Genomic DNA, 67,070 nt, shown 5'->3' on the forward strand with positions numbered 1-67,070 from the left:
AAATTAGATGAACTCTTTTATGAATTAGAGTTGCACGAACAGACTAATGCCAAACCTGAGAAAGGTATTACTCTTGTTGCAGGAATGTCAAAAGAAAAATCTAGATCTAAACCAAAACTTGAAGATGAGTCTGACCCAGACTTAAACGATGAAGAATACCTAGTGAACCTAGTAAGAAAGATGTTCACCAGGAGAAAGAAGAACTTCACCAAAAAGGACCTGCAGAAGATCAAGTCCACTTCCAATTCCAACAACAACAAGACAAACACCATGTGCTTTGGATGCAACAAGAAAGGACATTACAAGAACGACTGCCTAAATCTCAAGAAGAAGAAGAAGAAGAAGAAGAAAGCCCTTAAGGTAACTTAGGAAGAATCGTCCGCAGAGGAATCAGACAACAACAAACCAAAGCACACCAACTATCTCACGCTGATGGCATACAGACCAGAATCGAAAAGTGAATCGGAAGATGGGTCCAAACCCAAATCGAGCCATGAGTCCACACTCGTTTCCAAAGGTTTCGATGAGGTACAATCTATTTTAAGCAAAAAGTTTTTTAAAATAATTGCATGTTTACATAGGAAATTAACTCTATCTAAAGATCAAGTAAACAAACTAAGCAAAGAAAATAAAACACTTAATGAACAACTAAAATCAATTTTAACAACTAAGCCAATTCAAGTTGAAATCCCAACTCAAGTTACAAAACTTGAGGAGGACAATTCCAGATTAAAAAACGAAGTACTTGAACTAAAACAACTACTAGAAAAATTCACAACTAGATCTAAGTATCTTGATATGATATTTGGACCACAAAGAGTTATGTACAATAAGTCCGGACTTAGATACAAGTCCAGCTCAACTAACAAAACATTTATATCTTTAGTCACTCAACATAAAAATTAAACCAAAGCCTGGATTCCAAAAGCGTGTCTAACCACACAAGTAGGAATCAATCAATACTACGTACCTAAAAATAAAATACACTATCTAAAACCAAATAAATCAACCTTAATCTCAAAAATTAAATCTTTAAGCTAAATTTAGTAAAGTTAACCAAAGTAATAACTAAACTTAAATTAAATAAAAATAAAATTAATCTAAACTCAAACTATAACCAAATCTATTATAACTATAAAGTAAATCGACATAAACCCAAAACCTAAAACCCAAGTCCAATAATTCAGGAGGAGGCTCCAAACTAGTTGGCACCTCCAAAATTAATAACTTACCCAGATGGGTAATTATGACTAGTATAAAAAGGGACAAGACTTTAATTTGATAAATGGTACTGGTGAAGTTTTAGGTGATAGTAGGTTAGGAAAACTCTACATGTGTATGTCTAGGAAGATATGATTTCGACCTGGTGCATTTTGGCTTAGTGGAACTAACCAAAGCTACCCCTTACGATCCTGACTGGTTAAACCAGAGTTTTATATTAAGTTTAGTGGATGAGACTATTTGAAAATTTTCAAAGGCATGGTTACTCTAATGATATCCAAGTGACTCACCACAATTTAGAAGTTTATCCAAAAAATATCTGTTTGTTAAATCCAAAGTCAAACTTGAATCTAACACAAAGTTAAACCAAAGCCTAAAATACAACTTAACTCATCTCACAAAATTATAGGATTCCTTGATTGAAAATGTAGATCGGGTGAGATGATTAAGAATCCAAAATTAAATTAAGAAACCAAAATTCAAATTCAAATTCAAAAATATAAATTAAAAAATACAAATTCAAAAATGCAAATTCAAAATTCAAATTTAAAATTTAAATTCAAAAATATAAACTTAAAATTCAAATTCAAATAAAAATTAAATTAGATTAACCTCCTAAATTATTTTCTAACTTAACTAATTATTAACTTAAATTAATTTAGAACTTAAACTTGTATATTAAACTAATTTCCTGACTTAATAAATCTTTAACTCAAATTATTTTTTTAACTCAAATTAATTTTTAACTTAATTAATCTTCTTTAACTTAAACTCTTGACTTAAACTATCTTTAAGCAACTTAATTAAAATCATTGGTGTTAAAAAACATGAAAGCGCTACCAAAGGTGCCTCCGAGACAATCGGAGGCACTCTCGGAAAGGCAGGAAAAAAATCCCGCCCTAACCAACTGGAGGCGCCTTCAGTCAGTTGAAGACGTCCTCCTTAGCACATGGAAGGTGCATTCCATCAGGCTAAAGGCGTCGTCAACCCTATTTTTTCTAGCAAACAAAACCTTACTCTGTTCGCAAACTTGGTCACGACAAGGCGCCTTCCTCCATTAGATTTTCATCATTTCTCCAACTTTCTTCCTTCAAACTTCGACAATGCTAAATGAATATCAACTTCCTAAATACTTTTGGATAGAAATTGTTAGTGCAGTCTACTATGTACAAAACAGAACTATAATAAATAAAAATTATAATAAGACTTCATTTGAACTCTACTATAATAAAATACCCAATATCAATATTAATTTAAAATGTTTGGATGCCCAGTTTACATACTAAATACAAGAGAATACCTAGGAAAATTTATCTCAAAAGTAAAAAAAAATAGAATTTTTATAGGTTACTCATTAATTAGTAGAGTTTACAGAGTATATAACAAAAATACACTGAAAATTGAAGAAATCACAAATGTAAAGTTTGAAGAACTTAACATTAACTTAGAACAAACTCATATTCAACCAATTGATTTTATTAGAGATAGCACTAATCAAGGGGGGGGCAAGTGAAAACCTAAGTCAAGAACACGAAGAAGAACATCAACTACAAGAAAATGAACAAACTAGAACCATAAAGGTTAACCCAAACCATCCACTTGAATAAATAATTGGTGACCCAGATCTAAGAGCCCAAACTAGGTCAGCTTTTAAAAACTTAAGCCAAATAGCCTTAATTTCTAATATCGAACCCAAAATAATAGAAGAATCATTAAGTGACCCAGATTGGATCTTAGCCATGCAAGAGGAACTGACCCAATTTAAAAGAAATGAAGTGTGAGATCTTGTTCCATTACCAAAATATAAAAAAGTAATAGAAACGAAATGAGTCTTTAGAAACAAACTAAATGAAAAGAGGGAAGTTGTTAGAAACAAGGTCATATTAGTAGTAAAAGGATTCAACCAGATTGAGGGACTTTACTATGATGAACCTATGCCTCTGTTGCCAGACTCGAATCATTTAGAATGTTGTTGAGCTATGTAACCCATAAGTTTTAAATAATATCAAATGGATGTAAAGTTGACTTTTCTCAATGGCCTAATTAAAGAAGAGGCATATGTAAGTCAACCCCCAAGGTTTAAAAACTTAGAACGCCCTAATCATGTGTTAAAACTAAAAAAAGCCCTTTATAGTTTAAAATAGGCTCCCAGAGCTTTGTATGAAAGGTTGACCACATACTTAAACTCAAAAAGCTTCAAACAAGGTCAAGTAGACCCAACTCTCTTCGTAAAAATAATTGATCAAGATTTCTTTATAACTCAAGTCTATGTAGATGATATAATATTGGGTCAACTAACTCAAAACTTCTACAAGAATTTATAACATTGATGAAACAAGAATTTGAAATGAGTCTAGCAGGACAACTAACATTCTTCCTAGGTCTACAAATCAAATAAACAAATGAAGGAAACTATGTTTATCAATAAAAATATACACTTGAATTACTCAAGAAATTTAGAATGGAAAACTCCAAAGACATTAAAACTCCAATGGCCACCAATGTAACCCTAGACAGTGACTCAAATGGAAAACCTATAGACCTCAAATATTATAGAAGTATCATAGGAAGCCTACTATACCTAACAATCAGTCAACTTGATATTTTATTTGCAGTCGGTATGTGTGCTAGGTACCAAACTTGCGTCAAGGAATCACATTTGGCTAATGTTAAAAGAATTTTTAGATACTTAAAAGGAGCATCCAACGTACGAATGTGGTACCCTAGAACAGTCAATTTCAAACTTATAGGTTTCTCTAACTCAGATTATGCCAGTTGTAAACTAGATAGAAAGAGTACAAGTAGTGGTTGTCAACTACTTGGACCATCACTTGTCAGTTGGTTTAGTAGAAAGTAACACTGTATTACTTTATCTACTACTGAGGCAGGATATATAGCAATAGGAGAATGTGTTGCACAACTACTATGGATGATGCACACCCTAAAAGACTTCAATCTAAACTTTAAAAATACAAAAGTGTTAATTGATAATATTAGCTCAATCAACTTAACAAAAAATCAGTGTATTATTCAAGAACTAAACACATTGAAATTAAGCACCACTTTATCAGGGATCATGTCACTAAAAGAGATATTGAACTTAAATACATTGAGTTCAAGTCAAACTTAGCTGATATATTTACTAAACTACTCCCTAATAGTGAATTTAGTCATTTACATTGATAATTAGGAATGTGTTTTATAGACTAGAACTATTATTTTCAAAAAAAAAAATTGATTTGCAAATTCTAGGAAAAAGTCTTTACTCTTATTTTCTAAAATTCCCATTTCCTTAGACTTTCAAAATTGACTTTAGCCGTAGTTTAGATCAAATCTATAAAAAGCATGATCCTATAGATCTAAGACTTGAGCATCTCATAAACATACTAGGTCTCCCTTGATTGTGTATTCAAAAACCTAAAATGGTGTGAGATAAATAGGTAAATTGTCTGGACTCAAGATGCTTATATCAATACATCATCATAAGTCTGGGCAAAAAATATCAAATTACAATGATCAGGTTAAGTAATCCATCTTACTCAAATACTAACTGAATACATGTACTTAACTTGACTAATTAAGTGAACATTGCTATCTTTTGATAGATAGTAAATATCGGTTAGACATTTAAGGACAATTTCTAGAAGACTATTTTTCTTAAATAATATCAGGTTTAGGGGGAGAACACTTTCAAAAAAAATTTTAACTTTCACTATTAAAAATGAAAATTGTGTTTTGTTTTGATTTTTTTTACTCAGAATAACTTAAAAGCATTTTGAATTCTTTCGAAAAGATCTTTTGAAGACATTTTTTGTTTTGTTTAGTTAAAGGATCTTTTGCAAAAGTCTTTTGAATTCTTAAAAATTTCCTATAATATTATTGATATGGGTTAGGTTTCATGGATCCCCGATAAGAAAGGGAAAGGAGATAACCAAGTGGAGAAGATAGACCGATATTGGCCGAGATATACCTCAAAGGAAGTAGGCTAATATCGATCGAGACATACCTTCAGGAAGGAAGGCCAATATCGGCCGGGATATACCTCAAAGGAAGTAGGCTAATATCGATCGAGACATACCTTCAGGAAGGAAGGCCAATATCGACCGGGATATGCCTCCAAGAAGGCAGACCCATATCGATCAACATATACCTCAAAGGAGGTAGGCCAATATCGACCGGGATATGCCTCTAAGAAGGTAGACCCATATCGATCAGCATATACCTCAAAGGAGGTAGACTAATATCGACCGGTATATACCTCAAAGGAGGTAGGCCAAATTCGATCGAGACATACCTTCAGGAAGGAAGACCAATATCGGCCGGGATATGCCTCCAAGGAGGCAAACCCATATCAATCAGCATATACCTCAAAGGAGGTAGGCCAATATCAATCGAGACATATCTTCAGGAAGGAAGGCTAATATCGACTGGGATATACCTCAAAGGAGGTAGGTCAATATCGATCGAGACATACCTTCAGGAACGAAGGCCAATATCGGCCGGGATATGCCTCCAAGGAAACAGACCCATATCGATTAGCATATACCTCAAAGGAGGTAGGCCAATATCGATCGAGATATACCTTTAAGAAGAAAGATCAATATCGGCTGGGATATGCCTCCAAGGAAACAGACCCAATAGCATATACCTCAAAGGAGGTAGGCCAATATCGATCAAGACATACCTTTAAGAAGGAAAGCCAAATATCGACCAAGCTGAATAATACCTTGAAAAGATACTTGATAAAAATTACATACTTGATAAAACATAGCCCAGTGCCAGCTGGGATAATGAACATAGAGGAGCATGAACGGGCATTCCCCAAGGAGCCTCATGAGAGGTAATAGTAATTGATCAAACCTAATTAAGCTTAACCCTGATCAATACAAGGAACATTAGTATATTAAGCTATCTATGATGTAGCAAAAACAGGAGGGGCGAAGAGGAAAGATAGAAACACTTTAAAAGAACTTGTGAAATAGAAGAGAAGTAATATTTCAAATAAAGTAGTTCCTGAAGATATTTGCAGTATGTGATTGTATAACAGGTGTTATATATTTGTCGGGAAATGTGCTTTTAGACTATTTTGCAAGTACTAGACGACAAAGAAGGTATATCTGGGGTACAAAAAAGATTCCTTAAAATTCATTTACCACAAGTATGCAGCTAACGTCATCTTATAACAAACTCTAACAAACCGGGGTCCACTTCATGACTACAGAAGTTATATGAAGTGGTATAAAAAGGGGAATCCTCTCCGTTGGCTAGGTAAGTACACATCATTGCGCACATTCATAACCCTAATTTTCAACTACTGTTCATCTCTTTCTTCTTCTTCCTTCTTCCACACCAAGAGAGATCACTAACTTGAGCATCGGAGGGCCTAGCCAGGGATTCCCACCCCGGTCTTAGGTCACTGACGATAGTGTTGGCTGGTCTCTTGTGCGCAGGAAGTCTTGGAAGCGCCGAATCTGGGTTCTCTTCGATCGGATTTCTCTCTCATCATCAGATCTTCGCGCAAGGAGGGCATTCAGTGACTCTATTCTTCTCAATCCGCTTTGGGTTTCTCGGATCAGTGTTCTACCGGTATTATTCTCCACCAGCGGTAGGTTTTTTCTCCCAACTCTCCGCCTTGTCAAACTTCTCAGACAGGATCAATTATGAAAATTGTTTTAAAATACTTGGTAATCCACTCTTAAAAATATTTGAAAATATTTACTAAATTGGAAACTTTTTGAAGACATTTACTAAAGTTTTTATGGAAAGTTTTAACTAAAACTTTTGAAAGCACTTTTTTTAAACATTTCTTTTAAAAAAAATATTTTCTTGGACAATTCTTGAAGTATTTCCTTTATAGAAAAGTTTTTTGAAAATTATTTTGAAATTCTTACAGAAATTTTTTCTGACAAACTTACTTTGAACATTTTTAAACTTACTTTTACTCAAAAAATATTAGAAAAATATTTTTCTTAAATCTTCCTTATTTCAAAATTGCTCTCAAATTTTGTATATAATTTTTTTTTTCAAATTCTTGAAAATGTTTACTCGAAAATCCTTGACAAAATATCTCTAATGTTACTTAGAAATTCTTTTTGAGCTTACTCAAAAATTTACTTACAAATTTTTGTGACTTAGTATTTTTTATTCAAACCTCTTCCTGAGTCTAAGATATACAAAGTATTAACTACATTTCTTGACTTAGAACTTTCGGTTAGTTTCTGCATTCCTCGTCAAAATGTTATTACCTTCCATGCTTACTCTACATTTTTTTATTTTCTTTCCCATGCGTATTTTTTTGATGAATGACAAAAGGGGAGAGTAAGGGTTAAGTAAGAAAAAGACAATCTAAACTCTAAAACTAATCAAGAGAATTAATCAAATAATTGATCTTAGTCAAGCATCTTTTCTCTTGAATAATGTTATTACTATTTTTTTTTTTTGCATATCTTTTCCTAACTTTAACGCAGGTTGTCATTGTTAGATTTTGAGAGATGTCCTAAGGCAATCACTTTATGATTTTACTAAATATAAATTCACTATTTGAGTGCATATTATATATTTGATTATCTTAAACTCATTTACTGAATGTTCGCAATACAATTCATAGCATGAAAGAATTTGTTATTAGATCATAACTAGTGATTATCTCTACATGTGCAATTATGAACGTATTAGAATTTTTCTAGTCGTCTAATTGATGCATTTGGACATAATCAATTCTGTAAGACTAGCATGCGTTATACTCCTTGGTTTGCCAAGCAACTATTTTCTCACTGGCTAGAGATATTGGGATGTCGAGAGTTAAACATGGATGCTAGTTATGATAACTAGTTCATTGGAGTGACTCGCTGTAAGATTTCATATGGTTATCTATATATATGAATATGTCTGTGAAGCTCTTATTACAGCTCGAGTGTAAGTTTCCTTCGACTTGAGGTATACTAGTCATTTTGGTCATGGAGACATACTTTGATATCTTAAGCAAGCACCTCATTGAGGAGTGGATCCGGGATGATTGGATATAAGTCAAAATATCCGAAGATATTTGGATAACCCACAAAGGATTCACCGCTCCTTGTGAGGAGACATATATCCTATGGCCACTCGTTAGGATTATTATTCAAAGTCTTTGGCCAAAACATCATATGTTAAGAGTGCGAGACTTTTTGATACATGTACGAGTAATTTGAATCCATAGAACGAAGAAGTATTACTTGGGCTAGGTGTGACGTAGTCAATCTAGTGGAGACATGCACATAGACCATGTCCTAAACCAAGTGGGTATAAGACGAGTGAGAACAAGGCACGACTCACTCCAACTGCTAAAGGGTTTAGAATTAGTTCTAAGATCAACTATGATTTTCTGGCTAATTAAGGATCATGTATACTACTAGGTGTCACTCATGATCATTTTATAATTAAGTACTTAACTATGAATGACAAAGATAAATCATGAACCAATTGGGTCACTCACATTAACAAGTTTATAAAAGACGTAAAATAAGTTAAAGAATAGGATTCTTAGATCAAGAGATAAATATTTGGTTGGACCATATATAAGACAAATATGGAAATATTTGTCATAATGGAAGCGTGAATGGGCTACATCTTTTATGGTAAAGTTGAACCATATTTGGTTTAATCATGAATTAGTCATGAACCAACTTGGTTTAGTTGTGAACCAAACCCAGGGGTTAATGGGCTAATTTTTGATTAAGGGATAATGAGTTAGATTTGGGCTTTCTAATCCAACTCATTAAAGAGGATTATATATAGATGGAATTGGGAGAGAATTAGATACAAGTTTCGTTATTCGGTTAATTAACTTTTGGAAACTCAACCCTTCTCTCCCTCTTCTCTCTCTCTCCCACCGCCAACAAGAGGGTACTTCATCTTGTTGTCGTGACCACCACAAGGGAGAAAAACTCTCTCTTGTGTGCTTCTCTTCTTCTTCCTCTTGATCCCTCTTCTTCGCTCGTGGCTAGTAACTTCTAAAGGAGAGGCTTATACTCAAGAAGTTGTCTTGAGGAATTCAATGTGGATATGAATAAAGGTGAGGTTCGACAACGTCGCTACGATTGATGTCCTTCTTGTTACAGGTCATCCGTAAGGTATACCTAGTATAAATTTACTTTCTGTAAAATTTTAATTATGCGATCATGTTTGGCATGTTATATCCTTGTATGTATGTGGTATGTGTGATGTAATAATTAGGAATTATTATTATTTTATTTTTCACTGTGCATGTGAAACGTGTTCTAGCACGCACCCATATCGAGCATACCCTAACAATCATTATATCAAAAAAAAAGAAAATTGTTGGTGCAATTTGTACTAACGGTCCAATTCAGGCTTTGATGAATGACAAGTGAGTTAAGTTAGGTCTTTATGTGATCTAATTGTTTTACCAAGTGTGCAACAGTTAACGGGTTTGAAGGATCTGACACCAGGCTGAAATCCAACTAAGTCTGAGGACTTGATAGTTGGTGCAAAGCCCAGATAGGTCAAAGAGATGACCTGATATCTGGCAGAAAGTCTGGTTAGGTCCGTAGGACCTGATGATCGGTAGAAGTCTAGTTGGATCTGCGGACTTGACAACTGACATGAAAACCTGGTGGATCAAGAGGCTAGTTGACAGAATGCAAGTTGGTAAGTTAGGTAAGTCACTGGAGGAGAGTGACTCAGTGAGGACACGTTCTGGTTGAGGGGCAGTAGACATCAGTCCAGTTTAGGTTTATTTTAGATCCCTAAACTGAGACTTTGACTAATTACTGGTCTAAGGAGGGTAGTAGCTAATTATTATTACTCGTTATTATTGTGCTAACACTTGTCTTATAGATTATTATTTAGTTTATTGGACTGGCATATTTTTTACAGGGCAAGAAGAGCACAAAAAGCCTTAGGTGAACAGTACCTAAGGTACCTTCAAGCATTGGAAGGCATCTTGGCACTATTTATGGAAGGTGCCTTCGGTGCATGAAAGACACCTTCTGTAGGATAAAATTCCGACCTCTTCAGCGATAAGGATTAGCTTTTTTTGAGATCAAGTTTTATACGCCGGAGGTGCCTTCAACCCTATAGAAGGTGCCTCCCACAACCTTTATAAGAGCATCTTGACCAAGCTTCACAAAATAACTTATACACAAGCTTCTACGTGTTTGATTGAGGTGTCAACTGCTCTAGCTTCCTGCTGTGACTTTACTACAACACTGTTATGCATGTCTACCGCTGAGAAGCCATCCAAACACCGAGCTCAAGCCAACTGACTCCAAAAAAGTGTTTAGTAACTTTAAATTTTGTACTTAATTATTGCAAAAAGGATAAGTATAGCATGTTGCACTTGTTCTGAATCCCACGTTTGGAAATAATTTTACAACATTTGTTATGTGCTTATGGGAAATATCAAAGACGAAACTTGTATATTCTATATGATGCCATCGATACTCTAACAGATGTAGTGGGTTTGGAACTCAATCAACCAAAATATCTAGAAGTGTTGATGCCTTTGTTGATTACAAAATGGCAACAACTTACAAACTCTGACAAGGTACTTTATGGTGATGATTGTGAATTTTTTTCATCCTTGAGATTCCAGATGGCACATTATCTAAGGATACAGTGCATGTTCCATCAGAGCCACCCATAAATTTGACTGAGTTAATGTCGGAGGATCTTCTTCTCATTCTACCACTTATGAGGTGATTTTTGATTTACCAACACTCAAGGACTTTTGATCTTGAAGACATTACCTTGAACTCGAGGACGGGTTCTTTCCAACCTGGGGCGCCTGATGCAGGAGCATATAGCAGCATGACTAATTTATATCCTCTGATATAACTATGTTTTCCTTCGAGTTGTGATAAGAAGAAAACGAGGCGGAATCAGCTTTCCAATGGCTGACACGGCCAAGCTATGTCTAAGGGAATGACCATGTTACGGCGTCATGGTTCACGTGAACCGGGTCTCCAAAACTCTAGATTTGGTCTTTTTACTTTTCTTTTATTTGTTTAAAATTTTAAAAATTAGTTTTCTTTTCTAAAAATTAATATAGATTTTATCTCTTTTTTTAGGATTAATTTTCTTAAAGTTAGTTTAGATTTTATCTTTTTTAAGATTAGTTTTTTTAACTTTTTCTTTTTAGGATTAATTTTCTTAAAGTTAGTTTAGATTTTATCTTTTTTAAGATTAGTTTTTTTAACTTTTTCTTTTTCTTTTTCTGTTACAACTTTTTCTTATTTCTTAAGTTATTTATACAAGAGTTAGAGTTCTTGTAGGGAAGGTGATTAATGTTGAATTTGGTTTTGATTTGAATCAAAAAATATTTTTGTTTAAACCTAGAGGCGACTACTCTTTGTTTACGAATTATCTTCCCATGTCTTTTTCAGCAAACCTTTAACTCAAATGTCATACCCAGAGTTCCTTCCCCTATGTCAGTACCCTATCATATATTTATTCTGAATATACCCATATTTTTAGTACTATTATAGTAGCTACAACTAGCAGCTACAACGTATAGAATCTACTTGGTAGTATTGCAAGGTATAACACTTAATATAATATTGTTGTAGTATTGCAACAACTACTTAGTATCTTCTACACATTATAACAACTACTAGATAGCTGCTATAATTAGTTTTCAAGTGATTTTAATTAATTTAAAATAATTTTGATAAAGTTTAAATAGTTTTAACTGAGTTGGTAAAGACTATTTTGATACAATAGTGTTTAGATTTTATAATTTAGAGTTTAAAATTTTAATAAATAATTGATTTTTCACATTATAACAACTATCAAGTAGCTTTTACAAGTTGTAGTAGTTACCGAGTAACTTCTCTTGTTGCAGTTAGCACCAATGGTCAAACTTATAGATTTTGATGAATGACAAATGGATTAAAGTTAGATGTTGTGTTATATAACTTTATTACCAAGTCTGCAGGAATTGATGGGTCTAGAGGACCTGACACTAGGCTGAAGTCCAGTTAGGTCTAAGGACCTGATAACTGGCACAAAATCTAGATAGGTCAAGGAGTGACCCCGATATCTAGCGAGAAATCTGGCTAGGTTTGCGGTGTTGGAGCAATCTGGGTACCCTAGGTTTTATTATTTGGGCAAAGGTTTAAGTTAGGTTTATTATTGTATTTGATATGCATTGTGAGTGTGTAGAATACAAGTACAATATGAAAAGTCCAAGGGTGATCTTGGCAAAGGAGGAAAGTCCAAGGGTGAGTCTTGGCGGTGTAAGTCCAAGTATGTGGTCTTGGCAATGTAAGTCCAAGTATGACTTGGAAAAAGATGACGTCTTAGAGTGTGGCTGTTGGCAGTGAAGACCCAACAATGATGACAAGGCTAATGGAAGCTCTAAAAGGCAAAGTGTAAAGGATGGGAAGACATCCGAGGGATGCAAGACTGATGAAGGAGGCTAAAAGGCTAGGTCTAGGTTATGCGGGCAAGGACGAGTGCATGAGAGACTGTACTCAGGATAAAATTCTAGCGTACTGTAGCAGCACTGTAGCGTTACTAACCATTGTAGGAAGCAAACATTTTGGGTGAACCACTATTCACCCCTCCCCCCTCTAGCGGCGTCAAGGCCCTAACAATTGGGACCTGACAGTTGGCCGAAATCCAATTAGGTCTGTGGACCTGACAATTGGTGGGAAGACTTGGTAGGTCAAGAGGCAAGTTAATTGACTGCAAGTGGTAAGTGAGATAAGTCACTGGAGGAGAGTATCCAGCGAGGACGAGTCCTGTGGGGCTATAGGCGCTGGTCTAGTAGGTCTATTTTGAAAGCCTAAACTGAAACCATAACTAGATTTTAATCTTGGGAAGACAAGATCTAATTCATAATATTTTTATAAATATATAACTTTATTTTGTAGGGTATTTTTAGTATTTAGACTAACATATTTTGTATAAGCTAAAATGCACAAAAAATAGCTAGGATAAACAGTGGTCGAGGCACCTCCTGCATTGTTGGAGGCGCCTCGGATGCCTTGGCTAAAGACTCCACATGGAAAGGCGCGGAGGCTCCTCCCAAGTGGCTGGAGGCACCCTGGAGCTTGGTACGAAGGCGCTTCAGAGTGCCTAGAAGGCACACTCTAGTGGATAGAAACCATAATTTATGGGGTTTATCGAGTCCAAAACTGAGGGGATAACTCTTACAACTGAAGGTGCCCTCAACAGTGCTTAAAAGGCATATTCGACCAGCAACAAGGAGACATCCTTGATACATGCTCCTATGACTATTCTGCTACTCCAACTTCACTGTACTGCTGCATTTCAAGCCTCAATGATGTAAGAACAACACGACATCATCACGTGCTCAAATGAGCCTAGACTTTGGTAACATGTAGTTGTTGCTTACTATTACTCTTATTTTCTTTACTGCACTTCTTATTCTAAAGTTGGTAGTTTTGTTTGTTGGATGTTGAGGAGAAGAAAGGGTGTAGCTTCCCTTTTATCTCCCTCGTTGCTGCAAACATCAAGGAGATGAAGGGGCATCCCTTCCCCTTCGTCTTCCTCACTCAGCTTATATAATGATGCATCCAAGAGCAATCGAAAAAAGGAGAGGGTGATCAGTGTGTGCACAGTGGAGGTGACGGTGGGCAAAAGAGAACATCCGGACGAAAGGGATTTAGCTCTTGAAACTCGAAGGGCTTTCCTATTTCAGTCATGATCGCTCTTCGGACGTCAAGTAGTGACCAAGTTCATCTCGGGAGATCACTGTGAGTTGTTACATGTTTTAATCTTGTGTTTCATGCATATTAGAGGCAACAATGGTATCATAGTGATGCCTAAGCATGAAACATATCACTTCATCGAAATGAAAATCTCTCTATCGCCGTCGCCAGGCAAGATCGCGACTGGATCATGATTTGTCATAGTTGTCAAGCCCCGACAGGTTGCTGGCTATTGGCTTCCGTGGCCGGAGAGTGTCGACGACCACGTCAGGAGACCGACAATCGACACTCACAACAACCGTATTTGTCGCGACAGAAGAAGAGAGTGTCGCGGTCACAACAAATAAGAGAAGAAGTTTAATCGATTAAAATAGATCTTAATCGATTTAAAATCTATGTAATCAATTAAACTAACGAAGCACAGTAAATCCGTGTAGTCGATTGGTGTAATCGATTCAAGTATAACTGTAATTGATCAAATAGTTAATCGATCAAGTAATCGATTAAATGATGATAAACAGTGTTAGTTATTATTCATCGTCAAAAATACTATTTTAAAATTTAATCGATTGAATTCTTAATCGATTAAATCAATCGATTCAATTCAAGGCATTTTAATCGAATGATTCAATTGATTAAAAGTAAAAAAAAAAAGGTGAACAAACCATGTGTTAACAGTGTCTTTTGTAATTCTCGACCTTCTTCTTTACTCAAACCTAAGTCACGGACGCTACACTTTTCATACCTTTTAAAGACTTCATTATATGCACACTTCTCGGTTCAAAGATCTACTATGAACTTGTTTCGACTGATGAGTCGTGGTTTGGAGCGATGCAGAGCTGAGATGAAGTCTAGAGCTGCTAGAGAGTCTGGGTCGTGTGACCCTGACCGACCGTGTAGCCTCACCCGAGAAGGAGTTAGTCGTGGTCGTGTGACCTTACCGGGCCCGAGTCTGGGCACGACCGTATGTGCCACACGACCGTGTAAGGCCTTCACTGCTGGAGCAGGGCACGACCGTGTGAAGCCACACGACCGTGTGAAGCCACACGACCATGTCATCTTACTCGAGAAGAAGAGGTGCACGACTGTGTGACTTCACACGGCCGTGTTACCTCAGCTGAGACCAAAAGGGTGCATGGCTGTGTGAATCCACACGGTCGTGTCACTCTGGCCGACAGGAAGAGGTGCACGGCCGTGTGAAACTCACACGGCCGTGTCACCTTGGCCGAGAGCAGGAGGTGCATGATCGTGTGAATTCACACGGCCGTGTCACCTTGGCCAAAAGGGAGAGGATCGTGGTCGTGTGAATCCACACGGCTGTATCACGGGCCGTGTGAGGGTCACACCCAACCCTACAAAATAAGTTGTTCTCCCCTTTATACTCCTCCTTGGACTACCCTTCTATCCCTTTACTTAAGGAAGAGTCTTTGACACACTAATTGCTAGCAAACTATAAATTCATCATAAGCAACTCTTAACGGTATTTCATGCATAATCAAAAAGTAAGAAATTACACTACACCCAGTTTTAACACATTCCCTGCACTAGTAAGTTCCAGGATCATTTCCACGATTCCATCACACACACACACACCCACCAAGCACTGCTCCTGCTTCCCCCTCTTACTCGTGCTTTTTTTTAGCTTTATCTGCAGTATAAGGAAATGCAAATCTATAAGCAAATGCTTAGTAAGTATCATCTACTCACAAAACGATACATTAAAAGAGAGCATGCTTTTTAGAACTGCTTGGGAAAACGTAAAATATGCACTTGACTGTAATTCACGCTAAAACCATACTTCAGAAATATGTACATGACATATATTTTTAAACCAGTTTATCATGCAAACCATCAATTTAAAACATTGCTAGTAATGTAAGGAACACAGGAATCTTAGGATATTATAGAGTTCATCAAGGCTACCCAATATGACTCAAATTCTCTACTTAGGAAACTTCCACTAAGACAAACCATAAAGTTTGAAAAATTTATATTACATAATTAGTGAAAATAATAATCAACTTACTTTGGGCCCGACATTGTACCACTTTGCGCGCATCCTTAATAAGATCCGAGGTAGCTAATCCCGAACCTATCAAGGTACTACTATGTGATCTAGGAGCTTAGGGGCAATCTAGGAGCCCACCCATGGACCTTGTGTCCAGTACATGTTTTTCTAAAGTAAAATACTTTCTTTTAAATACTGTTTTCTTATACTTGAACTTACTTGTCATTTCAACAAGCACCTTATGTGCGCTTAATCCCTCACACTTCTAGGGAAGCACTTTAGGGCACTTGATTATGCTTCTTAGTCCTAAAACTTAATGAGAAGCAAATCAAGATACTCTAGCATTGCTCTTAATCCCAAACTTGGAGGGCATCTTATATATCATAGCATCTATCTTTTCTTAATATGCAATAAACATCTCATAACATGCATCTTCCTTTACATGCTTAAAACGTATCAATATATGTAACATCGAAGCAACTTATACTGCAGGTGAGAGATACTTACATCCTTTCGCTATTTCTTACAATTATACCACTAGGGTTTTGGGAGAATAAGCCTCCCGTGTATGCCTTGGCCTCCGGATTTCTCTTCACCCACGTACTAATCCCCGGAAGAAAACCCTCCTCTTAGATTCTCCTCTTGAAAAGCTTCAAAGGATGAAACCCTAAGGTTCTTGGCCGAAATTTGAAGGGAGGAGGAAGAAATTTCTGCTAAAGGAGAAGAGGAAATGAAAAGATTTTAGGTTTTGGTCTCTTCCATTCCCTTTTATACTAAGTGGAAGTTGAAGCATCTCTTCCCACATAACCTACATATAAGGAATTGTTTCCTATTACCAATGTGATGCTTTACCACCACCTAATGGCTACTTAAACAAATCTCAAGTAAGAGGTCTAGGGTTTAATCCTAGCATGGGCCATTTATGAATATAATTTTATTTCTTTTCTCTTCTTCTATTTCTTTTTGCTCTTTTGGAATAGAAACTTTATGGATGTTGCAATTCCCATACCTTATAAAAAGTTCGTCCTCAAACTTAAAACAAGTGTGGATACTTCTGTCTCATATCGTTCTTGCGTTCCCATGTTGCCTCTTCATACCGTTGAATTGCTACAACATCTTTACTAACGGTATCTCCTTGTTCCTCAGCTTCTTAACTTCTCGATCTATTATCTGAATAGGTCAACTTTCATAACTGAAATCCTTTTAAACTTGTACCGTCTGTGGCTCAATCACTTGGTTTATTTCGGGAACATGCTTCTTCAGCATTGAGACATGGAATACATTATGGATGGCTGACATTTCCTGAGGTAGTTCTAACTCATAAGCTACCTTGCCCACCCTTCTAGTGATCAGGTATGGTCCCACATAACGTTGACTCAACTTTCCTTTCTTTCCAAACCGCATTACTCCTTTCATAGGAGCTACTTTGAGGAACACTGAGTTCCCAGCTTCAAATTCCAGCGATCTTCGGCGCACATCCGCATAGCTCTTTTGCCTGCTCTAAGCAGTTTCTATTCTCTGGCGAATGTTCTGAATGACTTTGGTGGTGTCCTAGATAAGGTATGTCTGGAGTCTCATTTCTTTCTTTTCACCGCCTTCATACCAACAGATAGGAGATCTACATCTCCTCCCATATAAAGCCTCGTAGGGTGTCATTCCAATAGTAGCTTGATAGCTGTTGTTGTATGTGAATTATGCTAAGTATAGGTATCAACACCAGCTCCCTTTGAAATCTAAGGCACAAGCCCCTAACATATCCTCCAAAACTTGGTTCACTCATTCTGTTTGCCCGTCAGTTTGAGGATGAAATGCAGTGCTAAACCGCAGCTTAGTGCCAAGAGCTCTCTGAACACACTCCCAGAAGTGTGAAGTAAAACGACTATCTTTATCAGAAATTATGATTTTGGGAACTCCATGCAATCTGATGACATCTTTAATGTACAATTGCGCTAACTGTTCAATAGAGTAGGATATTCTGATAGCTAGAAAATGAGCAGACTTAATCAATCTATCCACTATTACCCAAATAGCGTCGTAACCATTCGTGGTTCTGGGTAACCCTAATATAAAATCCATAGATATATCCTCTCACTTCCGCTCTGGGATCTGGATATGCTGCAGAACTCTGCCTGGTCTCTGATGTTCTGTTTTAACCCATTGACAAGTCAGGCAGGTACTGACATATATAGCAATATCTCTTTTCATTCCAGACCACCAGAAGCGTTCCTTTATATCTTGATACATCTTGGTGGAACCTGGATGCATTGCATAGGGTGTTCCATGGGCTTCATCTAGAATTTTCTTTCACAGTTCTTCTTGATTAGGGACATAGAGGCGATTACCGTAATATAGTATCCCACAGTCTGATACTCGTAACTCCCCATTTTCTCCTTCCTGTATTCCCTGCTTAATCTTCTGAAAATTAGGATCTTCATCTTTCCCATTCTGTATATCATCAAGTAGGGTTGACACTAGTGTCAAAGTGGAGAGCTGCCCAGTAATAATTTCAAGCCTAAAATTTACTATTTCTTTCTATAGGGGATGGGACATAGCAGATATAGACAATAATGTTGCACAAGATTTCCTACTTAGTGCATCTGTCATTTTGTTCGCTTTCCCCAGATGGTAGAGGATTTCACAGTCATAGTCTTTGACCAGCTCCAGCCATCTCCGCTGTCTCATGTTCAGGTCTTTCTGAGTGAAAAAATACCTAAAACTCTGGTGATCTGTCTAAATCTTGCACTGAGCTCTGTATAAGTAATGCCTCCAAATCTTGAGAGCGAAGACTACCACTACTAACTCAAGGTCATGAGTAGGATAGTTCTTCTCATAATCCTTGAGTTGTCTCGAGGCATAGGCAATGACTTTGCCATTCTGCATTAGTACATCCCCGATCCCCAATTTAGAAGCATCGCTGTAAATATCGAAGCTCTCGTTATTCTCTAGAAGAGTCAGGATTAGAGCACTGGTCAGTCTCCTTTTTAGTTCAGTGAAACTCTTTTCACAATCCTCTGTCCACTCAAATTTTCTGTTCTTTCTGGTAAGTACTGTCAATGGGGAAGTGATCCTTGAGAAGTTCTCTACAAATTTCATGTAGTACCCTGCTAACCCAAGGAAACTTCTAATTTCACTGACATTCTTAGGTCTATTCCAGTTACTCACAGCTTCTATTTTTATCGGGTCCACCATAACTCCATCTTTGGAAATAATGTGACCTAAGAAGGACACTTGATCGAGCTAGAACTCACACTTGGAGAACTTTGCGTACAACTGGCTCTGTTGAAGAATCTGTAATACTGTCCTCAGATGTTCAGCATGTTCTTTTTAGGTTCTGGAGTATATAAGGATATCGTCTATGAAGACAATTACAAACTTGTCTAAATATGCTTTGAATACTCTGTTCATCAGATCCATAAATGTAGCAGGAGCGTTCGTCACTCCAAAAGACAAAACTACAAACTCGTAGTGCTCGTACCTCGTTCGAAGTGTCGTCTTTGGTACATCAACCTCTTTCACTTTCACTTGATGATATCCAAACCGCAAGTCTATCTTGGAAAAGACGGTGGCTCCCTTTAACTAATCAAATAGATTATCAATTCTCGGCAAGGGATACCTGTTCTTGATTGTGACTTTGTTCAGCGCTCGGTAGTCCACACACATTTGCATGGACCCGTCCTTCTTCTTTACGAACAACACCGGAGCTCCCCATGGTGAGTGACTAGGGCAAATAAAACCTTTGTCGAGTAGCTCCTGTAGCTGTCCCTGATGTTTTTTCAATTCTACCGGAGCCATGCGGTAAGGTGCTTTTGAGATTGGATGGGTACCAGGAATGAGTTCAATCTCAAATTCAATTTCTCTATCTGGAGTTAAACCTGGCAACTCATCCCGAAAACACTTCTGAGTAGTCACATACGACTCAAACTTCCTCTAGCTTTTGGGCTCTTTCTTGCTGGGTGTTAACTACATGAGCTAGAAACCCAGCACATCCATCGGCTAACATTTTCCGAGCTTTTATGGTCGATAAGAACTTCTGGGTTCTCTTCTTTGATTCTCCGATAAACTCAAACTTAGGCTCTGCCTCAGGTTGGAACAAGACTCATTGCTTACGGTACTCGATGGAAGCATCATACTTGCTCAGAAAGTCCATCCCAAAAATAACATCATAATCAGACATGTTCAGCATTATCATATCACTGTTCAGTTCTCTGTCTGAAATTTTGACTGGTACCGTACGTAGCTAGTGCGTAGATGTCATTATCTCTCCCGAGGGTAGCGTTGTTAAGAATTGTCCATGTAGGTCCTCTAAGGGTATACCTATTCTTTCAGCAAATGCTATGGAGACAAACGAATGGGTTGCCCCAGTATCAAATAACACAGTTGCATATTGACTAAAAATGCATATCTGATCTGTGACAACAGTGGAGACGTTTGCTACCTCCTCTCTGGTAAGAGAGAAAACTTGAGCATTTGTAGAACTTGGTGGAGCCTCTAGTCTATCTTGGTTAATATGAGGACCCTCCAACGCGACCTGCATCTGGTGTAGTTGTGCATGCTTGCCTCCATATTGTACAGGTTGTGCAGGGGGTAGGTTGATCCTGGTCGGGCAATTCTTGGTCATATGCCCCTCTTGAACACACGTATAATAGCCACTAGTGCCCTTGTGACAGATTTCAGGATGCATCTTTCTGCACGTGGAACACGTAGCATACTTAGGTTGCTTGCTTACGGATCCTCCCTTTTTATTACCCCACTACTTTCTTTTGGAGCTCCCCTTCCAAGTTGAGCCATGGCTCTGAGGTTTCTGAGTGCCAAAACTCCCTTGACCTTTATTCTCAATCAGTACTAGCTTCTGCTGCTTGATACTGTTCAGGTAATGCTCCGTGATCAGGGCACTACTAATCAGCTCTTCTGCAGTCTACGGTCTATTAATTCCGCCAGCTATATTTAGGGCTATCTCCGACCTCAACATTTTGAGCATTAGCCTCACCCTTTCTCGTTCCGTGCTGACTAGCTCGGGGCATAGGCGAGCTAGTCTATTGAATTTCTTCATGGCTTCGTCCACTGATAAATCTCCTTGTCGAAATTCCGTGAACTCATCATAATGTTTATTCATGACTCGCATATGGAAGAACTCTTCAAAAAACTCGGTCTCGAAGTCAGACCAGGCCATTTAATCCACTTTTCATTTTGCCTTGACCCGTTCCCACCACATTCTTGCATCACCAGTAAAGCAGAAGGAAGCGCACTTAATCTTTTCTACCTCCGGCAAGTCCAGTAGCTCCATTATGCTCTCTAGGGTTTTGAATCATGACTGAACATCCCATGGTTCATTGGTGCCAGAGAAATTCTCTGGTTTCAGTCTTACGTTGCTTTATTACATAACTTAAGTTTTCCACACACTTAATGGTTTTTCGTTTATCTAAAGTTATTTTCCTATAACGAAGTATCGGAAAACAAAAACATCTTACTCTTTCCCTCCGCAAGTTTTTGATATATGGCAAATGGGGAGAGTAGCATAAAATTCAAAAGAAAGCTCTAATTAAAGGGGAGCCTCACACTTTAAAGTTTTAGCTTAAGCTTTAGTTGAGTCTAAAATTGTTTACTTATGCTTGCTTATACTAAAACTTTAAAAATTGTTACTTATGCATCTGTTTACTTATGTTTGTTTGTACTTAACTTTGAATTTCAGTTGTCATAATCAAAAAGAGGGAGATTGTTAGTGCGGGAAGCATCCGACGATCAAACCCATGTTTTGATAATGACAAAGAGTTTAAAGTTAAGTTGTTTTGTGATCTAACAGTTTAAATGAGCTTGCAGGAAAGTCCTAAGTGTACTTAGGCAAAAGTCCTAACTGCGATTAGGCAGGTGGAAAACCCTAGGGGGTGGTAACCCTAGGTCATAGGGGGTGGTAACCCTATGCGAAAAGTCTTAGCGGGTCGAGGGCTTCAAGCAAAAGTCCTAGGGGATGGTAAACCTAGGTGGAAAGTCCTGGTGTTGTGACCAGGTGGAAGACTGGATGGGTCAGGGAGCGGACGTCCAGCAGAAAGTCCGGAAGCATCGAGCCCTGAGCAAAAACCTAGTCGATCTGGAGGATCGTACTGGCAACAGATAACTCTCCTGAGAGGAGTATGTGAGGACATGTTCCCTGCAGAGAGAACAGTAGGCGTCGGGTCGACCTAGGGTTTCCGGTCGAAAATTCGAAGTCAGACCCGGACAGTCCGGAGACTGTCAATATTTACTATGACTATTATGTGCTAACTTTGTTTTGCAGGGTATGTGTTTGGGACTAACACATTTTGCAGGAACAAAGGAGCTTGTCACACCTCGGATGAACAGTGTCTGAGGCGCCTCCATGGAGCTTGGAGCCGCCTCGGGTGCAAGGCTGAAGCTGGCTGCGAAGTGGAGCTGCCTTCATGGGGATTGGAGGCGCCTTGAACCACTGCTTGGAGGCGCCTTGGAGTGGCATTGGAGGCGCCTTGAACCGCTGTTTGGAGGCGCCTTGGAGTGGTATTGGAGGCGCCTTCAGATGGATAATGGGCGGCGAGTAGAGGCTTATCACAAAGTTGATTTCGGGATATAATTTCGGGTTGGAGGCGCCCTGGAGCTTGATGGAAGCGCCTTGAACACCCTATATAAGAGGGTCTCGACCAGCAGCTAGAGATGTCACATTCTAAGCTATTCCTCTGCTACAAGCTGCTAACGAGACGATCCCGAAGTGCTGCAACAACATCTCGACAACCCGAAGCTTTAGTTTCCAGTATTCTGTTGTCGGTATAAAGTTTCTTTACTGCTTTTACATTGTACTTAATTTGTAATAACATTTTCCGATCTTATAGTTGTTGCCCACCAGAAGCGATCAACGATTGTGGGCCTTGGAGTAGGAGTCGCCACAAGCTCCGAATCAAGTAACCAACTTGTGTTAGCGTTTGTTCTTTTCCTTTTCGCTGCGTTTATCTACTCGATACATTTTAACTCGAACGAAATAGCCACGAGCGCTATTCACCCCCCTCTAGCGCATCTCGATCCAACAGGTTTGACATTGAAAATGAGGCATTGATGATTCTCCTAGTTGACGATGAGGAACCTCGGGCAGTTGAGGAAGCTTTGAGAAGCTCAGTAAGAAAAAAAAATAGAAAATTACAATGGATGAGGAGATAAAGTCAATGAGAAATAATCAAGTTTGGGATTTAGTTGATCTTCCTCATGACCGAAGGACTTTTGGGAATAAGTGGATTCTTAAGATAAAGAGGAAAACAGATGGTTCAATTAATCGATACAAGGTTCATTTATTTGCAAAAGGATATACCCAACTGGAGGATATTGATTTTGATGAGACATCCTCCTCAGTTGTGAAGTTTGTGTCAATATGTATCATCCTAGCTATAGTAGCATAATTTGACATGAAATTACATCAGATGGATGTAAAAATGACTTCCTGTAATGGTAATCTTAATGAAGAAATTTATATGACACAGTTAGAAGGTTACATTGCTACAGCCAAGAAAATAGAGTTGTAGACTTAAGAAGCCTATATATGGGCTGGAGCAAACATCAAGATAATGGAACATAAGATTTAATGAAGTCGTTTTATCTTATGGTTTTGAAATGATCAATGAGAATCATTGTGTTTATCTAAGAAAGGAAATTTTTTTTTATCATTTTATCATTATATGTTGATGATATGCTAATAGTTGGAAGTGACATAAAGTGTGTGATATAAGTCAAATCCTAGTTTTCATCACAATTTGGCATAATAGATATGGGAGAGGCAGAGTACATCTTAGGAGTAAAGATCATTAGAGATCGATCAAAAATGCTTTTCGATTTGTCTCAAAAAGCTTATGTCACTAAGATGCTACAATATTTCAATATGTCAAATTGCAACATTGAGCAGACACCTATAGCGAGAGGTACTATTTTGAGTAAAAATATGTATCCCAAGACTTCTGAGGAAATAGCCAAAATGAAGAAAAATCATATGTAATGCTATTAGTAGTTTAATGTACACTATGTTGTGTACTCATCCTGATATAAGTTATGTTGTTGGCTTAGTTAGTCGTTTCTAGTCAAACCCAGGATCGAGACACTAAAAAGTGGTTAAAAGAATATTCAGATATCTCAAAGGAATTGCCTCAGTTTCCAAGGATCAAATATGAGCCTAAGTAACTACACAGATACAGATTGGGCAGGGGACCTTGATGACAAAAAAACCACATCTGGCTATACCTTCTTACTGAATAGTGGTGCCATCTCATGGAACAGCAAGAAGCAGGCTTGTGTAGCCTTGTCGACAATGGAAGCTAAGTATGTGGCTTATGCGACGACTGTGTAAGAGGCTATCTGTCTAATAAGATTCTTGAAGCATCTGAAGATTGCTGAGGACAGTGGGAGTCCTGTTACAGTGTACTGTGACAGTCAAGCTGCTATAACGTTTTCCAAGGATCCCAAATATCACAACAAAAGTAAGTATATAGAAATTAAGTATAATTTTGTAAGAGATATTGTTGACAAGAAAAGGATAATTCTTAAGTGCATCTCTACATGAAATATGCTTACCGATCATGTTACTAAGTCATTGACTAAAGAGTTATTTCAAGGACATGTGAAGTCTTTGGGACTTCAAAGAATGTAATTTTTTGTAAAGATATTTTGATAAATGAAAAATGTCATAATCTATTCAGTATATATGTCTTTGTTACATTCGAATAAAAGTCTCTATAAGCATGATGATAGATTGAGATTGGTCCACTCACATGGACAATCATCTCTGTTTGTTAAGTATAAATAGAGGTAAGACTATTGCTTATGAGATAACTTATGTAGTTGTGAATATAGACATATCTATAAGTTAAGGTCATTTTGATAATTGTGTCAAGATAAAATCATTTATATAATGATTAGAGTAAATGAACGCACCATTTAGTGAATCTAGTTAAGGTCATATTGGAATTCATATGTTGAATTCAGGATTAGACATTAGGTATGTCTAGATGGAAATCTATACTATGTTAAATTTTAGAAAAAAATATGCGCTTTTTTTAGTAAAGAGAATAACATCGTAGCATCTGATTCATACCATATGTGTTATGACAATAAGAATGGTAGTAGGAGAATGGATCCCTGCTTCTTTACTATGTGAGACCCTTGAAATTATAAGTTAATCTCAAATCTTACCCTAAGTGACTATTTAGCTGTCTACTTGAAGTTCTAATCAGTGATGCTACTTTAGCATGTTTTCTATTGGCTATGGGTAATTCGGTCTATGGAACATAACTAGAAAAATGACTGATTAGAATAAATATATTCTAGCTAAAAAGGAATATTAAGATTGATTTATATCTGTGATATTTATTCACTAGTACCAGTTATATTTTTAGTTCAGTACATAAAATGTAATTGCAAATAATTGTATTGATTGGAGATGTTGAATATGTTCTTGACATAATAGTCATTATGAGTAATTAGAGATGTTCATATTGATGTAAATAATTTAATTTGGGGTAAATGCAAGTTTTTAATGTCTCTGATTCGTTCTATAAAGCAGTTATGTAAGGTATAACAATTTTCTTAGCAATGAATGCTCAGTGTGCTTGCTGTCGCATGAACCATTTTTCCTAATGTATGTAATGGATGTTCTTACTTGGTCTTTGTGACTAATTAATTGATGCTCTGGTCTTTATGACCTGATCATCATAAAGTTTATTTGACTTATTTGGTATTTGTGACCAATTAATGTTTTGCTTTAGCCTTGTCACATGATCATCTTGTAATTTATGTGGCTTACATGGTCTTTGTGACCATATAACATTTATGGATTGACTTGAACGAGTGGGAGATGTTGGACGTTGAGGAGACAAAGGGGCGTTGCTTCCCTTTCGTCTCCCTCATTGTTGCAAACGTCAAGGAGACGAAGGGTTGTCCCTTCCCCTTCGTCTTCCTCACTCAGCTTATATAATGATGCATCCAAGAGCAATCGAAAAAAAAAGAGAGGGTGATCATTGTGTGCACAGTGGAGGTGACGGTGGGCAAAGGAGAACATTAGGACAAAAGGGATTTGGCTCGTGAAACTCGAAGAACTTTCCGATTTCATTCATGATCGCTCTTCCAATGTCAAACAATGACCAAGTTCGTCTTGGGAGATCACTGTGAGTTACATGTTTTAATCTTGTGGTTCACATATATTAGAGGCAATATTGTTACCAATTCATATTTTGTAAAAAATGATTGATTAGTGAATTACCCATCAGAAAGGTTTAAAGAACCTAAACTCTGAAATAATTGATTTTCACTTATAATAGTTACCAAATAATTTATACACGTTATAGCAGCTACCGAGTAGCTTCTACATGCTATAACAACTACCAAATAGCTTTTTATATACTGTGGGTAAATCTTAAATTTTAAAATATTAAATTCTATATCAACACTATTATATCAAAATATTTTTTATCAACTTGATCAAAATTATTTAAAGTTCATCAAAATTAATTTAAATTAATCAAGTTGTAGTAGATATTGGTAACTATTATAATAATATTGTATGAAAGATAATTTCAAAAAAGACAATTTGCTCATAAAAAAGACAAATAAATATATTATGCGAGAGTTAACTTTTTAAAAAAGATGTTTTGCTCGTAAAATAGGTAAATAAAAAAAATATATTGAGTAATTATTATATGTTGTAGTAGCTATTGGTAACTATTATAATAATATTGTATAAAAGATAATTTCAAAAAAGACAACTTGCTCATAAAAAAGACAAATAAATATATTATGCTTTCATTGAGAGTTAGAACTTTTTTAAAAAGATGTTTTGCTCGTAAAATAGGTAAATAAAAAGTTATATTGAGTAATTATTATACGTTGTAGTAGTTATTGGTAACTATTATAATAATATTGTATAAAAAATAATTTCAAAATAGACAACTTGCTCATAAAAAAGTTAAATAAATATATTATGCTTTCATTGAGAGTTGAACTCAAGACCTCCCGCTTACTAAACGGATGCTCTAACCAACTGAGCAATGAAAGCTATATAAAAAAAATAATTTAAAACTAAAAAATCTTAATGGAAAGTTTTTTGATTTTTTTTAAGCTGTCGATTTATATAATTTAGGATATTATTTTGACTTTTATCCCATTTTTCTCCAAATATTTTACATTATGCATAATAATATTTTGTTTTAAAAATTATTCTAAAAATAGTTTCTTTATATTTTTATTTATCAGAATTTGATATAAAATTTCTAAAGATTTTTTTTTTTTAATTATTATTTTTCGGCTTCTGCGCATGTTAGTAGCGAAGCAAAGAAAAGAATATGGTGGACCCGAGACGCCTCCTCGCTCCTTCCCTAATTAATTTCGTTCGTCAGCCGGCGTCGCCGCTCGCTCGATCTGGAGTGATCGCCGAAAAGGCGAATCGAGAGGAGGCGGCCAAGGACGGGGAGCATGGAGGTGCAGTGGGCGCTGGTGGTTCACGGAGTGGTGACGACGCTGGTGGTGGTCTCGTTCCTCTGCGGACACTGGCCCATCTTCCGCGGCACCTTCGTCGAGAAAATTAACTACTTCCTAACTTTCGGCGCTTATGACTACTTCCTGTGAGCCTCCTCCTCTTAACAACCTTCCTTTAGCTGATTGCTTCTGTAGGTTCTTCTGCTCCAATTTTTTAACAGTCGGATGTGGCTTGAAGTTGAAGAGGTGAGTACGAGTCTAATGACTTTGTCATCTGGGGTGTGGTAGCGCTGATTCTTGCTTCACCTGTTGGGGGTTTGGAATAAGTTTAATTTCTGGGAGCGCAAGAGTTGGTACTTTACGTCTATCGTGATCTGTTAATCGTGTGACATCACGCAGACGCTTGTTGATCAGCAGGTGTCAAGTCTTTTAACAATGTTCTTGTATATGATGACTTGGGAATTGGATCTTCTTGCTGTAACTTCATATAAATTTGAGCCATTTTGGAACCTACCTGGAAAGATTATTTATGGAAATTGTTCCAGGAATTGTTCGTTAGATAGAATTTACTGTGAGTTTGAAAGTCAAAGTACAGATACTATATTATGTTTTCGTTTTCACTTTCTTCGATGCAGGGAATGACCTTTAATTGAGAGCAAATATGTAGGGTTGGACAGTGGAATGCAGTAGTGGGCTTAGTTATGGTGGCCTTTGACAACCTTGCTCAGCATTGAATTTGCAGGGTACATATAATTTTAAGTATGATAACAATCTCCAGTGAAGCAACGACAATATCAAATAGCCTTCAGAGTGGCAATGGAAATTTGATGGATTATGCTAGATGAGAATAACTTATACCGGACAACCTTTAGAGTGGTGGTGGCGGTGGTGGTGGTGGTGGTGAGGGGATGCAATACAGCAAAAGAGAAAAGCTCAAAGAACCAATGAATCATAACTAATAAGTGTGAATATGAAAGGTTGATGATTTGTAGTTGATATGTTATGTGGGCTACAATCTTTCTTGGTTGGCTTTTGAACATTTTTTGCATGTAGGACCAATCAAGTTATACATGGGTAATTTACTGTACCTCAAGACTTAAATTAGCAAGTGATCTATTTCACCTCTTCAAAACTCCATCCAATCTAATTTGTTTATCATTTTCCCAAAAGTTTACCATTGAAAAGACTAATCTTCCCAATTAATAATAATAATTTTGGAAAAAAAATAAAGGTATGTCCTTTAATAACAAAAAAAATGCTTGTAATTGATTGGAAACCATTTAAGAAACCCTTATAGTTTTGCCTAACCATTTTTTTCTGCATAATTATTTGGAACTTTATTGACAAAACTATTACCATTCATTTCAAACGCTCAGCTCTGTAGTCAATTCAAAATTTGGAGACTCATGGTATGTTCAGTTATATCTTTTCTCAATCATGTTTTTTTTTCTTAAAAATTTTTTAGATCACTAACTGCTTTTTTCATTAATTTGTAGTCACCCTGTCATATTATAAGTTTCAGAAGATAGACATCTTTTTATATTTTTTCTAATTTGTAGATGTGTTTCTTTTGTGTTAAATTTGGGTCAATAGTTACTAATTAAGTAAACTGTTTATACATAGGAAATTTGCAAATGATTCTGTATGTTCATAAACTTGTGTTACTATGTTAAAGAAGATCCTTGACTTTTTTTCCTCTACTTTTCTTATATTCATCCTTTGAGTTAATTATCTCCCACTTGTTTTACCCAGGCGGTTTGTGGTAGCTGTATTTGGCTCTAAGGGCAAAAATTGTGTTCTTGCAGTTGAGCATTATTGTTGCGATCGGCCAAATCCTGTTTTACAAGTAATGATCTCTTTTCTTCTGTTTTTTACCTCATGAAATAAATTTTGAAATTTAGCTCTTACCTTCTCCTTTATGTTCTGTTAAATACATATGCATAAGTGCTCCATTCTCACATACCATCTGGTTGTGGTTCTCTAATCAGTGAACTACTACATTGTTTGCTGATTCATGCAAGAATATTCCTTTGCGACAAAGTGTTAAATATTCCTATTGATTTGGTGTGGAGAACTAGACCTTAAAGTGATTAATGCAGTGATTCTCTACTTCATCCATAGAAAATGACATATGATTCATCATATTCATTTGACTTTCTCAGTTTGCACTTTATTTTGTTTGTATTTTGTGCATATTTAACATAATTTTGATTATTTGTTTGAGCTATTGTTCCAATCTTTCTTTTTTCTAATTTTCCCAAATTAAGATAAACTATGGGACCTTGCAGTATTGATTTTGTTTTTATAGAGCTTAAGTGATTTGAACTATAAGTTCCCATCAGTTGGTCTCACCCAAAGCTAACTGAATTTGTTTTTAATTCAACAAACTCTTTATTGGCAAATTAGCTGAAATTGTTTTGTTTTCATTGCACGCAGCATGTTAGTTTTTATACAATAATGTGATCCCCAATTATCATTGTTATTAGATCCAACAAAGTAGGGGGACAAAAAAAGAAAGCAGAATTAAAAAAAGAAGCAAAGCAAAAAAAACTGGTGGAAGGTGTCAAAGGAGGGAGGGGAACTTATACATATGACATGATCTTCCCGTGACTATCTCTATTTCCATTAGTGGGTGTTGATGTCTTGTAACTAATGAAGCTTACTTTAATGCTTGATCAACTTTCATAGTAGATGGTGGGAGGAAAATTAAGGTCTAAACTGTTGGATGGTTTGATTGTCTTATGTCAGAACGTTGGATGAATAGTTTGATCTGAAAAATACAATTTCTTTCTCTTGCAAAGCCAAAGTACAAAGATTATGCTTTGTTTATCATACGGATGGATCGAGGAGGAAAAGTAATCAACGGTGGAAATATATCCTTGGCAGAAATGAAAAATATAATCAAAGGATCAGCTTTGCTGGAAAGTAACAAGGGAAAGGAAAAGGGAAGAAGCGTAAGTCTTGAATTCGTCTCTTGCCACCATGATTGTGGCAAGGCATCTCGTGGTGAGGCCGTGAGGCTTGGCCTTACGTGCCCTTTCGCGGCAAGGCCGCAAGGCTTGACCTTGTGAACCCTCTTGCGGCGAGGCCGTCAATGCCTCGCCATGAGGTCTCAATCTTGCCGCAAGGCTGTCTGCTCGCCATGAGGCCACACTCCTCGCCACGAGGCTTGATCTCACGAGGCCTCTCACAGTGAGGCCGCTGTCACCTTGTCGCCAGATCGCGGCCTCGCTGCAAGGTTGCTGGTCTCTGTGTGACTGCTGATCAACATGAGCACCGAGATGTGAGAGTGCATATGGAGTGCGAGATGGAAGGAAATAGATTTCTGCCTGATTTTGAGTGGACGAAGGATTAAAGAAAAATGAATCAGTAGACGAATTTGGAACCACCTAGCAATCCATTACGTGGATCAAGTTCGAAATTCTCACTATAAAAGAGACTCCATGAGAGAGATGGAGAAACCTTGTATAGAATATCTTCTTACAAATATGAAATGAAAGCACAGAGAAGATATTACAAATGTAGCACTAGAAACCTAAGAATGAGTAGAGAGAAGCGAATAGCTGCTGTCTGAGTTGTGCATTCAAGTTTCCTTTGCACCCCTATTTATAGTAAACAAAGGTGCATTCAAACAAAGGATGATATTTCATTTGGATAGCTTCTAGTTTGAATTAGTCGACTCAACTGTTCAATAGTTTACTGTTTGTCAAATAAGATAACCTTATCACCTAACACTAATATTCAGTTGACCAAGTCTTGCATCTAGTTGATTGATAACTCTTCTAGTCGATTGGTTTGGATAAGAAGATAAGGTTAATCGCCAATGACTTTTATCTAGATAAGATGACTTTTATCTTTATTTGACTCTATCAGGATCCGGTCAACTCTTTATGCTGATACCCATGTAGTCGACTCATTATGTTGATACCCATGTAGTCATCTCAATTAGCCTATATAGTAGACTTATTTTGTCCAACAGTTGACTCCAATCAATCAAAGACCAAGTCTAAGCTTGAGCACAATATTCTAGTTGTTTAAGCAATCAACTCAGCATCCCAATCGATTCAGTCGACTCATTAAGGTTTAAGAGGTATGCTGGAGCTCAGAGAGGATGATACAAGACAGTCAAGGAATTGTAGCCTTGTAGGACGAGGAGATTGAAGCTAGTTCTATAGTTTTGGCAAAAATTGTAAGAGGTGGGCTTTATTGGTGAAAGTGAAGCAGTTTTTGTGCTTAGTGTATCAGAGAGACTAAAGGACCTAACCGAAGGTGAACTCATGGAAATGTAAAGCAATGACAACTGGAAGATAGTGGGTTGTGAGAGATTGTGACTTGTAATTTTTGGGTTCATGATTTCAGTTAGATTGGCTTCACTGAGAGCCTTCAACAAGGGAACATGAGTTCGTGGTCATAGTCTAAGTATGAGCTCGATCTTAGAGGACTACGAGGGTTTACAAGGAATAAGTTAAGGAAAAAATGATAATGAGCCATGGTTGTCTCAATCGGCTGGGATGCTGAGTTGATTGCTTAGACAACTAGAATACTATGGTTGAGCTTTAGACTTGGTCTTTGATTGATTGGAACTGTTGGATAAAATATGTCTGCTATATAGGCAAATTGAGTTGATTGCATGGGTATGAACATAATGAGTCGACTGGATTCTTATAGAGACGAATAAAGATAAAAGTCATTGACGAACAACGTTGTCTTCATTTAGTCTCTGATGCACAAAGCCTAAAAACTGCTCCACTTGTCATCCTTCACTTTCACCAATAAAGTCCACCTCTTGCAACTTCTGTTAAAACTATCGGACTAACTTTAATCTCCTCGTCCTACGGTCCCTTGAATGTCTCATATGATCCACTCTGAACTCCGGTAGACCTCTTGAACCTTGAGCTAAACCAACTTAGTCACGCCAAGTCAACATCACATTGACCACTTTGAGGCAAAAGTTCCACAAGCTTAATGTGCATATTATCGAGTTCCTGCAAACTCCACGCACACATCAATAACATTGGCAAAAACCTAACTTAAAACTCTGCAAAACACATCAAAACATGTTGGTTGAATACGACCACTTGGAGCATGATTGCACCAACATAAACGTGTTATCATGGTTGACAGTTGACATGATTGAAACTCATTTTTGATGTAGCACCAAGATGAAACCCTAAATTGACACAGAATTGAGACAAAAAGTATTACTTTGAAGGTGAAAAATACATTGAAACAACACTACTTTTATAGACTCGACTCTAAACATGCTAGGAAATAAATGTCCATAATTGGGAGTACAATAACTTAATTAAACTTCTACTAAATTTAAAAATACCCATTAAACTTTTACTAAAGTAAAAGATATGAAACTACACGATACTTAAAATTATTCAATTCCCAATTAATTCAAAATAAAATTTAAATTTAAATTTCCTTGTTTTATTATTCTCCTTAACCCAAGAAAACTTAACTCTAGACTAGTTATGAGTGTCTTCAATTAGGTTGTCCTTTTAAATGTCTAAGGAGCAACAATAGTATTACACGAGTCTTGTGCTTTAAGTACCTTAAAATATTTATCATCTTAGATGATCCTTTTAATGAGTAAGAAATTAATGCATTTTATTTCTCCTTGGGCCTTTCCCTTTATTTCCATCCGGTTTGATCTCCTTTCTATCAAATTAGAAAATGCCTCAGTCTATCTAGGATGACCACACGTGCATAGTAGTCACCGGGTATAAAAGTGATAATGCTAAATATGATCCTATGCAAGTATAACCTATGATAAAGTCAGCATCTAGGATGGAGGCTCAAAATTCTCCTAATAAGTCAACTTATCTCCATAGTTGAAAATTAAATTAGTGTTAAATAAGTTGGGAAAATAAGATAATTTTTTCTCACAATATAACTAAAGAGCTTCGATGTGAATGCTCATAAAGTAGATGATTAGGATCAATTTGAATTTGCGAATGCAAGAATGATAATCTATCATCTCATTAAATAGTTTATAATAATTTTTTTTTAGTACAATTTTGCTCCTAGTCTCGCCATGTGCCTCTTGTATTAACACAAGAAATTTCAGTGTGATGATAAGTAGTAGCTAAGGACACTAACTCATTAGTGTGCGTGATAAGTTTTTGAGTCATGAACAACTATAAAATGACACATACCAATGAAAGTTTTAATTGTATTATTGATTATCAAATGATTGTCTTGCATTCTGTTTTGTGTCATTGTGCTCGTTTTGTTTGATTTTTTCTTTTAGTTTCTTTGGATAACATGAACACGGTATAATTTAAGGGGTTAAATTAATTGGTTTTGTTGGTTTAATGATGTTTCCAATTGGTTAGGTTTTATTGAGTTGTTTTGGTGTATTTGACAAAGGGTTTAAGTTAGTTTTGTCTATGGTGTTGATGTGTGTATCGAATTTTTAGGGATTTGGTAGAGTGCACATGGATCTTGTAGAGCTTGTGAGTTGATGTAGTTAAGTCAGTTGAATTGATGTTCGATGGCTTCAAAGTCCGTAATGAGGTTGACTTTGAGGTGATCAATGAAGGTTGATATAAAACATTCAAGAGATTGAATGCTCTTGGCGGGGTGGACTATAGGACAAAATGCATGGACTGGTTGCTTGTTTGATAAATTTCTACGAGGCATACTCCAAAGCAACTTAATAGACAAGTTGGAGCAAGCTTACAAGGTTTGTTGTGTTCAATTCAATGTGAACTCAAGGTCAACATAAATCATCTAAAAGGTTGAAGAGCTGAGAGTAATATGGATTGTCACAAATTATGAGTAAATATAATCTCAGGCTTTATGCTTTTTGGTTTTTGGTATCATCGTCGAGAGATGACGTATAAATTAGGAAGGGACTACTTGGTGGCTTCTAGAGAGCCTTCAACCAAGGAATAATAGTTTTAGATTATAGTTGGTGATCAAGCTCTCTAAGTTTTGTGTAGGCTTACAAGCGTATAATCCAAGTAAAGTCGGGATCTTCATATAAATTCTCTGAACTGGAGGTGAACCTTAGTCAATTGGAGTGGTCAATGGACTCAGGAGTCAACTATAAACTCTACCAGTGAACAACACTGACGAGCATTAGATTGGAAGATTTCTCCATTTAAGTGGCTAAAAGATCTATGAAAGGACTAGAAATGATCAATTGGTGGTTGGCTTGGTATGGGTGCACAATTTCTCTGGTAACATTTTTGTGTTCAAGTGCTCAAGGAAAACAACATTTAAAGGGTTATGTAAGTTTTCTCTATAAGCTCTTGGTATTCTTCTCTCCTTTGCTTTAATTGACATTTGTATCTTGATAAGATATACTTTTATGAGATTTTCTCTACCTCTTAAAAATGCGATTGATTCAATAGTTTTGATGACCTATAAAAAGGTGAGCTCGTAAGTGATCACAAAGGATAGTGTGGAACATTTAAGGGATTGAAAATTTTGATCAAGGCATAATGTAGGGTAGTGTGACAAAGCTAGACTCTGTAGGTGAGCAACAAAGGATTTCACATTGGAGCACACTTAAATGATTGGTGTACATGAGGTACTGAGGATTGAACATTAGGTGAACTCAAGTGAAAAAATTTCATTAACGTTGAAGACATGGCATGCGAGCTATGGGAGACTACAAGTGAAATAATATTGCAGTCTATGCTTTTAAGCAACATTATCATGAGATGATGTGTGTAAATTGGATAGTGACTACTTGGTTGCTTGTAGGGAGCCTTCAACTAAGGAACAATAGATTCCAGGTTGTAGTTGGCGGTTAATCTCAATTCCGAGCTTTGTCTAGGTTCAGGAGGGGTCAAGCTGAGTGAAGTTAGCATCTCATTTAGTAGACTCGTGGTAAGTCTTAAACAACTAGAGTGCTTAATCGACTCAGGAGTCAATTGGAATTCTGTTTGGAGAACAAAATATTTTTATTTGAGTTCCAACTGATTGGAGTGCATTCCAGTCAATTGGACTGCGTTGAGGGGTCAATTGGAATGATTCTCTAGTCAACTAGCCAAAAGAAGATTGTTGGCTACGGAACGATTAGAAATGCCTGATTTGTTGACTAAAGGTTGTTTCAATTGATTGGAGGTGCTAGAAAACTTGCTGCTGGAGCCTTTTCTATAAACGCTTTTGAGGCTGCTTGCATGGTATGGGTGCACAAACACCCATGTGAAATTCATGCGATTAAATACTCAAGTGAGACAACATCCACACATGAACATCCTTCGAGTTCTAATTTTTTTATTTTGTAATAGTTTTGTTTTTATGTCATTGTCTATTCACTCTCTATACAGTCCTATCGTCAACCACAACAATGTTACAGGTTTGTTTAAGATTGTATCATCAAGGGGCTCATAGATGGTGTCATTAAAGGAGTTTGTATGGTTAAGTTATTAGAGGATTTTTAAACTCTTTAGGTTTAATTAAAAACTCCATGATGGTAGGTTAAGTAAAGGCTTTAGATGTTTTCTTTGAATTTGATTCACTTAAGGATGAGTGTTTCTCTTTTGCAATTTATTATGTGTTAATTTTTAAAATATGGTGGAACATATTCTTGAGGCGGTTCTCATTTTATCTCATGTCATAATGTGATGTTTTTTTGGTGCTATCATATAATAGTGATCTTGAACACTTTGCTAAAATTTCTAGCGGTTCCAATAAATTTGTGATTGACAAATCTCACTAGAGGTTATTTTATAAATCAAAATAATTTTTAAGTGTTACCTATCCAATCGAGATATGTGTTGAGATATGTGCCAAGGTTCCAGTATTCATCAAAACTCATAGATTTTATAGCGTTCATTATATTATTTGTTTAAATAGCTTGTGCTCTGTCTAAGCAGACAGTTCTATATCTCTCGCTCTTGAGTATGAACATCATGTTGGGTAAACATTTGAAAGTATTGACATAAAAAAGTCATCAACAAAGCATACCTACAAATTCATTTTCATTTTCAAATACCAATTTAGCTTCAGTGTCATGCATTGTATTATTACTTTTTTACTAAGCTTCAATTATAAGCCAACATGGAACCTTTTTATTGCTAACCTCTAGCTCTTAAGCTAATATCTGCCAAAATTTTCTTTAGCTCCTCCCTTGGTATGATTTTTCTTTGTTGAAATAAACACTTAAAGAAACTATAAACAACACAATTATGATTAATGCATTTTTTTAATAAACCTCGTGGAGTTATTCTCATGAAAATACACCAAGTCCTAGGAAATTTGTCTGTCATTAAGCCCTCTGTTGGTTATAGCAGTGAGATCGCTTTGCTGTATTACAAATTTGATTGTTTATGGGTAATAGCAATAAGATCACTTAGCTATACTATTTTAAGTATAGCCGGACAGACCAACACTCACCTTGACATTTCATCAACCTCATTTGTCTAACATGAACCTTAGAACGAGCATCATCACTGTCGCATTATGATCTTGCAGGGCACTGAATCCTCCTCCTTCCATATCAGCTCCTCTGTGCTGAAATCATGCTAAAACAAGCTAGTACAAGTTCTAGTCTCCTACTTTTCTTCCTCTTGCATCACCTCCTCCTATGTCAACTCCTTGCACCAAAATCTTAGCTAGTATAGGTAAGTTCTTGTCTTCTTGTCCTCTTCTTCCTCTTCCTCAAACATCAACATTAGAATTCTTCCTCCTCTCCTTTTCCCTTCTCTTTGGCACACCTCCAACATTGATACGTCACTGATGGTACTATTTTGAACTGGCCAGGGACTGAGAAATCCGACTTGGCTTGAGATTACAATCCTTGCTTAGCCCTTTCCCAAATGTGTCTTAGATTAGCCACTTCCTATTTCATTGATTCATCGGTATTGGATAAAAGGATATCTTGTATATTATAGTGTGAATGATATATGGAGACATACGAAATGATCTTAAATAACCATTAGCAAAAGTGCCATGAGTACCATGAAGCTGAGAAAGTAATCCTTTCAAGTTCAGTTTGCAACTAGCGACAAGAACATCAATTTTTGATCTTTCTAATACTTGAACCACTAATATGAATTATACAGCCACATAACTGATCTCTGAAGGCTTCAAGTTCTAACAAGAAGCAACAATCTCAGGTTCTTAAATACACTAACCTTCTTTTCCTAACTAATTTAGATATATCTGTATATTTTTTGAAATATCATCGTATATAAAAGATGCTAACTAATTTAGATATATCTGATGCAGATAAGGAAACAAAGATAGGAGAATAGAAAATAAATTGAAGATAAATTTTAGATTGGCTTATCCAGGACAAAAATAAAATAAATTGAAAAATTGTCAAGAATGGAAAATATTCAAGGTTGGTACAACTACAATAAATTAGATTTTTTTATAATATTATAATTAACATTTTTATTTTGGCAATAAATTGGGAATAATTATAATCCTTATTGAGATTAGCATATTTTCTTTATTTAAAATATTTATTTCCATATTTGTTGTCGAGTCAAATTTATAAAAAAGTTCACATTTTCTAATTTAACTTCTTTGTTCCTGATGTTTTCCTTCAATCTAGGTGAGGTGATTTCTTTCTTCGCTTCAACTACTCGGTTCTTTGTTCTTGGGTGGTTCGACAATTTGATTTTGGTGTTGCATCAATTGCTATAAAAGTTGAAGCCTAGTGATTCAATTTCAGTACTAGTTATCTCCATTACCCATCATCTTTAAATTTCAGCTTTGCCCATATCCACAACTTATTCGCAATCTGAGACCTAATTGGTTTCTGTACATATTTATTTAGTCACTAATTTTTATTGTGATTTTATTTCTCCTTATCATCACATATATTATTTCCTCCTCCACATTCTCGGCATATACTTTCATCATCACCTTTTACATGCTTGTTCCACCATCATATTACTTTTCTATTCCCATTTATTTTTACATTCTGATTGGATCCCTTGCCCTTTCATTATCTTTGTGTATCATCCAAGGTTTAAAATCTTGACTCGTGCCGAGGTTTCGATCCCAGACCGGAACGATATAATTTCGGTATTGTATCGTACCGTGCCGATATAGTTTCGGTATTTTTTAAATATAAATATAAATATATATTAATATTTGATTATTAAATATGTTTATATTTTAAGATGTTGAATTTATATTTTAATATTTTCTCATAAAATAATGCCTATTAAATTTTTATAAAAAATAGTTTTAAAAAAAAAGTAATTTTTAAATTCAAAACTAAATTTAAAATTATAAAAAAAATAAAATTATTTGAAAATTTTAAATTATTTTTTTAATGTATTTCCAAATTTTAAATTTTAAAAATTTTATTTGAAATGTTTAAGAATTATATATATTTTTTAAATTTTTTAGATTATTTTAAATTTATGTTTATTTTTAAAATTATTTAAAAAATGTTAAATTATTTTGTAAATATTTATTAACTTTTAAAATTTAAAATTATTTACAAATTTTGAAATAATTTTTAATATTTTATAATTATTATTAATAATAGTTTATTTATAAAAAATAGATATTTAAAAAATAAAAAATTAACTAAATCAAAAAGACTAAAAAAATCACAGCCCCTCTAGCGCGATATCTACGGAGGATTTTAGAAATATATAATATTTTATTATTTTTAGGGTTTTAAATTAATTTTTGTATATTTTAATGGAATAATTTAATTAGGATTTTATTTTTTTTATTATTTATTTAAATTAGAGATAATTAGATTATTAAAAAATTAATAACATAACTAAAAAATAAATAAATAAATAAATAAAACATTTATTATATATTTTTAAAATTAAAATAAATAAAATATTTAATTAATTAACTAATTTTATTAGGATTTAATTAAGCCTCTTTGAATTATCCTCATCCATCCTAGGAATTATTTTAATTAAAAAAATATTTAATTAAAAAAACCTATCGCGACTGCAGGCACAGTCATGACCGCTCCGACACGACCGCTAGGGTTCGCGGCCTCTTTGGTGCAGTCGTGGGGTTTGTGTGGCCCCTTCGACGCCGTCGCGGGGGTCGCGCGACCCCTCTTGTGCGGGCCGCCCGCGTCGCGAAGCTTTCTGCGCAGCCGCGGACGTTGTGACGCCCTTCCTACGCGGTCGTGGGCCTCGCAACGCCCCTCCTACGCGACTGTGGGCGTCGCAACGCCTTTACGGTTGCAGCGGGATTGGTGTCGGGTTCACCCCGGTTGGCGGGCTCGACCGGCTCGATACGAGATCTCAAACCCTAGTATCATCAACTTTGCCATCGTTGTGCATCATCGTTGGCCTTGCCATCACAAAGAAAAAACATCAAAAAAAAAGGAAGAGAGAGAAAGAGAGCGGGAAAAAGGAGTGAAAAAAATATAGTTGTTAGTAAAACACACACACACACATATATATATATATATAGAGAGAGAGAGAGGGGGGGATGTTATGTCGCACACCATATATATATATATATAGAGAGAGAGAGAGGGGGGGATGTTATGTCACACACCATAAGCAAGCAAGCGCACCATAAGCAAGCAAGGGCGCATATATATATATATATATATATATATATATATATATATATAGAGAGAGAGAGAGGGGGGGATGTTATGTCGCACACCTTATGGTGCACACTCCATGAACATCTAATGTAATTTTTTTTATTTTTTTAGCTTAAATACTATACCCTAACCTCTAAAAAAAATTACATTAGGTTCTCACGAGGTGGGTACCATAAAATGTGCGACATAGCAAAATCCTATATATATATATATGCGAATATGATATGCTGCGCGACGCTACAGAGATTCGGCTTTCCAATTGGATTAGTGTTTAGTAAAAAAAGAAAAAAATAAAATAAATTTAAGTATTTACGGAGAATTGTAATGTGTTTAGGGGATATATTAATGTATTAGGGATTTATATAAGGAAATCTTGATTTTTTAAAATTCAAAATCTAAAAAAAATAATAGATTTTTTTTTAAAAAAAATTGAATTAAAAAATTAATTAAAATATTTTTTAAGATTTTATTTCTAGGGTTCATGCTTGCCAATTGGATTATAATTTTCAAGCTATTTTTTTAAGATTTTACTTCTAGGGTTCAGGCTTCTCAATTGGATTAAGAAAAATTAAAAATGAAATAAATTTAAGTATTTACGGAGTATTGTAATATGTTTAGAGGATATATTTATGTATTAGAGATTTATATAAAGAAATATTTATTTTTTTAATTCAAAATCTTAAAAAAATAATTAAAAAAAATGAGTCTGATATGCTACGCGCGCACAGTGCGGCATGCAGCACATCAGCACTATATATATATATATATAGAGAGAGAGAGAGAGAGAGAGAGAGAGAGAGAGAACGCGTTGTTCTACTATCGTGTGCGCCTAAGGGGGGGGCGCGACATGGCAGTAGGGGGTCAACCCCTGACACGGCAGGTGTGCATGCGGGCGTGTGAGGGGCGCAACAGCTATATATATATATAAAGTGAAGGCAATAATACAGAAGAAAAAAGAGAGAAATATAGAGTTCTTACCACATCACCACCAGAAGCATCGATGGTGCCACTATGAAGATCTTCGTCACCTTTGCTAGGTCGCCTTATGCCCTACTATTCCTCATCAATCTCACCCCGTCAGATTGTCTACCATTGCTCTATCGCCACTGAGAAAGTTGATCCATGTCGCTATCCACTAAAGCAAGGCGTCATCGTTTTCTCAAACATCACACCATAATCTTGTTGGTCTACTGCCTTCCTGATCTGCCAATGCTACACTAGCCACGACTATCACATGCTAGCTCTTCTTGATTGCAAACAACGCATTTTAGCACAAACAAAAGCCAACAAGATCTCTAAAAAGATTTAATTGAGCTTTTACATTTTTATCTACGAGAAAATATCTTATCTTCTGGATCCAACAAAGAGAAAATTGGCTATCTTCCTCCATTGGTCCAACTCAAAACTTGGGCAACTTCAACATCAATGAATCTTGCACCATCTTGGTACAAACACAATTCCTCTTCCTAAAAATTAATTTGTATTTATTTAGTTGATAATTTTAAATTACTCGCATTTATTTAATTTTTCTCGTAATTTCATACATATCATTACCTTATTCATAAAAAAAATATCATCATTTTTTCCTCTTTAGTTTGGCCATTATACATAAAAGAATATTTCTTATTTAATTTAATCATCATCCATCAAAAAATATTTCCTATTTAGTTAATTATCATCCAACAAAAAATATATTTCTTATTTAGTTTTGTCATCAACCGTAAAAAAAAATATCATCATTAGTTTAATTATTTCATTTGAATGTTAGCAATTTGTCATATTCTTTTACATCTTATTTAATTTATCACATTATTTTATTAGTTATCATTACTTTTCAATATTTGAATTAACTTGGTGAGAGAAATCACCATACCAATATATGCAAGATTAAACTTTAGGAACGTTGGTGAACTTAAATTTTTCATACACTATTAAATTTAGGAATGACATGTATACAAAATTACAATCGCATGGTCGCATATCTAAAGAAGAATCTCATTATTTTTGTAAACCACATGTTAGGACAAATGCTCCTACATTTGATGAAAGTACAAACCCAATGTATTTCTTGATTGGTTAAATGGCATTGAAAATTATTTTATTTAACATTACCTCAGCTAAACGAGTATGATTTATGAAATTCACACTTAGTGGAGCTGCTAAAAATTATTGGCAATGTGTCCAAAACATTAGAGATCAAGACGAAGAAGAACCCATCACACATTGACATGAAATAAAAGGGTAATTAATAAAAAGATGTCTCACTAAACATTAATTAATGATTGTTAACAAATATAAAAATAAAACAAGTTTCCTTTAAGTGAATTGAACTCGCAGACATCACCAGAAGATATTAATTCTCTTACAATCTATGAACTTTTAACTAAAATGAAAGAGTTGTGGTTAAATAAACCTTCTCATAACTCCACCTCAGTAAAACAACTTTCTAATGACAATCTAGAAGAGTCTTTCAAAGATACCTTAGATGAGTCTCTTAACAACCTAATCTTAAATAAACCTTTTGTTGACTTGACCTCTTTAGAGACTAATTGACTTGATACTGAACATGACTTAGAGTCCTCTAATTTTAACTCATTCATATCATCAAAAGAAACCAAAGAAGGAAACTAAACAAAACAAGCGTCATGATTTACTAATGTAAGATGTCAACTTAAAAATTTAAAAATCACGTATCATGATTCCTTCTATATTTAGTTATATTTATGATGATGTTTGTCAACTAACTAAATTAAATGTCTTATTTTCTTCTATCTACCAAACCAAGAACTCTACTTTGTATATACTGGGATGGAAATTGTACTAAGTAATGATTATTATATAATGTCTAGTGATATAATAAGTTTTCATATTGCATTTATTAATTCAAACAACACAAAACATTTTGTTGGTCAACAAAAAATATAAAGTATTTTAAGGGAAAATGACTCCTTTGAAATGAGCAGAAGTTATTTTCTCCACCAAGTAATCCACTCCTCTCTCTCTCTCTCTCTCTCTCTCTCCAAGTTCCCTCCACTGCCTGTACCCTTTCTTGAATCCCAAATGAACCCATTGGCCATCTGTAGATTGTTGATTGTCCCTGACAAGCAACTGGTGATTGCCTATTGTCCCTGTCTATAGACAAACGACTACAAGCATCTTCACTGACTAGTTGGCCACTGACTGCTGATTGTCCCTGTTGGCTTGCTAAAGATAGTCATGGTCAACAGGCTGATGATAGTTCTTGTCAATTGGCCACCAAGAGCCCCTTTCTGGCTGATGACAGTTAGTTTGTTGTCCTGGTTGGCTGACCGAGGACTGCGAATTGTCACAGTTGACAGTCCCCACGGGAAGGGAAGAAAGGTAAAATGTCTTCCCATTATAAAATAATTGATTTTATTAAAAGTTTCCCGAGGAAAATATTTTGCACATATAAGTTATTTGTTGTGAACAACCCGACCTGGACATCTATCGATATGTTGTCATATTGATAAAAAGGAGCTTCACATCTTTGTATGGTTTTATTTTGGGTTTTCTTAGCTCTTTTTGTTATTGCTTTTGCTTTCTAATTTTCTGTTATAGTGAATATCATAGTGCTATCTGCAGATATTCTATCTTTCTATTGTTTGTGTGACATACTTCATGTTTGGAAGATCATCCTTCAGATATATTCCTGGTTACTATGTCAGTGAACTGCACTGGTAAGATCTGTGTTATTTTGCAATTAGTTTGAATCTTAGAGTAATTTGATATTTTCATATGAAGAAATTATATTTGCAGGTACATGGGCATTGTTGCTGTAGGTGTTGGAGTTATTCTTTTTATCTTGACTAGCTTTTCAGATCCAGGAACTGTGACAGCTGATAATGTTTCCAAATATGTCTCTGTATATCCATATGATAATATAATATACGAGGAGAAACAATGTGGGACTTGCAGGATCCAAAAGTGTGATTATGTTTTTTTTCCTATTACATGATTGCAATTTTTTTGCACCCTTTATTTTCTTATCTGATATGAGTTGCACCCAAATGCAGACCTGCTAGATCTAAGCATTGTAGTGTATGCAATAGGTGTGTTGCCCGATTTGATCACCATTGCGGTTGGATGGTTAGGTTTTTTTTGTATCTTCTAGTTGTAGTCTTTGTATTCTAATACTTGATACTCTAATTTGATATCATTTGAACTATAAATTTTTATTGCAGTAATAAGATCTTCTAACATAGTTTATTTGGAATATAGAATAATTGCATTGGGGAGAAAAACACCCGCTACTTCATGGCCTTCCTTCTCTGGTCAGTATTAACCTGATAAATTGGAAATATTTCAGATTTTTTTTGTATGCTTTCCTTTACAAACTAATCTTTTATGTAAATTAAATTTACAGATAATCATCTTAAATTTCTTCTATTGTCTTATTGCATTATCCAATGATATTTTTTCTTGGCAAATTATAGTTCTTGTGGCAAGTGAAATATGTTGCATAATGTAGCGATGTTGGCAAATTCTGCATTTTGTAGGCTATTTTTTTTCTAGTTTATATTCCATTTGTTGGATGGCAGTGTGTGTGAAATACTGAAAAATTAAATTTTTGGTTTTATTTTCCTTGTCCAACTGGGTTCAATGGATGAGCCTGAGACAATGCTTCATAGAAACTTGTCTCTCTTCCATCTTTTAGGTAATAAGTGACTAGTAGAAGCTGTCAAATTTGAAACTATTCTTTTTAACACAGGACAGATTGAGATGGGAATCTGGGCAGTATTCATCTTTGTTCCGTTTTTCTATCAATGTTGGTTTATCACTTGAAAGTTTTTACTGGAGTTCCCAATCAGTTTAATGTCAATCTGCTAAGATAATGAAGATTAGTTGTACCCCAGCTTCTTTCTGAATTTATGTCTGAGCTATTTACTTGTGAAAATGTTAACTTTATTCTTCCATTTGTTTTAAAACTTTGAACTTTTTATGCTTTAGTTTAAATTTACTTATTTCCAAACCTTTGCCTGGTGTTAGAATCATAATATTAATATCTTGCTGGTTTATCACTTTAGAATGACTTCAAATTTGGTTTTCTTTTTTTGTTTGAAGCTCTAAGTTCCCTTTCTACATTAGAAGTATTTACTTAGTATCCGACAACAAGGGTGAAATTGATGATAATATCATTAATAGGATAAAGAATGGATGCATGAAATTCAGAGGAAATTGAAGATGATGTCTTTAATAGGATAAAAAGGGAAATTTTATAGGATTGTGGGATAACTATCATTTGGTTGATTGAAGCGTTGATCTGTTAGAAAGCAACATGTGCACAAAGTTACTGTAATTAGAAATGAGAGTATCAAGATGGATGTATGGAGTTATTAGGAAGAAAGCTTAGTTGAAGGTTCAGAGTATAGGACAGATTTTCTATGGGGAGAATTCCATGAATAGCCTGCTCTATTTGATAGCGAGAGGCTTCTTTTATGAGTAAGACAAGAATCATTTCTAATGAAGACCAGCTTCTAGACCAATTTTGACCATTCTTGGCTATAAGCCCTATTGGGTGCCAATTTCTTGATAAAACAAGCAACTTAGAAAATACTGATATTCGAGAGCATTTGCCACTACAGTAGAAGTTGCAATGGTATGAGCATGTTCAATGAAGATCAATAAATTCTTTTGTGAAGAAGTTAAATCTATTAGAATGAAAGGTGAAAAGTGAAAGTAGTAGTGCAAGACCAAAGAAACCACCGATCAGTATAATAAAAAACAATTTAATTAATTTAAATATAACTAGTGATGTAGTGTGGCATATATCTCAATGAAGGAAGTAGTGGGAATAAACACAGAACGATAATCTTTGTTTGCATGTTGTCTCTTCTTATGAGCATATTATTATAGAAATGTTTTTTCTTTTTAACCATTGTGGCACTAGCCAAGTCTATGCAGCACTAAAATTACAAGTTGCTAATTTTATTTAATCTAATGCCATATGTGGGTTTTGTACTCCTGAATTCCGTAATCTTCTTGGCAGGCACTTCATTATTTGTATATACGGCGCATTTGTCCTCGTGTTAATTCTTGCTGGTCAACTGAAAGAACACGAGATAATATACATTTTAACTGGTAAATATCATTGTTTAATCCATTTTCCGTTGGAGCAACTATTTTTTTGTTTGTCAAGTGATTTCTCCTCTTATTCTTTCAGTTTATTATGGCGTTGAACATTCCATTTCTAGCTTATTTCCACATCTAGTGCAGGTAGGATGAACTACTTTTCCATTTTTCGTATGTTTCAAATCGATTTCTCACATTTCTGCAATCTGATAAACGGAATCTTCTAGTGGTTGCTCGGTTCGTATAATACCCAAATACTTCTGATTGTATTCCTGATAATACTTTCATTGCTGCTGGCTGGATTCTTTGGCTACCACGCACATCTCTGCCTGACTAACACCACAACAAACGAGGTGCGACTCTTCTCTACTTCAACTCCACCTGAATTATGGTCACTTTGATTGCTAATGGATACTTATTGAGGTTGAACTAGCAGACTTTCAAGTGGGAAGACTACATAAGCTGGAAGAGGAAACTAAATGAAGCTAAAGCTAGTGTTGCGGCGCTGAAGGACAGTATACAGGCAGTCAGCGGAGATGCAAAACCTCGTGAAAGCAAATGGAGGGCTTTTTTACGTAAGTCCCCATTGCAGCAGGAGGAATTGGTTGTTAAGAATAACTTGTATGATCAAGGTAGAATTGGTAATATCTGTGAGATAATATTCCCTTTGTCCGAGAGGAAGTCATTTCTTTTGAAATCAGAATAGAACTAACATTAGTATTGTGTGAAGTTCGAAAAAGTTCTAAAGCCAAAAGAGACAAGGAAGGGATGGAGAGATTCAATTATGATCTTGTCTTTCTGCTCATTCTGAGAGCCACAATCTAGAAAGAGTAATTCTTTAGCGTGTTGGCAGCAACGACAGATGGTCCGAGGTGTTTATAATTCATCTCGAAGCAAAATGTTCGTCCATGTTGAAAGTGAATACCCCTTCAAATGTTTTGTAATTTGGAAGCTTCATGTATCGGGTGTTATTTTCTAGAAGCAGTTCTGAAGCCTATTTTGTAAAAGAAAAAAGCTACTAGTTGCCATAGTAAGTAGTGATCAACTTTTTCACCATCGAAAGAGCCGAAAGATCGAGGGAAGCTTGATTAGTTAAGGCAAAAATTAAATTTTTTCTCATTAAAATGACAATCATCTCTTAAAAACTAAACAATTAGATCAAATCTTAAATCACTGCAAACCCCTCATTAACTAGAATCACTTTTGTTATGCACAATAACCCAAACTGCAGAACTTCAGCAGCATGTTGCTCAAATTTTCATCTGGCCTCCTTATGATCAGATCCAACTATACAATTAGTTACTAAAAAGAAAAAAAAAACATAAATGAAGAGTCTGAATTACTTGTTTCTCGGAATCATACAGTGAAGGAACTATTTAAAAAGAACAAAATATCGATAAATGAGACTTCTATTCGACCATTTAGAAAGTGGTAAATGGTAAAATAGCTTCATGGTTGTTGTTATGCTGCTCGATCAAGCCTGGCAACCACTGCGGGAGCTGCTCCGTTTCCTCTGAACATATCAAGTCCAAATGCTGCAGCTTGCCGAGATTTCCCATGCACTCCAAGTTGGGACAGTTAACCACCCCAAGAATTCTTAATGACGGGATGTTGGATATCTTCTTCAACCCTCTGCCATTTCTTACCTCAAGCCTGTAAGCCAAGGTGAGGTTGTCGATTTCACCTACCTCATATGTTTGGCTCAAGCCCAGTCCGTTGAGGTTGGTGGCTCGGTGGAGGCCGTCAGCAAGAGCTCTTAGCTTTGGACAGTTGATAATAATGCAATCCCTGAGACTTGGAAACAACTTCACTGCAAGAGGTGTTCCATTGGATGTCCACCCCTCCCATTTGGGTATGTCTTCAAATTGGAGTGCTTCAAGTTTGGGAAATGCAGAGCTTCTCGATCCGAGAAATTGAGACCCAATGACTGTTATGGCGCTTGCACTTTCAGTACAGAGGTACCTGAGCTGAGACAGTGTGCCCTTGGGAGGTAGCTCCGTGCAACATGGCTAACCAAGAAGCTTCAAATATGCCAAGTTTGGAAAAGATTGTATGCCCCGGGTTATAATTCCCGATATCCCACTTAGTGATAGTTTAATAACAAAAACCTTACGAACCACCTAGACAGAATAACCAGGAATTCATAGACAACAAAACTATACCGATAAAAAGAAATGAAATAAAATATAAATACAATCAAATAAAATCAAATAAACTATAAATCAGTATGTCGAGATCAGGAACTCTATACAAACTGAAATTAACTATAATATCAACATTGGGCCTGTGCCTACAAAACTAGAGATCAAAGGGAGCCAGTAAGTCAAAATGACTAATTGGGTAATAAAAACAGATATGAATAAATTATAATATCGAATTACAACTTTAAGTTTTACTTAGAGTTTTCCATTTATACATGTATATATATAAAATTCATTTTTATGTTAAAATTTAGAATCGGTAGTGATCCAGTCCGGAAGCTGAGTCAGACAGACTATCGGATGAGGTGGCGAGAATGTTGACGAAGTCGCGACGTCCCGGAGGGGGGTGTGCTGAGATGGCCTCTGTGTTGACCAAGTCTTCAAAAGTCCTCTGGTCAATGCTACCTGCAGCCAGTGACCGGGTTGACCCGGCCCCCGGTGCCCCGATGCTCGAGGCAGATCCAACGCATATATAAGTAACAGGCTAAGTCATAAAATAATGAAATGCGTATAAAATATGAACCGAGAACGTACCCTGGCCCAGGGGGGCGCCCTCGGATGGGACGCTGCTCGAGTGGTCGGGACCTGGAAGAGTAGCCGAACGGGAGTCGAATGTGAAGCCGAGTCTGGAGGCACGGAGCTGAACGCGATTTGGATCCGGAAGACAAGCTGCAGATCGGGATATAATACCGGCACGCAGACCGGGATAAAGTACCAGTACGCAGACCGGGATACGACACCGGCACGCAGGCCGGGACCCGAGATCGGCACGCAGGCCGGCACACGAGATGGGCGCGTAGGTCGTAACACGATATCGACGCCTAGGCCGGGATATGAAGCATCACACAAATCAAGACAAAATATAATGACAACGAGAGCTCGAAGACCCGGTCAACATCGAAATTGTACGCCAGGAGCAGATCGGACATCAGATCGAGATCGGACATGTATGATAGTGTATATCGAATATCGGATCGACTTCGGATGCTTTCCATGGAATGGATTGGAAGCTGACCACCCCGATGAGGATAGATCACACGCGATAGTGAGCAGCGGACGTCGGAGGCAGCGCGAGGCGCCACATACCTCGGCAGGAGAGGATGCTTGTATTGTGAAGCGCTCTACACGACAATGGGGAAGGAGAGAAGAAAGGGGAGAGGGTCTGTGGCCCGTCGGCGATGCTGGCCTGGGAAAGGAAAGGAGTCGGTCGGAGCTGGCCACTGCCGGCGTCGGATCATAGGCTGTGAAGGTGGCCCCGCGAGGAAATGAGGAAGAGGAAGGGTGGCCGACGACGGGAGGCCAGTCCAGTGGTGGCGGCACAAGTGGGAGAAAAACTCCCTTCTTCCTCCCTGGTGGCGGCGTCGCGAGGGGAAAGAGGAAGAAAGGTTGTCGGCGCCGGCGAGGGCAGAAGAAGCGGTGGCGGCGTCACACGGGGGAAGAAGAGGAGATGGTGACCAGCTGAGAGGGAGAGCAAAGGAGAGGAGGGGGGGGGGGCAGAAGTCGACGCCGGCGAAGCGAGGAGTCTGGGAGGGAGAAAAACGGAGTTGGCGGCGGAAAACAAAACGCGAGCCCCCCCTTTCTCTGCGGGTGAACAGTACCCTAAAAGGGATTGCTACAGTAAAATCCCTAGAATGCCCCTACCTCCTTTTTCTTATTCCTCCTCTACCCCTCATATTATATCCGTATCACAAGCCTCCCCTTCAAGTCTAGTCGAAGGAGGCGCAAGTCCGACTGACTAGACCCATTTGAACAAAAAACAGAACCGCTACTGAATGTAGAGTCCTATCGCAGGTCTGTCATATAACGTTGAACGAGTAGCGGTGGCAATGTCAAGCATGTGACTCAAACAGAATCGGATGAGCGACGAGAATTCGAAACGCATGTCAAGCAAACGATCGATCAGATGCTGAGGGAGACCGAGTGATATCGTGAAGACGCTCGGACGAGGCCGAGTAGGCGACTGAGCAAATGCAGACCGGGTGATTGTGAGAATGTCGAGCGAGTAGCCGAGCGATATGAGCGAGCCACCGAGCGATATGAGCGAGCTGCCGAGCGATATGAGCAAGCTGCCGAGCGATATGAGCGAGCTGCCAAGCGATATGAGCGAGCTGCCAAGCGATATGAGCGAGCTGCCGAGCGAATGCCGACCGATCGACAGTAAATCACAATCTGACAATAAAGAACATGATGGGCGCACAAAATCCTCGGCGCGACCGAGCGAGTGATGACCGAGCGACGGTAAATCCCGATCGGATAATAAAGAAATTGATGGACTCGCAAAGTCGTGAGCACGACCGAGCGAGTGCCGACCGAGCGAGTGTCGATCGAGCGAGCACTTAAGCGATAGGCCAGTCAGCATAAAGCGATTAGCTGAGTGGTACCAGCGAGTGATCGAGCAAACGGCCGAGCACAGCAATGAGCGAAACGTGAATGGCGAGGATCAAGCAGAGCGGCAAGTAAAGCGATGCATGCCGATCGAGCAACAGCGATGAGCGGTGCGAAACGCGAATGATGAGTGCTGGACAGAGCGGCGGGTGAAGCGATGAATGCCGACCGGGCAACAGTGAAATGCGAGTAATAAGCACCGAGCAGAGCGGCGAGTGGAGCGATGAGCGCCGACCGGGCAACAGCGAAACGCGAATGATAAGTGTCGAGCAGAGCGAAGAGTGAAGCGGTGAGTGCCGACCGGGCAACAACGAAACGCGAATGATAAGTGCCGAGCAAAGCGGCGAGTGAAGCGGTGAGCGCCGACCGGGCAACAGCAGTGAGCGAAAATGTGAGCTGAGAGTGTCGGGCAAAGCAGCAAGTGAATCAAGTGTGATACGGGTCAGGTGGAGCTGTAAGTGAGCGGTGAGCATGATGAGTACCAGGCAGAGCGGCGAGTAAAGCAAGTATGACGAGTGTCATGCAGAGCTGCGAGTGAGTGATGAGCGCCGACAGAGAGGTCGTTGGACGTGAGAGCATGCTCACTTATAACTCGCACTGTGGCGAGAGTCTGGGACAGCCGACCGAGTAGCTCGGTCGTTGGGCGTGAGAGCATAGCTCACTTATAACTCGCACTGGGGAGAGAGTCTGGGACAGCCGACCGAGCAACTCGGTCATTGGGCGTGAGAGCAGAGCTCACTTATAACTCACACTGGGGCGAGAGTCTGGGATAGCCGACCGAGCAGCTCGGTCGTTGGGCGTGAGAGCAAAGCTCACTTATAACTCGCACTGGGGCGAGAGTCTGGGACAGCCGACCGAGCAACTCGGTCGTTGGGCGTGAGAGCAGAGCTCACTTATAACTCGCACTGGGGCGAGAGTCTGGGACAGCCGACCGAGCAGCTCGGTCGTTGGGCGTGAGAGCAGAGCTCACTTATAACTCGCACTGGGACGAAAGTCTGGAGCAGCCGACCGAGCAGCTCGGTCGTTGGGCGTGAGAGCAGAGCTCACTTATAACTCGCACTAGGGCGAGAGTCTGGAGCCTGCTCGGGAGGTGATCTGAAGGCTTGACCAAGAAGCAATCTGGAGGTCTGACCAGTTTTTGATATGGAGACCTGACCAAGAAACAATCTGGAGGTCTGACCAGGAAACAATTTGAAAGCCTGATAAAGAAGCCATTTGGAGGTCGGGCTAAGAATTGATCTGAAGATCTGACCAGGAAACAATCCGAAGGCCTGACCAAGAATTAGTCTAGAAGCCCGACCGGGAATTGGTCTGGAAGCCTGATCGGGAATTGGTCCAGGAGCCCGATCGGGGATTGGTCCGGAAGTCTGACCGGGAATTGGTCCAGGAGCCCGACCGGGGATTGGTCTGACCCCCTGACCGAGAGATCGCTAGCAATACTCAGATCCGTGACTGGTGGTACTACTCTGGTCCAAGACCCGTGGCAATAGCTCGACCCCGAACGGGGGAGGTTAAGCCTTGAAGCTCATAGAAGCAAAGCTGATAGCAACATGAGGAGATAAAGCTTTTATCATACCTGATCGCGAAGTGATGTCAACTGGCTGGCTTGGCTCAACCCCCAAATGCCCATACAGTCAGTGAGATAAATAGTGTCGATCCCTTGACTCCCAAATATCCGCGGAGTCAGGGAGAGAATAATCTGAGTCTTGACCGTCAAAGGAAGTGAAGTCCGTAGCCATATGAGGGAGCAGAGTCCGTAATAATAGAAGGAAGCAGAGCATCGCGAGTGTAAGGAGCAGAGCCTGTAGACATAAAAGGATGCAAAACAAGTGGAGGATGTAGAGCATATAATAATAATAAAATGAATCGCCTATAGTAGTAGAGAATGTTGAGCCCCTGATGAAGGGTGTAGAGACTGTAACAGTAAGAGGATACAGAGCCTTATGGTGAAGGGTGCAGAGCCTGTAGCACACATGATCGAGGAACTGGGCCCCTGGCCCCTGATCGGAGAGTAAGGTCCCTAGCCTGTAATCAAAGAGCGAGGCCCCTAGATCCTGATCGGGAAGTAGTACTGCAAGTCTATGATCGGGGAGCTGTGTCCCAAGTGTATGAGTGGGGAGCTGTGCCCCTAGAGTATGAGCGGGGAGTTGTGTCCCAAGTGTATGAGCGGGGAGCTGGGCCCCTAGTGTCCGACCAGAAATTGAAGGCTCTAGTCTTTGATCAAGGAACTAGGCTCTTACTCTTTTATCAGGGAAATATAGCAGTTCCTATAATCGTAAAAAGAGAGCAGAGCTTGTAATCATACCTGATCGGGGAGTTGTGCCAACCGGCTAAGGGTTTGTCTCGGTCCCTTAACTCCCGAATACCCGTGGAGTCAGGGAAAAAATATAACGGAAAAACTAACCTGTAAGCCAGCTGAAACTTCACTCGATCCCTCGACTCCCGAATACCGGTAGAGTGAGGGTAGAAAATAATATGTGCATCGAGATCCTATGGGATTGTGATAATAACAGAGAACCTCCCGACGTCGTCCATCTTCACGTTCCAGAATAGGTTGTTGTGTTCCCACAGACGGCGCCAAATTGATCCGGTCCGGAAGCTGAGTCAGACAGACCATCGGGTGAGGTGGCGAGAATGTTGACAAAGTCGCGACGTCTTGGAGGGGGGGTGTGCTGAGATGGCCTCTATGTTGACCAAGTCTTCAAAAGTCCTCTGGTCAACGCTACCTGCAGCCAGTGACCCGGTTGACCTGGCCCCCGGTACCCCGATGCTCGAGGCGGATCCAACGCATATATAAGTAACAGGCTAAGTCATAAAATAATGAAATGCGTATAAAATATGAACCGAGAACGTACCCTGGCCCAGGGGGGCGCCCTCGGATGGGACGCTCCTCGAGTGGTCGGGACCTGGAAGAGTAGCCGAACGGGAGTCGAATGTGAAGCCGGGTCTGGAGGTACGGAGCCGAACGCGGTTTGGATCCGGAAGACAAGCTGCAGATCAGGATATAATATCGGCACGCAGGCCGGGATAAAGTGTCGTTACGCAGACCGGGATACGACACCGGCACGCAGGCCAGGACCCGAGATCGGCACGCAATCCGGCACATGAGATGGGCACGCAGGTCGTAACACGATATCGGCGCCTAGGCCGGGATATGAAGCATCACACAAATCAAGACAAAATATAATGACAACGAGAGCTCGAAGACCCGGTCAACATCGGAATCATACGCCAGGAGCAGATCGGACATCAGATCGAGATCGGACGTGTATGATAGCGTATATCGAATATCGGATCGACTTCGGATGCTTTCCATGGAATGGATTGGAAGCTGACCGCCCCGATGAGGATAGATCACACGCGATAGTGAGCAGCGGACGTCGGAGGCAGCGCGAGGCGCCACACACCTCGGCAGGAGAGGATGCTTGTATTGTGAAGCGCTGTACACGACAATGGGGAAGGAGAGAGGAAAGGGGAGAGGGTCTGTGGCCCATCGGCGATGCTGGCCTGGGAAAGGAAAGGAGCTGGTCGGAGCTGGCCACTGCCGGCGTCGGATCATAGGCTGTGAAGGTGGCCCCGCGAGGAAATGAGGAAGAGGAAGGGTGGCCGACGACGGGATGTGCTTGGAGGCGACGAGGCCAGTCCGGTGGTGGCGGCACGAGTGGGAGAAAAACTCCCTTCTTCCTCCCTGGTGGCGGCGTCGCGAGGGGAAAGAGGGCGCCGGCGAGGGCAGAAGAAGCGGTGGCGGCATCACACGGGGGAAGAAGAGGAGATGGTGACCAGCTGAGAGGGAGAGCAAAGGAGAGGAGGGGGGGGGCAGAAGTCGATGCCGGCGAAGCGAGGAGTGTGGGAGGGAGAAAAACGGAGTTGGCGGCGGAAAACAAAATGCGAGCCCCCCCCCTTTCTCTGCAGGTGAACAGTACCCTAAAAGGGACTGCTACAGTAAAATCCCTAGAATGCCCCTACCTCCTTTTTCTTATTCCTCCTCTACCCCTCATATTATATCCGTATCAGGTAGTCATATCACAAATCATGAGGGAGAGCAAACATCTGTATCACAAATCATTTAAGTATAATAAGATAGGAAAAAATAATTTACTCATGGAAGAGAGCAGACACCCGACTACTAGCCTAAATTTAACCCTCGGATTTTATAGTGACAATACCACTACTAGCCAACTATTCGTATCGAGAGGATATCATTATTAATTCAACTATGATAAATCAACTAAAAAGTAAATTACTAGAACTAGTATTCTCACAGTATAATAATGTCATACGTTATCTAACGTATGGGCTAAAATCCCACACTGGTGAACTGCGACAATAAACCATCGCTGCGCAAATCAAGACTAACCATGAGCTACAACGCACAACCACAATCTATGTGTATGGTCAAGTACTCTGATAAATGGCTAGACTCAGAGCTTTCATTCTTAAAATTCCATTTTACCATCTTTGTTATTTTACTGTAATTCTTTAACATGTTTGTTCAATTTTAAGTTCATATCTTATTGGTCAGTCGGAACGACCAATCCAAATCAACTTTTTATATGAATCATAATAATTCATTACGAGTCTCTAGGACGTAGTGCAGACGGTGGACGCATGACATCTCTGGTATAATGGTTAGGGGTTGATTCTCAGAAACTGACGATCTAGAGTTTACTCTACCATGCGCCTAACTCCAGTTGATCTTGTCCAAAAATCAGGAAGATGGTTAGCTGGGATGTGGTTGCTGCGTTGACTGTATGTAGACTTCGCTCCACTCTGCAACTCAAGAAACGTCAGTGCCGAGCCAGGGAAGGGGTCCCTGACATTGACCCTTCAATGCTCAAATCAGTCACTGGAAAGAGAGAAGAAAACAGAGCAACAGCAAACACAGGCGTGAATAGTCAATAATACATACCTTTGCTGGTGCATGGACCCCCTTTATATAGCACCCTAGTGGGTGACGTATACGCTTCTCGAGACATGGACACGTTCTCCAATTTATCCTATGAAAGAACCTATCAGGAAAGTACCTCTAGCACCATACCTTAACAAGGCATGCATATTCCTGACAAGACAGTAGAAACTTCCACCGTATGATCCGCCTGTTGATCATACCTTGTGTTAGCGGCACTATCTTCCAGAAAGATATTAAGAGATACATAAATGATCCATCTGCTCGACCGAACGAAATAGTCGCTTAGCTGGGAACTCCTCCGCTCGGATGGACTCGGTTACTCTTCCCCACAATGACTCGACTTGTTACCTTGTTTCCTCCTGACCGGACTAACGATTCGGTCATCCCAATGGTCCTCTGCTCCGTGATGAGCGCCTGATGATCTTGGCTACACGAGCGTTCTGTTTAGACCAGTCTTCGCTGACAACTGCAACATAGCTCCGCTCGGCTAGTGCAGGAGAACTCCTCTCGACCACTGCAAGAGAGCTCCGCTCAGCCAATGCAGGAAAACTCCGCTCGGACACTATAGGAGAGCTCCGCTCGACCACTGCAGGAGAACTCCGCTCAGCCTCTCCTTTGGCAAGCTTGTTGGTTCTCTGGCGTTGACCTCCTTGACTTTGACCTCCACGTCGGCTGCTATCTCCGTCCTTTGACCCGCACTTAGTGGGCCCCCTTCATCACCTCATCACAAGTCTTTCCCTCAAGTCTAGTCAAAAGAGAATGTAAATCCAACTGACTAGACAACTAGTGCTTCAAGTGACCTTCCGTCGCTCGGACACTCTCTGTGCTCTGGCTGTCGGTTGGCTCATATCTTCTAATTATTGTTCGGCCATATTTTATTAGCTTGAGCCTAAGCGTCGTTCGGCTATAATGAGCGTCGAAGTTTTTTTGCTAACTCGGAGATCTCATTCGCCGACCGGCCATTCCTTTCTCTACGAAGCCAATCGACACGGTTGACAACAACACTTAGCAAATTTTTCCATTTCTCTGCGCTTTCTCGGATGAGCGTCCTTTCATAGTGGCTGACGTCATCTAAATTTCTGGAAGACTGTGCAAATCTTTGATCATTATGGCCAAGCACGTGACCATGTCTTTAAATTAAGTCCCATTACTGCCACATGTCCCCCTCACTCCCACCGCACGCTCGACATGACAAGCAGATATCAGTTGATGATGTCACAGACATCTTTTCAAATTCTATGGCCAGATCTTATCCTACTTTTGTGCAACCCTTGATTGGACGGCTAGAAGCAATTGGTCGTGAGGTTTATAAAACCTCATTTGCTCACTGTCTCCTTCACATTGCCTTGTGCTTTCATTTTCATTTTCGAGCACGCTCTGTGATGCTTCTCCTCCTCATCTTCGTCGGCGACCTTTCTTAGTAAGGTTCTTCTTTCTTTCCTTCGTCGAATCCGTGCGTCGTTTCTTCTCGATTTCTTTGTTTTCGATGGTTGATTCTCTGTAACCTCCTGTGTCCATCGCCAGGCTCTGGTATACTTCTACCGAGTTGAAGTTCAACAGAGATGAGATAGTTCAGATGAGGTCCACCTACCATTTCCCCTCTGACTATCAGATAGTCATTCCCTCCACCTATGTCCAGCCCCATGAGCCTCTAGCTGGCTTCCTGCCCTTCTTTAAGGACCAATTTTGTGCCGGTTTTCAATTTCCTATTCATCCTTTCTTTTCTGCCATCTATAAATATTTCCACATCTCCCTACATCAATTAGTACCGAACTCCTTTATATTGTTGTGCGGGATGGTCATGTTGTTCCGTCTGCATGACATTCCCCTAACATCTCGGGTATTTTATTATTTTTATTATCTCAAATTGTCCGAGCCGAGGACCTTTCTATTTTAAGCCCAAGTCGGCTCTGTCTTTTTTTGATAAGATGCCTTCCTCCAATAAGCACTAGAGAGAGCACTATTTTTTCGTCCGCTTTTCTATTCAGCCAAACTTCCTGACCAGCTGGCAGATGGAAGTGATGAAGCCTCTGTCGCTGAGCAGATACCGAAGCTGGTCGAACTATCTCTAGGTAGTCGCCAGTCTGAACAGTCAGAAGTATCACATCCACCAGTTACTGTTGGAGAGTGTCCTTTACGTGTTCGGATTGAGCCTGATCCGAACGCGGTCGCCATCTAGCTAGGGGTGTCAAAAATGAACCCGACCCGACGACCCAACCCGATTCGACCCGAAAAAAATCGGGTTCGGGTTGGGCATTTTCGGGTTCGGGTCGGGTTCGGGTTGGAGGGTTGGAGAGTAAAAAAATTTCGTGTTGGGTCGGGTTGACCCGGATTGGCTTAAATATAGGGTTTTGTGGATTTTTTTTTTGTTAAATCAAATTTTATTTTAAAAATTTAGATGTTTTTATGTATATTAATATCATGTTTGTATGATAATGATGGAATATTGAGATAAAAGTGAAGAAGTATAGGGAAAATAGCCCAAAAAAGTCGTTTTGAATCGGATTTTCGGGTTATATGGGTCGGGTTCGGGTTGATCGGGTTGGTCGGGTTCGGGTTCGGGTTGAGGTGTTTTGGGTTGAACTCGGGTTCAGGTCGGGTTCGGGTTGGGTTGGGTTAAAAAAAAAAAAAAAAACTCAACCCGACCCAACCCAACCCGACCCACCCGAATTGACACCCCTACATCTAGCCTTGGTATGTTCTTTCTTCTCCTAATCTTTGAATCTGATTGATTTTTCTTCCTTCTTGTAGCCCAAATCATGCTGAGGGCGTGCCTAAGCAGTAAAAGCGGGCTTCCGGACACCGAAATCAATACTGCGGGCGTGGCTGAGCTGGAAAGTCGTGGCTTACAGCCGATCACCCACTCCGACGATCCGCTCGACGAGGCTGGAGGGGCACACGCGTCGGCCAACGAGGGTGGAGCAAGCCAGATGGCAGGTAGCGATGTTGTGGCTGCTACAACAGACCTTCCTCCAGAATGGCCTTCCATGTTGCCGATCGCGGTGCCCTCAGAGTCGGCCACATTAGGCGAGCCTCTAATATGATGCAAGAGATATCACGGGGAAGCTTCCTCCTGATCAGCCACTTTCGCCTTGCAGACCCTCGCACATACCGGCTCGCGCCTCTCCTTGAAGCCAGATGAAACTTTATCACCCGCCTTTCCCGAGCAAGCGAGCATCCCGATCCCTACATCCGTATCATCCGATCAGACGCCTTCTTTAACCGGGCTACCTTCGGGGACTATTTGTGCGCCACCCATCGTGTTCATGGCACTGCACTCCTCCCCTAGCCATACAAGTATCCACCATTTGGTCATCTCCGATGTCCAAGTCCACGGACAAAGCGACTTCTGAGCCCTCTGGTCCGAGCGGCCAAAGACACGCAATAGCTATCATCCACTTGCCCAGTGTTGAATAGCATCAATCGGATGATGCAGAGGCTCTTTCCCCGAGCACCAAATTCAAATCCAAGGGCCACTAGCGCATGTGTGGGTCAATGCTAGAGCCCACGAGGTGGTCATTTCCCTGGAGAAGCTTGCGGACAGCCACACCCGGACGGCCACTAGGGTATGTGTATTGCTTCTAGATTTACTTGAAAATTCCTGCTTAGCACTTACAATATTTCTACCACCACAGTACTGGGTCGAGAGTCTGACCATGTGTCAAAGGCTAACTTTTTTGAAGCACGAAGTCCAGCAGATTCGCACCTCGAGCAACGTCTCTGAGGCCTCCTGTGCTCAATTTGAATAACTTGTTAGGATCAAAATGTGCTAGAGGGGAGGGGGTGAAGAGCTCGTCGTGCGCTCGTTGTCTTGCTTCTTGGTGATGATAGGCAGCGGAAAATACAAGAAACAAAAATACAACGTTTACGCGAAGGATTTACTTGGTATCCACCTCAAGAAGAGGTGACTAATCCAAGGATCCACACACGATACGCACTCTCCACTATGAAAACACTCCTTCTCGGTCGCAGCCGGAGGTGGAGAAACCTCGTACAAACTCACACAACAACAAGAAGAAAAGAAGAAGCAAAATACAAGTAAACCTTACAAGATTTTACACAATAAACCCTAGCTAGCTTCCCCTTCTTGTTTAGAACGCCTCTTAACCTTGGAAGTGCAAGAACACCTTGCTCCAAGAAGCTTCAAGATCTGGCGGTGAGCTCTGTGGACAAATCGTTGTGTATCTGAGAAGAATAGGGCGAAGGTCTCTGAAGAAAACGCTCGCAACGACTTTATCCAGCGCCAACGGTCGGATCCCAATCGATTGGATTAATCCCAATCGATTGGGGAGACTTTGGATCTATCGGTCGATCGATCCAGAGTGCCTCTGTGCTCTCTGGAAATCGCCTGAATCAATTGCTCGATCGATTCAGGGTTTTCACGCGATTTCCTGCCTCTCAATTGATCACTCGATCAATTGGAGACTCCCAATCGATCGGGTGATCGATTGGGAGGTGTTCTGTGTGACGTCGATTCCTTCCCAATCGATTCATCGATCAATTGGGAGACAGTAATTGTTGCGGTACTCACCCAATCGATCAACCGATCGATTGGCATGAGTCAATCGATCGGTTGATCGATTAGACTCACTCGTGACTTGCTAAATCATATCCAAAGTCCCTAAAACCAACATCCGGTCAACCATGACCTGTTGGGACATCATGCCTAGCATCTAATCACCCTCGACCTGCTAGGACTTCCTCATCAAGTGTCCGGTCAATCCCTTTGACCCACTTGGACTTTTCTCCTCATGGCAAGTATCCGGTCAAACCTTTGACCTACTTGGACTTCTCAATACCAGGTGTCCGATCAAACTTGACCTACCTGGATTTCCACGTGCCTGGCTTCACTCACCAAGACTTCCCTTCTGCCTAGCTTCACTCACTAGGACTTCCCATCTGCCTGGCTTCACTCACCAGGACTTTCACCTAGCTTCACTCATTAGGATTTTCATACTGCCTAGTTTCACTCACTACGTCTTTCACCTGGCTTCACTCACTAGGATTTTCCAGCTGTCTGGCTTCACTCACCAGAACTTCTCCTCTGCCTAGCTTGACTCACTAGATCTTTAATCTGGCTTCACTTACCAGGATTTTTCAACTGTCTGGCTTCACTCATCAGGACTTCTCAGTTAAGTATCCAGTCAGTTTTGACCTACTTGACTCTTCTTCACATCTAACTGGTCAATCTTGACCAGAGGAGAATTGTACCAACAATCTCCCCAAATGAACGATTGCACCTGCAATCTCCATGTATTGTCAAACATCGAACCCCAAACATCAAGACTCAAGCTTGAGCCTTCTCAAGCTTAGTCAACCAGGTCAACCTTGACCTAGGGAATATTGCACCAACACAACTGACCGCCAAGGCAACTCAGCTAAAGGTCGATCTGTAGAAGAGCTCTGAGCTGCTGCAAGCAGAGAGGAGCAAGAGTGTCGAGCATGCTTCGCAACTGGCGAAGCTCAACAAGCAGGCCAACTCCTTTGAGTCGAAGATCAATTTCGTCAATGCCAGGAAACTCCCAGCCATTAAGGACTTGGATATTAAGAAAAAAAGAAGCTCGGGTCTTGACTTAGAATCTGAAGGAGGCTGAGGCAGCTCTGAGTGCCGAGCGGGAGAGCCGATTGGCTGAGTAAGCTGCGGTGTAGGTCCAGCTCACCGCCAAGGATACAGAGTTGGCCTCGTTAAGGACTGAGTTGGAGGCATCCCGATCAGCCTTAAAGATTTATCAAGAGGGGGAGACCAGCCGGTTCGAGGTTTCCAAGCGTGATTATCTCTGCTCGGACCCCTTCAACGATCGACTCATGAACCGAGCGCTCCTCTTCAATTTCGGCATTGATGTGACCCTCAACTAGCTAAAGGATGGCAGCTATCTCCCTACCGTAGTGACCAACAAGATCATCAATCGGGAGAAGCTGACCGAGTCACTGCTAGACGACGTGCTGGATTATCTCGAGTGGCATTCCCTCTCTGCTTTGTAGGCCTCCGTTTGTACCTCCTCTAGATGTTGTGTAAAAATTTTCTAAGTATTAATGAATGATTGCCCGTTCGATGCATCTTTCTTCCATCAAATTTTGCAAGTATTAATGAATGCATCGTCGTTCGGCTCAAGTGGGGTTGTGTACCACTTAGCGTTTTACGAAAATTTTCTAAGTATAATTCCCCGTCATCCCGATCGTCGATGTAATTGGTCGCTGAGCTATTCGAGTGATCACCTCAACATGGCCGAACAACTATATTTTAGCAAAAGACTGCTACTTCTAGCCGCAGCTTAACTTCTTATCAGGTGTATTCTTGACTTGTATAGCTGTAGGCTCGGGTTTATAGCCGTTGCTCGACTGTTGATGTCGTAGACTCGGGTTTATAACTACCACTCGATTGTTGTTGGCGTAGACTTGAGTTTATAGCCACCACTCGACTGTTGACGTAAACAAGAGTTTATAGTCGTTGCTCGACTGTTGATGAAAACAAGGGTTTATAGTCGTCGCTTGACTATTGACGTAGACAAGGGTTTATAATTGTCGCTCGACTATTGACGTAGACTAGGGTTTATAGTCACCACTCGACTGTTGACATAAACTAGGATTTATAATCATTGCTCGACTGTTGATGTAGACTAGGATTTATAGTCATCGCTCAACTGTTCACATAGACTAGGGTTTATAGTCGTCACCCGACTGTTGACATAGACTAGGGTTTATAGTCACCGCTTGACTTTTAACTTGCCTGATCGATGCAAGAGTCTGAGACACTTGTGAATTTTATTCATTGTTCACTTGCATTTACAGGACATACATTAATATAATTTTTTCTGGATTTAACCATGCACCTCTCACCCAACCCTATAGGGTTAGAGATGGTTCACGCTCTAAGCCTGTTCAAGCCTTCTCCCGTCCTCGTCCTGCAGGTAGTAAGCTCCCGAGCAGAGCTTTTGGATGACTTTATAAGGTCCTCCCCATGGGGCCTCTAGCTCGGTGACGTCGCCAACCAGCTTCACTCTTTTCCACACTAGGTCACCGACCTGGAATGACCTTGGGATCACCCTCCGGTTATAATTCTGCTTCATACGCTGCGTGTACGCCATGAGCCAAACAACTTCTTTATCCCATGCTTCGTCCACCAGGTCGAGCTCCATGAATTTTCGCTCGCCGTTTCCATCGTAGTAGAACTACACCCGATCAGACTCTACTCCGACTTCCACTAGAACCACTGCTTCACCTCCGTATACAAGACGGAACGATGTAATGTCGGTCGCCTCTCTTAATGTGGTGCGATGAGCCCATAAAACGCTAGGGAGTTCATCGACCCAGCTGCCTTTAGCGTGGTCGAGCCGAGCCTATAATCCTCTGAGGATTTTCTGGTTGGTGGCTTCCGCCTGGCTGTTGCTCTGGGGATAGGCCACTGAGGTGAAAGTCTGTGCAATGTCATAGCCTTCGCACCACTCTTTGAGTCTCCATTCGGCGAACTATCTTCTGTTATCCTAGACGAGATAGCGAGAGATGCTGAACCGACATAAGATATTCTGCCATATAAATTTGATGATCATGTGCTCGATTATTTTGGCTAGCGGTTCGGCCTCCACTCACTTTGAGAAATAATCTACTTCAACGAGTAGAAATCTTCGTTGCCCGGTTACCATAGAAAACGGTCCAACGATGTCCATTCCCCATTGGTCAAACAGACAAGACACTGTGGATGTCTTCATCTCTTCGGTGGGTCGGTGCGGTATGCTATGATATTTTTGACATGATAAGCAGATGACTACTGTCTGAGTGGCGTCATCTTGCAATATGAGCCAAAAATATCTCGTTAACAGGATCTTTCGGCCTAGTGATCTATCACCCGAGTGACTTATGCAGGAGCCAAAATGCTCCTTTTTTCCAACCGTACTTGCACATCATAACAAGATATTTATTTATCTCATCAGAATTAGGCTGAGATACTGGGAGAAATCCATAACTATCTATTTATTCAATGATGTCTTCACCTGAAGCATGGACTGTTGGAGGAGATTTTCTGACTACAACATTCTTTAGAAAAATTTTCTTATTTCGCTTATAAGGATGATCAACTGGTAAAAATTTACGGTGATTATCAAACCAAGATACATTCCCGCTACAAGGTAATGAAAATGCATCGGACTCTGTCATGCAATATGGGCATGCTAATTTACTAGCCGTACTCCATCCTGACAACATTGAGTATGCTAAAAAATCACTGATCGTCCATAATAAGGCAGCATGCAATGTAAAATTAGTTTTACTTGCAACATCATAAGTCATCGACCCTACATTCCATAATTCATTCAGCTCGGCAATTAAAAGTTGCAAGAAAATATCTATCTTATCTTTAGGATTGGTTGGACCAGGAATAAACACGGTAAGGAATATAAATTTATCTTTCATGCACATCCATGGCGGTAAGTTGTAGGTGTTAATATAACTGGCCAAGATAAATATTGCTGTTCTGACTGACCAAATGGTAAAAAATCATCTGTAGAAAATCTCAATCTCACATTACGTGGTTCCATTGCAAAGGAAGGAAATACAGTATCAAGATGTTTCCATGCAGGAGAATCACAAGGATGACACATTATATCTCTTTCGTGCTCATGCTCATGCTCATGATGTCACATCATGTGGCAAGTTGTAGCTGTAGATGAATACAAGAGTTGAAGTCTAGCAGTTAACGGAAAATAATACATCACTTTCTAAGCAATATTTTTCCTCTTCTTCCTTGGTATGCGAAGACGATGCTTAAAACGATGGTAAGTATAGATTTTACATTCATTCAAATCATTGTCTTCATTCCAAAATATCATACAGTTGTTTATATAACAATCAATCTTCTCTACAGGCAAACCTAAACCTCTGATCAATTTCTTTATTTCATAGAAGCTATCAGTCATTATGTTATCAGCAGGGAGCAACTCTGATATCAATTGACAGATGTCATCGTAACATCTTTCAGAAAAATGATGTTCTGCTTTCATATTCAATAACCTTGCAGTAGCTGATAGTTGAGAATGACCGGAAGGAATGTCTTCTCACACTTCTCTTTCACTAGCCTTTAACATCTCATATAGTTGTTGATATTCAGGTGTTGGTATTTCATCTATATTGGAATAATCAACTGCATTCATCGCATCATTAACCATTGATTGCATTGTAATATCAATATTAGTTGATGCTTCAGGAGCGGTAACAATTGTCCCAAATGACAAACCACCAAAAGGTCCAATTGATTTATATAAATAAGATTCTCCGTAACAGTACCAATTGTAGTAATTTGGCGCAAAACCATTTCTACATAGATACATTTTTACGGTATCCTGATCACGGAAAGCTCTATTTTGACATTTTTTTATGATTGCACAGGCACCGTAATTCGGCACCATTCATACATTCTGGATGACTTTTAGCAAATTCACAAACTGTTCAACTTCAGCAATAAAATCAGCTCTGAGAAATCCATTTTCTAATCGATTGTACATCCAAGCTTTGTTCATATACATTGTTACCTAATGAAAAATATAATTTGAAACGTTATTAAACTTGTATCACTTGAAATAAGCTTAAATAAAGCATTTTGAGCTCAGTTTCATCTCATGATCTTCGTATCATATTACCAAAATTCTCCTCTACACTAAAGCAAATGAATGATAAACTTATAATATAAAGGTATTGCTTGTGGTATCATTACAAACTTAGAATATCATGTTCTTTCTTAGAGAATCATTATAAACTTAGACTTTTCTAATAAACATATATTGTTGCTTAAACGTTCATTAAATAAAATAACAATACATATAATAAACTAAGCAGGGGTATATGGACAGTCGCGAGTAGGGGCCTGCGGTCAGCCGCGAGCAGGGGCCTGCGACCAACCGCGAGCAAGGGTCTGCTACCAACTGTGAGCAGGGGCCTGTGGCCAGCCACGAGCAGCCGCCTGCAGCGGTCGGCTGCCGCGAGCAAGTGCCTGGGGAGCATGCGTCGGCGGAGCAATCGCCTGGGGAGGAAGGCGCCGGCGAAGCAGTCGCCTGGGGAGCAGGCCCTTGGGGAGCAGGCCCCTGCGACGGTCGACCGGCCGCCAGCAAGCCCCTGCGGCGGTCGACCGGCCGCCAGCAGGCCCTGCTGCGACTGACGTGCGCGTGAAACAAAAGAGAAGGAGGAGAGGAGCATACTTGAGTCGTCGATTGTTGATCGCCGAGAACGAGAAAGGAGGACATGAGGCTGCTAATCACAGAGGACGCGGAGATCACCAGTTGCCGATCGCCGAGGACGCGGAGAGGAGATCACGAGGAAGATTTGTTCGCGGGGAGAGGAAACTGAGATCGCGTGCCTTAATTTTAATCGCATTTACCGACGGAATTTGAATTCTGTCAGTGAATTCCGTCGGTAAATATTGAACCCGCTCCTCCGTGAATCGTTATAAATGCTTCTCCGTGAACCCCACCTAGATTTGTCGACTGAATAGATATTTTAGTCAGTATTTATCGATGGAAATTTTCATTCAATCGGTATTTCCCGACTGAATTAAATTCAGTGAGGAATGTCGTCGTTATTTGTATGATTTTTTTTTTTTTTTTTTTTTTGTAGTAAATTGACTGTTTTAACTATTAACATGCGGACAAATAATCAAAAAAAGGCATAACCAACGATGAAAAGGGAATATTTGAAAATATCAATGTCTAATTTTAAAAAGTAATAAGTATAATCTAGATATTTAAAAACGTTAGGTGCTTAGTTTAATAAATTATAAAATTTAACACTTGCAATGGAGTTTATAGTATAAAGTTTATGTTATAACCCTTATTATAAACCCATTCTCGTAATATAGACGAAATTTATATTTTTTTTAATAAATCATTCCTAAAATATTGAAACTAGTATATTTTTAAAAAAAAAATACAAAGAGAATTTATGCTATTTCTTGAGGTATGTGTGAGGACAGCAGACACAAAGGGCTCGATGCCCTATTTAATATTTTTAAATTTTTTTATTTATATTTTTATTAAATATTTATTTATTTTTATCGAATTATTATTTTTATATAATAAAATACTAATATAATTATAAATATTAAAATAAAATATTAATTAATATCAAATAGAGTAAATGAACTTTTACATCAAGATAAGTGAAAAGTATAAATAAAAATAAGTAAATGGACAGCTGATTTATAAATAAAAAAAAAGTTGTCGGAGAAATTTATGATAATAGAGATGAATTTTTAAAAGAAGTTAGGATTTTTAATTTTTGATGTGGTAACAGATATAGTAGAACATAAATATAATATATGCAAGAAGTTTACAAAATGTCAGAGTCTAATATTGTTCGTTATTTTTTATTTAATATGGACCGATAGAAGTCACGCACGCAAGCACGCTAAGGTTAGATGTCTCCTCTAACTCCATTCCTTATTTTTCGCCCACTTAGTCATCGAAACCGACGTAGAGATTTCCAGATCTAATTTTATGTCTTCAAAGGAAAATCCTAGATTTTCTCTTCTCGGTCCATTTATCATCTCATTTTCCTTAAATCTGTGAGAGAAGTTGACCAGAGATGAATTTTACTTCCAGATCCAACAACAAACAAGATGACATCTTTC

The 67,070-nt window shown here is 38.9% G+C and overlaps 1 protein-coding gene and 1 non-coding gene across 3 annotated transcripts; one reads left to right on the top strand and one right to left on the bottom strand.

The window, feature by feature from the left end:
• Nucleotides 1–26,864: 26,864 nt before the first annotated feature.
• On the bottom strand, nt 26,865–26,938 carry TRNAT-AGU. The gene has a single exon. It is a non-coding gene; the product is annotated as a tRNA-Thr (tRNA).
• Nucleotides 26,939–27,226: 288 nt separating this feature from the next.
• LOC121976159 (probable protein S-acyltransferase 17) lies at nt 27,227–46,956 on the top strand. Of its 2 annotated transcripts, none has more exons than XM_042528191.1 (10): nt 27,227–27,503; nt 29,110–29,203; nt 43,466–43,572; nt 43,652–43,819; nt 43,909–43,981; nt 44,114–44,166; nt 45,882–45,973; nt 46,056–46,108; nt 46,192–46,317; nt 46,401–46,956. In XM_042528191.1, the coding sequence occupies exons 1-10, from the start codon at nt 27,355–27,357 to the stop codon at nt 46,668–46,670; spliced, it is 1,185 nt and encodes a 394-aa protein (XP_042384125.1). In that variant the 5' UTR covers nt 27,227–27,354; the 3' UTR covers nt 46,671–46,956. The 2 variants fall into 2 exon arrangements, with proteins under 2 accessions (XP_042384125.1, XP_042384126.1); XM_042528192.1 differs by having other exon boundaries at nt 27,229–27,503; nt 43,478–43,572; nt 46,401–46,820.
• The last annotated feature ends 20,114 nt before the right edge of the window (nt 46,957–67,070 follow it).

The sequence above is a fragment of the Zingiber officinale genome, chromosome 4B, assembly GCF_018446385.1.
Source record: "Zingiber officinale cultivar Zhangliang chromosome 4B, Zo_v1.1, whole genome shotgun sequence".
Lineage (NCBI taxonomy): Eukaryota > Viridiplantae > Streptophyta > Magnoliopsida > Zingiberales > Zingiberaceae > Zingiber > Zingiber officinale.

Excerpts from the sequence above, each read along its gene's own strand:
- LOC121976159 (XM_042528191.1), top strand. The coding sequence starts at position 27,355 with ATGGAGGTGCAGTGGGCGCTGGTGGTTCACGGAGTGGTGACGACGCTG. Across the intron at positions 43,573-43,651 it reads TATGTCAGTGAACTGCACTG|GTACATGGGCATTGTTGCTG; the intron begins GTAAGATCTGTG and ends TTATATTTGCAG. Across the intron at positions 44,167-45,881 it reads TTCATGGCCTTCCTTCTCTG|GCACTTCATTATTTGTATAT; the intron begins GTCAGTATTAAC and ends TCTTCTTGGCAG.